Below are 72,089 nucleotides of genomic sequence, written 5' to 3' on the forward strand. Positions count from 1 at the left end.
TAACTAGTGCATGACGCAGCAGCGGACGACAAACAATTATGCACATCTTGTCATCTTCATTACGACGTAAATGCCGAACAAACCGGCACAGCTTCGTACTCTCGTGCGCCGTATCGTCCTAAGTGGACGTCTGATTCGGTACATCGCTTCTCAGCGGCAAAAACTTGAGCAGGGCTTTATACTCTACATACAGAGTAGTGTTTGGAGGGGAATGACCTATCCTCTCACAATGCCATCTACTCCACCCTGTCCTCTAAACAAGCGACAAAGTGCCTCGGCTGTATCATTCGTTAAAACTTCCCTGTGCCCTTGTGTTCGTACATCACGTCAAAGACCTCCGTATTTGTTTTCTCAAGACGAGCTCCTCCGCAATGCAGAATAATGTGCAGAACATAGTTTAAGGAAACTCTCTGTTACTCTTTTTTTTTAAACTTCGCGGCCCATTTCACGGCCCCCTACTGGACATCTCTCCACCTTCAAGGTAAATACGACACGCAGTGTCAAACACTGTGGTAAACGATTTTTCGCAGACACCTTCTCAGACACGACAGCTAGCTGCCTTCCCGCTTTGAGGCCTAAGGAAAGAATAGAGCGTCAACTCGTCGCCACTCTCTTGCACGTTCATTTACCTCTTCAAGGTAAGCTTGACAACCAAGACTTGCGGAACCGGCATTTTCAGAGGGACATAGAGCCTTGAAATGAATGAATAAAATTCGCATGCTTCCGGCTTTCTTGAATTACAATGTTAAAACATGCCTTCGCATACTAAGTTCCTGTATACGTGCAACTTTTTGAGTAAATTGCAGCATAAGTGCTTACCATTCATTTTCCTTTCTTACGGTACGTGGATCCGTGGAGATGCCTTGGCTTTTGTTTTGTTTTAAATTTATGGTCATTTCACGAATAAATCGCACCAGTTTACACCAGGTAGTCCATGCAGAATATTTCCTTCTTTAAAAATCTTTTTCTCGACAGACATATAAGAGTCGGGACACCTTGTTCTTGTTGGCCTAGTCAGTGCGGCTCCAAAGTGGGAATAGCTTCTTAGTTCTACTTGTCGCATCAATATCGTCGGCTTTTTTAAGGCGAAAGCATTATATGTTCCACCAAACACGAAATTTGACCGTCGGCATCGGCGTCCCGCATCGTCGGCGGTGTGTCGCGTCCTCCGGAGTCGGGGACGAGTGGTGCAACAAATCACGACGTGATGACGTCACAGATCGCGAAAATACGTGAGGTCATCATGCCGTCACAAATCCTGGCGTGACGTCATGGGACGTAACGCTACATAATGACGTGGTAAGCCCTCCTTTGGGCGGTGAACAAAACCGGAGAGCACGCGACCTCAACAAAAGAAAATAAAGACGGCACTTCGCAGTGGCACGTGAAGCCGCGGCTCGAGTTCCCTGCTGGCATCGATTCTGGTTCAGCCGTCTCGTTCCTTCGCTCCTGTGGCATAAGCTACACCGTCATCACATGACATCGTAGCTTGGTCAAAGGTGGGCTGATCACAGAGACACTGCAAAACCAGGTGATGTGCCTCCGAATCTGGGGGCAGTGCGAAACCACGCTATGTGCACAAAGCTTTCGGAGGGTGGCGGCGCAGGATAAATACGTCTAGGGAGCCTACATGACCGGCCGTTCATATTGTCTCCCTAATACATTGACTGAGATGAAAAAAAGATGGCTTTCGTCTTCGAGTCGCTTTAGGTGAATGCACAAGAGACCCTGTGATTTTTTTTTCGTAACACAGCTGTATCTAAAGAGGTTTCATACAGCTCTATATGAATTTCCGAAGTACCAGCATATATGTGCGTTTATGATTCGGTGTTCTTTGTAAGTCGATGTATGTGAAATAATTATGCACACGAACGTAGCGTTTCTTTAATTTTCACCAGTATTGACACGCGTGCTTTTTTTCATTTAACTGCAGCCGGGTCTCACCGGCTAAAACTGTTACTCGTGTAATCTCTCGGCGCACACCGCACATGAATGTATCGGAACAATGTATTCTTTGTGCAGAAGTGATCACCTTATCTTAGCGTGACCGTTCAGCGAACACAAAAAAACATGCCTAAAAATGTTTATATAGTTTATCTACACAACCTCAAGAGGTCGATACCTTCGGAGTGTACCAGTCTCTTCATAGAATCACACTTAATAGAATCACACTAATTAAGCGTAATATTTGATTTACTTCACCGTCATAATATGGTACGTGTCACTTGGTGTCTACCCACTCTCAACCAATCATCCAGAATGGACATCACTTTGTGGCGCAGGATGTACAAAATGCTTAAATGCAGCAAGATGTTTGCCATTGTTCCACACGCGTAAACTTGGATTATTATGACGTAAAGGTGTCCCGTTATGGTTTCTTTTGCGAACTACCTACTTTGATCGGCTGGGCACCGTCGCACGCGCCACATAATGACAAGGAGATTAGCAGACAGCTCATAGCTTTGAACGTGCTGTGTTCTCGCCGCTGGTTATATTGAAGCGATAGACAGCACGGAGGTCGCTTCACTCGCTACAGCGGCCGCATTCTCTTACGGCAGCGTTTTGTTGAGTTATGCCAGGTCGTATGCTAAATGACTTAGTTGCTAGCCTTTTTTGTATAACGTTCCAATTTGTTCCTATCGCGTTCATTGTTTTGAGCCTGCGGCGAAGATGTCTTTTTTTTATTGAAAACAGATAGCTTTACTTTTACACGACTTCCATATATCCAAGGCTGACATAACTCGATGAGCGCGTAGAAGTGGAGAAGATATTAGTTGAGCTAAGCACACGTAACGAATGCGGAACACTGATGGACTAGGATTGCGCCTGCTCCTCCGATCGGTCCGCTTTTCCTTGCATATGATTTGGTGGCTTACAAAGCCGTGTTAATAGTATAACTCATCTATATATATATAACTGAATAAGAGTTGGCAGAGCGATTTCGTGTGGTCGCCGAAGGGCTTTGAAAGCATTATACTGCCACGGAAAATAATAATTATGCGCAATTTGATCCATTCCATAGCGTCACGTAAAAGACAGGGAATATTACCCTGACAAGTAGATTTCGGACCAGTAGTGAAATACTAAAGGCGAAAAGATGCTAAATAGGCAATGGTTTGTTGTATTTTGTTGTACGTAACTATCCATAAGCATTCCGTACATGTCATTACGAGAAGGGCGCTTTCGTTGCAGCTCATGACAAACGTATTGGGCGTATACTGGGAGAATTCAACCAATCACGAAGCGGTAATGGCGAACTTTACGTCGTAGCTACCCTGCGTTACCATTCTTCCGCCGACAAACGCCATGCATCGCACTCATCCTCGTTGCGTGGATACGTTTATGTCGCACAATGTGCACGCCTGATGTTTTCTTTGCAGCCTACCTATAAATTATGGAATTGATGTTTATTATCAAGATTTGGTTAAAAACTGAAGCAGCTGCTTGTTCAACATTTTGTCACCCATATTTCAGTGCAAGTAACGTCTTCATTCTTATGTGCGTTGAACAAAAAAAATACTGAGGAATAAGCTGATCCCCACGATCGAGGGCTTAATAAAGTGGTACCACAGGCGCTCATAAAATGAGGCGCTCACGATGCTTCTTTCACACTTGTTTTTTTTTTTCTGTTGTCTCCGCGCTGATATGGCACCTACCAACTCACCCAAGTCGTTGTTTTTTCCTCATAAAAAGAATATTCTTGAATTGAATGTCTGTGGCCCAAATTGCAACAAAAAAGAAACTTTCACGCAAGAAATGCAGGGTGGTTAATTATGACCCGAAGGAACATCTAGCGTACTACATTGCATTCTTCACTGCCATACAAATTCACGTACTTAACGCATTGCAGTTCACACGCTAGCTGTAATTATGCATGCGAGACAAGATCGCCACGCGGAAAACGCTGGACATTGTTTAAAGCTACTGCCGGAATCACAGAAGTTGACACTTCCTCTTCAGAGGCACGCGAGCTACTGCGCAAGTTCTGTCCAAATATCCAAATATGTATGCGCTCGTGACGTTACGTACGCTGTTGTCATCGTAATTTCTGGCAAGTTAGGAGCAGAGCACCGCATTGTACTTCTTCCTGATCATGTACTTTCCGCAGATGCTGCTTCCGCAAGCGGTGCTTGAGGCAACACCCGGAAAGAAAGGAGACAATGCGCTTTTTGTGGCACCTCATCTGTCGTTTGTGCTGTCTCGTCTAGTCACGTTCGTGCCGAAATAGTTGCGGTCTTTCGGTATAAAACTTTTCTCCCCAGCCACGCTTACCTAACGTGCCGTTATCTTGTTGTGCGCGGCAACTGCGAGAATTAAAAACAAACACCGTTTTCCTCCTCGTTTTCGTCACACGCGAGACGTTCAGGCACGTGTGACCTGGCTCAGGCGTATGCCCCACTAATAGTGTGAAACTAATTTAGCAACGATGCCATGGTGAATGCCATGCGTCAAGTCTTGTTGAGAGTGGCTCTAAAAAGTGTAAATTTCATTTTTTCAATACTGAATAAACGAGTGCTAAGAAGAATTGCGACTCATTCCGCAGAACTTACACCGTTGTAACTGCTGCTTTTTCATTTAAACGCTAATTTCTCGGCGGGCGGGCTCGTTTCTTTGAAATCTTCTTTAGCAACATGGCCGCACAAAAGAACAGTTAGCACGCATCACAGATTATTTGTGACCATGGGCTCTAAATTCGTATCTTCGATGCTAAATTGTATAACTCTATTCTCTCGCTAATGTGCGATGTGTTGCATTTATAACGGTTTTTCTCCTGGACAGCTACATAAAACTAAAGGAAATACTTTTGACAGGTCCCTGCGCTTATTAGCATGACGTGTCACCTTGTGGCATGCATATCAGTTTGATTTCTTTATTAGTTCTACTCACATGCAAATTACCGGACTTGCGTGAATTATAGCGTATTTGTGGAAGTCTCTGGAAAAATATTAATCACGTAACGCTTGTGGTCGGGAACGCTGTATAAGCATGTTCATTGTAGGCCGAAATTTAAATATGCAATCATCAATAAATTTGTTTATGTAATCATGGTAATTACTGATAGCTGTGCTGCTTTCGTATTCGAGTAATTCCGCTGAAAGTAATTTTCCAGGGAGGTTTTAAACATCACTTACTATCTGAATGACACGAGATAGTTTTCACATATGGAACATGGTGGCACTACTATGCATGCTTTGTTTTGTTTTTTTCCCTCGAATAAGGCCGATGCCACGAGGAACTTTATTTTGCATTCAGGCGTCATCTTCCGCATTGCCTTTAACAGTGAGAGCTCTCGCATTTTGTCTTTTGCGTATTTGAAACAACATACATTGTATATTTTCTATAACTCAGGGATGAAGTCACTCCCAGGGGTTTTTCTTCGAGGGTTTTCCGTTGCCAGAGGGCCAGTCAGACGGCGCCGACTGCTGTGCAGATGGCAAGAGGCTAGGTAGGGTTTTTAATAGGAATTCCTGCTTCTGTCCTAGTAAAGCAAGAATCTGCTGGCCGATTCCTCCATTGCCACCATTCTGCATTGCCATAGGCATGTCCATGCCTCCGTTCCAGCCGTTCGATGGCCATTTCGCCGGTGCATCGCTCCACTCATCTGAAGGCCACGCAGGAGCCATTGAAGGTGCACTTGGCGCCGGGCTGTGGCTGATGGTCTTCACTATGTACACTTGCTTATCCGCAACCGCATGTCCATTTCCATTGCTCGGACCCGCACCCGAAAAGAATGGAGTCGTGTCCGCCTCGAGAGCCGCGGTGTGGTCCATGCTCGCCGTCTTGACAGCGTAGACCTGCTCGTCATTATTTGATGTCTGCCAGCCGTCGCTACTGGCTGCTGCTTCCCACTCGTTAGAATTAGCACCGTGCCACCCGCTGCCGCTGCTCGCAGCCATTTGCCAACCATTGCCACTTGGTTTCGTCATTGGCCAGCCGGAGTTAAGAAAATCTTGTATGTTACCGGTTGTGTACCCTGCATCTATGACGAGTATGTTCTTGGGCTTGCTCTTGGTCGATGCGCCAGCCATTGCCCAGCCAGCACTGGCACTCGACCTGCTCGATTCAGCAGGCTTTCTGTGTGACCTGCCGTTCGCTTTTCTGACTTCGAATCGCTCTGTCGCCCTGCCCTCGCCGTTTCTGCCGTTATTTTGCGTTGGCCAAGCATTGGCGGAGCCAGAGTATTTCCACCTAGCCTCTGCGGGGGCATTCTGGGACCTGTGGAGAAGACGCGGAAGGTTTCGTCTGGTGGTACTGATCACGTGTTGTGAGCGGTTGCGTACTTGCTGGAAAGCTGTCGCTCCATTGGCGGAGCGAAGCCCCACTTCTGAACGGTTCAGATGCTGCCGGTTGCTGCGGCGAGTCATAACGGGGTGGCCGTCTCAGTACATAGAATCCTTGTGCGTTGCTGCTAGATGCCACCCCGTGTGTTAGAGGCTCTGCAGAGAAAGAAGTTTGTTATACTAGTATAAGCACTGCGTATTGTGCCGTGATGAACAGTTGTGGCTGTACTTTTATATACACCAACATGGTTAAACACAGGGCGTTGGCGGGCTAGTGGGTGTAAATAAATAGTGCGCTTTAGCGCAAAACGACACCACAAGACAGAAGACAGGACAAAATGCTTTAAAAAAAGCCCTCCGCCACCAGAGTTCGAACGTCCGACCTCCTAATCCTTAACCGAGTACTCTACCACTGAGCCATCCCAAAGCGCTTCATCACGTCTTCTGTCTAGTGGCGTCGTTTTGCGCTAAAGAGCACTATAAAAAAGCAACATGGATATGATACCTATGAGGAGGGCCAGATATTTAATAGCATGCCCGTTGTTATAAGCTGAAACTATCGCGGCTTACTATCTGAAGAGTTATTTACTGGATGACTTAACAAGTTGTTTTTCAAGCTACGTGTTATTAAAGGTTAAAAGGCACTTTTCGCAGAGGTAGGAAGTTTTCCAGAAGGTAATAAGCTGTATACCTTGATTATATCATTGAGGTGCATGCAGGGAGCTAGTTACCGGTAATGGGCCACTATACCTTGTAGTAAAAGCTGCAGGCGAACCCTGCTTTGCAAGACCTGCCAACACCTCGTCCTAGAGCAGTTAAAGAAAATTCGTCCCCCTCCAGGAACCCAGCACGGCACGCATAAACAAGATGATGCGCACACTGAGCCGGAACGGGACGCATGCCTGCAGGCTGTGGGCCATCTCGCGCTAGGAGCGGCGCCGAGACTCCCACCTTCTACACAATGTCTTGAAGTCAACCAAGTTTTAAGTTTTTCTTTTAACACTCGACATTTCTTCAAGCAAGCTGCATCTGTCACGGGGCCGAGACAAGAGTCACCATTGCGATGTTTTTCTTCATCTGACCACGCAAACTTTGACCGGCGTCGTTGTTTACTTTTAAAGCTTGCATAAACAGAACGTTCGTGAGATGACCGAGCATTGCAGTCTAGCTTACTTGTCGGCCGTGAAGACGAGCACCACTTGACCACATTTTGCTACAAGCTTGTCGAATGTGTGCATAAGGCGCGAAAGCCGAGTAAGCATATACAAAGTATGTGATTGAAACTCGGACGGCATTCTCTAAGGCATCAGGGGTTTGAAGAGCCTCAGCACACAGGAAACTTCCTGCCTCTCTGTACAGATTGAAAAGTTTGTTATGCTCGACGACCAGGAAATGTACGCATTGTCTACAGAGGCCATCAGCTCTTCAAGAGCTCGCCGGCTGTGCGGCTTCTTGCGAATTCGCGTACGGCTGTCGAGGGGGCTCGTGTAGGGTATCGTGGAATCTTGACGTCGTCGAGCTGACAGGCGAATGCAATAAAGTATGTTGTTGATATATCCAATTTTAACTTTAACAGACCAACCAAAAAAAAAACATAGATAGTTTGCTTTATGATAATTGTTTTCAGCTTGAGCGCATTTCAGTTAATCTTTCTTGCTGGACTACTCCCCAATGCCTACAGCCCTTGACATACTTTGCTCGTAGAAAAATTGTTTTCTTGTGCAGCACTGTTTCCGGAGCCCTCCGTAGTGGAGGGCTCCAGAAATTTCGACCACCTGGGGTTCTTTAACGTGCACCTAAATCTAAGTACACGGGCCTCAAACATTTTCGCCTCCATCGAGCCACAGTTGTCTTGAGGCACCTCCTCGTCGCATAGTCGCCTTCGCAGCCAACTCTGTCCAATTTAATGTTAGACCACACGTTCTGCTTTCCGAACAACTCAAGGCAAACGACTATAATACAAAATATTAGATTTTGTTAAAAAACTATGTTTTGTACTGTTATATTATTCTTCATTGTGTTTTTACCATTTAAATGGAGAAGTATGAAGTTTTGTTTCCCTAAGCATTCAACGTAAACAAGATCGGTCGCTATTCCCAAAATAACATCAAAACAAACACCGCTGATGGACAATATATAAATTAAGGTTTGCTGAACACCGGTCAGTACCTTCAATGAGGAACTTCGTTTTGAAACACGTTTCGGCTTATGTAGCGCCACGTGATTCGGCCGCCCACCGTACTCGGCGCGTATGTCCGGACAATCTCATTAGACTTTTACTTTCGGGGCAATGTGGAGAAGACTTTGCAAATACTATAAAGAAGAACACGAGTGTCCAGCCCACTGCCACATTAGACAGCGGGTGTTACTACTGACGCTTTCGCTTTGCACGACCTTATTGTTCTGGTTCATTCACTTCAATTACCATGTCACCATGGTGCCCTTGTGCGCACTTCTTATCATGGAATATAAAAAGCAGCTTTAATTAACTCATTTGCATTCATATTGCTTGAAGCATGGAATAGAGACCGGCAGCAGGATCTACCAACGCTCGCGTCTCGGTCCAAACTAAGAAATATTTATAGTGCCTACTTTTATGGATTTGCTAATTCTACGAGCATTCAAACAAAATTTTAAACAAACTCTGCACATTTGGCGGTATTCCCACCATGTGGTGTGCCATATCCGATGAACTACAGGATGCTTTCAGTGCAGCCTAAATATTTCTGAAAATCGGTCGTACATAAATACGCAAAAGAAAGATTACCACTAAGTAATAGTGAAAACCAAATCTAGCCTCAGTTTGATAGCTCAGTCATTATGCGAAAATTTTCCTGGTCTATGGGGATAAAACGCTGCACTAATGCCTTTCCTTGGCAGTTGCTCTATCTGCTGAACTAACCAGTTGGATATCTAGTGACATTGTAAGGCCGCAGTAATCGACCATTTCAAGAGCAGGCGAAGACAACGTGGGAAGTTAGGGCCCGTATTCAATGCATCCTTGAAGCAGCGCCAAAAGACGTAGACTAAGAAGGTACAAACACACCTTCTTTGTCTACGTCTTTTAGCGCTGCTTCAAGGACGCTTTCGTACCAACTAGCCCAACTTTCTATCTTGTTGACCGTGTTCAATCATTTGTAGCAAAAAAATTGGAGGACGCTTGAGCTTCGTCTCTAGAGTAGAACGCGATAGCGTAATCGGGCCCCGTTCGCATCGCCTTCTCAATCGGTAGCCTTGCTTCGCTTCTTGGTGGACACGTCAACCATGCCGTAAGTAAACGAATGACTGTGCGACTAACATTGCCCGTTTTGGAACTATCCTAGAATTCCTACAGCAAGCACAGTTGCGAAGTGTCCACTACGCCATTATACTTCCTTTTGCGAATCAGCGAAGTAGCCACTACGCGTCCGTAAGGCAACACGCGAACCTACTCAGCTCCTCACTTTGTTGATGCTTTTGCTGCTGACGATGATGAATTATGTCGGAGCTTTTTGTAATGGACGGGCCTTTAAACCCCTCACTCGTTGTGAAATTCACAAGTCTTGACACCTGGCACGGTTCTACGCTTCTGCCACGAAACATAACATGCGTTAAAAACACTCCTCCAGATTACATGACATTCGTATACGGGTGTTTTGTATGTGGTAGAGCACCTGCCTGACACGCAGAAGGCTCTGGGTTCGATTCACGCTCGAACCGAAGTTTTTATTATTTATTTGCATCTATCTCAAATTTTCGCTCACGGACAACGCTTATTTTCCGCCCACAACCAAAGTCGCCGACAACGACGCCGACGGCGGTATTTCTGCGAAACGAGCTCTTTAACGCTATCGCGTTAAAATATTCCAGCAATTATTGATGATCGACAGATCATTAGCGAAGGCCGCCGGCGAGTGATGAAGAGCGCTTACGAAAGAAAATCTTTCTGGATTTGGCCCGAGTTCCGCGAAAACCCGTTAGATGAAAAGAAATTTCAGTATGCGGTAAAATGTCATCCATCCGAAGATAGGTAGCACGAAATTAAAACTTTTTCTTTCAAGTAAAAGGATTACAAGTGGCACAAAATTAGCCGGCAACATATCACTATGGCTTTGCTCAAACGATGCGTTACTACCTGTTATAAGGTATTATAAAACAGTAAAGAGCTTATTCAAATTCGTGAATTCGTGATGATGTCTTGATCGTGGTATTGATACATAATCGAGAAAAGGACATTATCTGAATTTTAATAACAGTACGGGCTACTGTTATGCATCAAAAGGTCAGCTAGGCTCGCAAAGATACTTGCTCTCATCCGCAATTTCTAGGGACCTTTCAACCTTGTTGATTGCGAAGAAAATACGCAGTTTTTTTTTTTGTAAGTCTTCCCGGCGAGTCCGGGGGGCCATCAACAAAGGTCCTTCCTCGTACGTAGAGCATAGGTTAGAATTTGCGCTTTCATTAAAGTGCCCCGTTGCACTTTCGTTAACCAATGCTACAAGCCATGCTCACAGCGGTGGGCGTGGAAAGATAAAATAACTGGCCGAACAGAGCCATTCCATAGAGAACACACGAAGGCAGCATGGCTCCGCTAGTGTCGCACAAAACAAGAATAGACATTCGCCTCGTGTCGGCCGCTCCGCTCGGGTTACGAAAGGCGGCCGCTCGCCCACGACACAGTATCCATTGTGCACTTTCTGGTTCGACCTGCGGCTTGCGGCAGGCCCGCGTCGTATTTCAACACTTCCTCGATTTGCATCCTGCTCCACTTACACGGCAGCGTCGGACAAGCATCTTACGTGAGCGCTGTTGACCTGGACAGCATGCGAAACAATTACAATTACGCCCTTAATTGCTAAGGCAGCACTGCGTGCTCTATTCATGTCTCGCTGCCCTCGGTCGCGAGGTGGAGAGGGGCGGTGTTGCGTGGCGCTAGCGGAACCCCCCGACCGCCGAACGAAAAGGAAGAGAACAACGGAGCAGCCGCCGCCATGGTGGCCGCCGCTATCGGACGCCTCTCAGGTGCTCGCCGTACTTACTTTTGTTTAGTTTTTTTTCCCCCCACTTGTATCATATTGCCTGGAAGAGTGAGATGGTAGCACCACGGCACCAACGCTTAGCAGCATGCGCTGGCGCTTCTCGCAACGCTTAATTTAGAGCCATTGTTTGTAAGAAGGTCAAATTAGAGTACCCACCTACGCCAGCCTTACATAACTTTTTAATCGTTCCCAGTCGGTAAAAGCACTTGTGTAACATATTATGCTGCCGGTACGACATTGGATACTCTATCAGTTCTGAATGTGATAGCGTTATATCATTCATATGCAATAGCTTCCGTGTATAGACGCAAACTTTCGCTTCTAGTTTTGTCTTGCACGATCCGAATGTGATTTTATAACTAAAATCTCAATAATCTCCCCTGGGCTTTGCATAAGAATGCCTTTGACGTAAATTGAGAGTGCTATAATTGCATATTAAATCAGCTCTCCTCTCCGCGCTGAGCACAAAATTATGCAAATCAGACTGCGATGGACTTCTTTTCTCCTTGTTCCCTTTCGTGTGAGGTTGTAGCGTTCGCCTGTGCATTTTCAAAAGAACAGAGTGGTTCACCCTATTGATAGAAACAGGATTCCCAAGTCGAATGATGCTGTCTCACCCGAGATTTTTCCGCACTGCGTTGGTTTTTTTTTTTTTTTTTTTTTTTTTGCTGCTGTCGTTTTTTCTACGGTTCCGGATGCACTCCGGAATTGCGGCTCACCACTAGATGCTTGCTCTCGAAAAGCGCTGTTTAAATAAATGGTAATCACTTCCTGGGTCGGCAGCTAAAACGTCTAGTACGTCTTTCTATGGCTTAGTTTCCTGTTTCCTGGCATAATCCGGCTGCGAGACGGCTACAACTGCAGCTGTCAGCCTCTCGTGTTCATAAACTAAAAATAAAGAAACTGGTAGCGTTCGAGTGGCAAATATAGTGTCAGCCGGCTGCCGACGGCTCGCCAGGCAGCCACGATCAGTGTGAGTCTTCGGCTGACCTGTCATTGGCCATCTGTCAGTTTGGCCGGCCCGGGACTCCAGAAGACTGGTCGCCAGCAGAAGCAGGACGACCTGAAAGAAGAGGCGCATCATGTCAATATATCGAGCCGTCCGTCAGTCCGGACAGTTTTTTTGATCAGGCGAGCTGCAATAAGCAGCCAGCTTTGAATCACCGCATTATTATGCACGCAGTAGTCGACAGTGCATGTGTGTACAAACTACGAGCTTTTTCGCTGACCGAGGAAACTGATCCCAGGCGTTGTTCTAACGCAAGAGCGAGAAAACCTTCCTTTGTAAGAGCATCTCATGTGCACTGACCGGTGATTTGGTTTATATTAGCGCAGATAATATTTAGTCGGCACAACCGACAAACGTGCTACGCATGAGCGGGTATGCAAAACGGCGCGAAGGTGCCATATTGGGTTCAGATCTCAAATAAGGTTATCGTTGAAGGTCTATATTGATGGTGGTGCTTGTTCTGCAGATCATGGAGAAACAGTGCGTAACATCGGTTGTAACTGCAAAATGCCGGAGTAGAGGGTGATTTGTATAGTCCCATTTGCTATTTAAACCTAATTTAAACTAACATAATTATAACGCTATATACCTCACTATTTCCCCTGCATTGCGGAGGACTTGCGCATGGGGAAGGAACTCGGGAATAATAGGCGCCACCACGGTCATTACGCGTGTGTAGTCAGTATTCTTCTGTCATAATAGCAGGCCTGAGACTCTTGTCAGAGAAAAAAAAAATCCGGCAGATCTCACGCACTGTGGGAATCAATGTAATGAGAAGCAGCCAGCAAGGAGCCGCATACATCGCCTTATTTATCTTTAAGGCAAATTAAGTCATCGATGTCATGACATGTAGTTGACTATCACATGTTTGTCATGCATGCATGCATGTACAATCTGGTATGTACCATGCAAATGTAACGTAAATTATGGAATCACAATGCATGACCTGTCATTTATGTTCGTCATTCACTCATGCCATGCCAAATCAATTTTGGTATATATCCAGGTAACAAAACGGCCGAAAGTGCACCAGGAGCGTAACATGTAAATCGTGCCGTACAAGACATACATGTCATGATCTGCATGTTAGGACCTGCCATTTATCTTCGTCATACAGTCACGTCACGCATTACCAATTTTGGTGTGTGTCAAGCTAGCGAAACGGCCGCGAGCGCACCATGGCCGTCGCATGTAAATCACGTACCTGACATGCACGTCATGACTTTCATGTTAGCACCTGCCATTTATGTTCGGCATATCCTCATGTCACACCATAGCGAATTCGGCATACCTTAAGCTAGCGAAGCGGCCGCTAGCACACTATGAACGTGGCATGTAAATCCGCACATGACATCCAGTTCATATTTCATGTTACCTTCTTTCATTTATATTAGTCATACAGAAATTTCTCGCCATACGAATTTGGTATATATCCATTTAATTAAATGGTCGCGAGCACCTCGAGACCATGTCATATAAATCATGCCGTATGACAAGCATATCATGATTTGCACGTTAGAGCCTGTCCCTCATGTTCACCATGCACTGCTGTCATGCTATATCAATTTTGTTATATATCAAGTTACCGAAACGGTAGCAAGAGCACCAAGACCATGGCATGTAACTCATGCCGTTAATGACGTGCCTGTCATGATTTTCATCTTTTACTGGTAATTTGTGACTCATACGGTCATGTAATTCCATATGATTTTGGTATACATCCCATCAACGAAACGGCCACGAGAGCACAAAGTCCTAGGCTGATAGATAGATAGATAGATAGATAGATAGATAGATAGATAGATAGAGATATAGAGATAGATAGATAGATAGATAGATAGATAGATAGATAGATAGATAGATAGATAGATAGATAGATAGATAGATAGATAGATGATAGATAGATACGCTGAAAGTCGCAGAAGCTCGCCAAGAAATGCTTCGCATTTAATGTCCGTGAATGAGCAGAATTTATGAGCTTTTGAATATATGTATGGGAAGTAAGTAACTGTAAGTAAAGTAGATGAAGCTTGCTTGCTAAAGTAATACATCCTCGGCAACCGCCATTTTACATCATCATCATCATCATCAGCCTGTCTACGCCCACTGCAGGGCAAAGGCCTCTCCCATGTTCCGCCAATCAACCCGGTCTTGTGCTTTCTGCTGCCACGTAATACCTGCAAACTTCTTAATCTCATCTACCCACCTAATTTTCTGTCTCCCCCTCACGCGTTTGCCATCTCTTGGAATCCAGTCAGTTACCCTTAATGACCACGTTATCCTGCCGACGTGCTACGTGCCCGGCCCATACATTTCTTCTTGATTTCAACTATGATGTCCTTAACCCCCGTTTGTTCCCTGACCCACTCTGCTCTCTTCCTGTCTCTTAAGGTTACACCTATCATTTTCCTTTCCATCGCTCGCTGCGTCGTCCTCATTTAAGTTGAACCCTCTTTGTAAGTCTCCAGGTTTCTGCTCCGTAGGTAAGTACCGGTAAGATGCAGCTGTTACATACCTCCTCTTGAGGGATAGTGGTAGATTACCATTCATGATTTGATAATGCTTGCCGAATGAGCCCCACCCATCCTTATTCTCTAGTTATTTCACTCTCATGGTTCGGCTCCGCGGTTACTACCTGTCCTAAGTAGACGTACTCCTTTACAACTTCCAGCGTCTCCCCACCTATCGCAAAGCGCTGTTCTCTGCCAAGATTGTTCCACATTACTTTAGTTTTATGCATTAATTTTCAGACCTACTCTTCTACTTTCCGTATTCAGTTCAGTAATCATGAGCTGCAATTCGTTCTCCGCGTACTCATCAATGCAATGTCATCAGCGAATCGTAGGTTACTGAGAACTCTCCATCAACTCTTATCCCTAACTCTTCCCAATCTAGGCCCTGAAAACCTCCTGTAAACACGCGTGAATAACACTGGAGAGATCGTGTCTCCCTGCCGTACGCCCTTCTTTATTGGATTCTGTCGCTTTCTTTATGGGACTATAGTGGCTGTGGATCCGCTGTAGATTTTAACCATTTTACGTCATTGGTTCTTAATACGAAAAATTTTTCCTACTTTTTTACTTTTTTTGTTTCGTATCTCGCTCTAACATGCATACTTTTAGGAGCCGGGTGCGGTGCGGTTCCCACGCTTCTATCTTGACCACATCCGGATCCTCATACTTTGTAAGTGCTGCGTTTTCACACTCGGTTTGCGTGAAGCGATAGAGAGCTCGAAGGACGGTTCGCTGTCGGCAGTTGCCGCGTTTCTATAATCCAGCGTTTTCTTGAGTTACGCCAGGTCGGGTGCTAAAGAGTTTAGCGGCTAGCCTTGTCTTCGTGTAAATTCTATTTTGTTGATATCGCATTCTTACTTGGTTGCAGCGAAACTTTGACTTTTTGTGGATATAAAATGTAGATCTATAATTAAGCCTATCTAATCCTGGTGGAGCAAACCTAGACTCACCTGATTTGACGCGAACACTTATTCAAGTGATAAGGCAATCAAAGATCACCGCTTCCCAAATCTGGGCGCATCACATGATGTATGTGATTATTATAGACCGGATTTTAGGCAAATGCCTATTTTGTTCACTGCGCTCCTATCGCGCCATTTTCATATATGACATGAATTAGAGGTTTAGAAGGCTTTAAGTGTTTTATAGTGCCTATAAATGCCTATTTTTTGTCGTTCGTGCCTAAGTGATTACAATGCCTATAAATGCCTATTTTCAATATTGGCGCTTATATGAACGCTTTTTAGTCTCAGTTTCGCTCCCGGTGCTGTTTGAAGACCGTTATTGATGTTCCGGCGTAAGATTGACTGTTGGGAATTATGAGGTTCAACCTATCTCTAGTTCAACCAGCAAAAAACCGCTACAGCAGTGAAGCGGACACGCCGGCGAGCATTCGCCGCCGCGCTGACATGGCTCGAGCGGTTGGCGAATGCGAAACCGCGGCGAGACGTCATCGGAAAGCATATTGAAGAGCGAAAAAACAAAGAAAAATATGACGTGTACGCAGCTTTTGGTTTTGTTTGCAAAGTATTTTTAAGGTGTTCACTGCAGTAGCGTAGCCATAAATCGTTTTGAGGGTGAGGGGGGGCAGCCATACATTTTATATGTTCGTGCATCGTTGTGTATGTGTCGTGTATATACACACACGCTCTGCAGGACAGGGGAGGGCGAACCGTGCGGGACCAAAGCAGGCTATGTCCAACGTTGGCGCCTTTGTCCCATCTTGAAGCAATAACATTTTGTTTTCCTGTCGTAGATAGAGGTCGCGCACGTGTTCGTTTGAAATTATCTGCATTTATGTGAAAACTTATGTGTGCCATATTTACGATTTTGGAAGCCTAAAACATTGTTTTCCCTGCCTATTTTGGCGCCTAAAACGAGCTTTTCTAGTGCCTAAAAATCCGCCTCTAGTATTATACAGACGTAGATAGATTTATGGGCCACCCGCGTAGCTCAGTGGTACCAGCTGCAGACCCACAAGATGCAGTTTCGATCCCGGCCGCTTTAGTCGCTTTAGCAGCAGGAATGGAGGGAAAAGGGTAAAGAATGACATAGTCTTATATAGTATATTTAGCAAGGGATGACAAAAGGAGGTTAGCATGAGGAGGACTGATGTCAGAGTGAGGAGGAGAAAAGAAGGGAGAAAGGAGGAGGTGAGATTGTATACCATACTACAACTTGTAGTATAGCAGAGCAAGGAGCGAGAGGATTTTATTGCACTTGGACTTTATATGACATGTCACAGCGACGGCGACGGCGACTGCAGATTTTGCTTGGAGTGTCCTTATGATTACAATCGCCACGCAGAAATTTACGCGCCCTCTTTCTGGCTAACCTAAAAATTTACTTGCCTTCCATCACCCTCACACCCTCGCTGAAAAAGCTACCATCCCGCTGTTACCTTCTTTTTGTTACAATTGTAAGACAAATCATTTACTCGTCCAGTCAGCTTAGCAATAACAATTCCGACCGCGTCAGTCCTATACTTGAAGTGTGTAACATGCATCGCTTATAAAAAAAGGAAGGCAGCTTCGAACTAGTGGTGGCAAGCCTGGCTGGGCGGCCTTCCTAGTTTGTCTTCATTTTTTTTCTTTGTCTTCTCTCTCTGTGTTCCTTGCATCTCTTTTTTTTGTATCTATTTTTATACTCCTTTCTTTCCCTCTCCATTTCCCTCTCTATGTCTTTATTTCTCTTTCTTCCCTCCGTTCTCCCTCTCGCTCTGCTTCTTTTCCTCTCTTTCTTTGTTCCTCTTCATTTCTCTCTTCTTCCTCTTTATGTCTTGCTCTCTGTTATTCTCTTTTTTCGTGCTCTTTCTTTCTTTTTTCTTTCTTTCTTTCTTTCTCTCTCTCTGCTTCTTCTCTTCTTATTTGCTTCTCTTTATTTCTATCTTTAGGTCTTGCTCTCTATTATTTCTATCTCTTTCCTGTCTGTTTCTCTCTCTCTCTTCTCTCTCTGTCAAGTTTTCTCTCTTTTTATCTTTTTATGCCTTTATTCCCTTTATTTCTCTCTATTTTCCTATCGCTTTCTTTCTCTCTATTTTCTATTTCCTTCTCTCTCTTTCTCTTTTTTCACGTGTTTCGTTTTCGTTTGACACTCGCAACTGCTGTACTCGGTAGTGGGGGCTTGCCGAATTCCTGTGGCGCATAACCACCTGAGGAGTTTCACACGACGGAGCACAAGTTACCGACAGCTTAAACAGCTTCCTGTAAAGAGAATGAAGAGAGCACGCGCCGTTCGTGATGATGATACTTTTTACGACGTAGCACAAGTTGCCCCCTTCTAAAGAGCTTCGCTGTTAAAATATCGACTAAATGAAAGTATTCATTCGTACTAAATGCTCACATAGCGACCACCCCACAGCGCACTTTTTAACGTAAGTGCCTGACGGCGAAACAAGACACATCCCTATATTTAGCAATTTTTAGGGTGACCTGCCCATTTTAATCCTGAGCTCCATGCATGGCGTAATCCATGGAGTCATGTGACAGCCCTTAAATCATCATGTTTCATCACCAGGCTCACTGGGGAATAAACATCGTTTACGCAATGATGCAGAGATTTTAGAAAGATTCGCTTCGGTATATGAGAAGGGTAGAATGCCACGCGCAAACTCCTGAAAACATGCACAAATGCGACCTTTTCCAGGGCCAATGTGCTGTTCAGCGTAGGTTCAATTATACTACATATAGTCGGGTACAACTGTAGAAGCCGGTGGCATTTCTTCATCAAAGGGAAAAGAATATGAGCCTGCACCAATGGGCGCGCACTCAAATCTGGCGTTATGAGATAGACAGCCGGTGACTGCCGTCAGAGAGCCGAGAGCATGAGCGGGACAATTTATTTTTTTTAAGAAAGACAGCGCCATAGAACGTAGAGAAGAAAGAGAAAAAAACACAGTGCTGCGCTCACAACTCACAACTCGCCCAACTTGTCCTTTTGTTACTATTTCTTTAGTCGCGGATGCAATCGGCGGCGGCGTTTTGGTCATATGGGCGGGCTTTCTCTTGCCTTCTTATGTACTACTATAAGTACTACCGTAAAATGCCGAGCTAGCGCCCCCACCCGAGCAAGCGTCCCCCTCCGTTTTCCGGAGATCTGAAATAAGCGCAAGCGATCGATCAAGCGCCCCGCCCCCTCCTCCCCTGCGGCCACTTTTACAGTGAAAGCTGTTATCAGATCACAACGGCAGTGGGGTAATTGTCCGCCGCCGCCGCCGCCGCCGGTGTCCGTAACCACTATGGCGCGGAATAAGAAAAAAAAAACAAAAAAACAAACGAGAATGAAATTTCTAGGCATCAACCTGGGCGACAGATACCACCGGTGATGCGTGTTATTCTTTGCTTCCACCCACCTACCTAACCATTGGTACGCAGCTACTCTGTGCTCTCGTCCACACAGCTACTCTGTGCTCTCGTCCACGGCTCTGGTGACAGTGAAGGCGTTTGGGGCCTTATACATATTATAGCGGAAGCTGTGATGAGATCACAAGAAGAGGCGATTTTGGCGCCGTAGTTGTCCGCTGCTGCCGCCGCCGCTGCCCGTACCCGCTCTCGCGTAAAATAAGAAAAATTCGGCAGATCCCACGCACTGTGGGAATCGATGTGATGCGAAGCAGCCAGCAAATAAGAGCTGCATACATCGCCTTGTTTGTCTTTGAGCCAAATGAAATCATTCATGCCATGGCATCTAGTCCACCATATATCGCATGTTTGCCATGCACGCATGCATGCACAATCTAGTGTACACCATGCCAATGAAACGCATATTCTGGTATATAAATGCATGACCTGTCGTTTATGTTCATCACGCCCTCGTGTCATGCCATACCAATTTTGGTATATATCACGTTAACAAAACGGCCGGAAGCGCACCATGACAGTGGCATGTAAATCATACCGCACATGACATGCATAACATGATTCGGATGTTAAGACCCTCATTTATGTTCGTCATACAGTCAAATCGCGCAATACCAATATTGGTGTATTTCAAAGGAGCGAAATGGCCGCGATTGCACCATGAGTAGAGCATGTAAATCATGCCATACATGACATGAATGTTATGGTTTTTCATGTTACCACCTGTCACAAATGTTCATCATACAGTCTCATCGCGCAATACCAGTTTTGTATATCAAGCTTTCGAAACGGCCGCGAATGCACCATGAACGTGGCATGTAAGTCATGACATACATGGCATGCATGTCATAGTTTTCATGTTATCACCTGTTATTCATGTTCTTCATACAGTCACATCGCGCAATACAAATTTGGTGCATATCAATCTAGTGAAACGGCCACGACTGCGCCATGAGCATGGCATGTAAATCATGTCGTACATTTCATGCATATCGTGATTATCATGTTACCACCTTTCATTTACGTTCGTCATACAGTGGCGTCGCGCAATACCAATTTTGGTGTATACCAAGCTAGCGAAACGGCCAGGAAGCACAATGAGCGCAGCATGTAAATCATGACATACATAACCTGCATGTCATGATTTCCATGTTACCACCTGTCATTTACGTTGTCATGCAGTCGCGTCGCGCAATACCAATTTTGGTGTATGTCAAGCAAGCGAAACGGCACAAGTGCGTCATGAGCATGACATGTAATCATGTCGTGCATGTCATGCATGCCATGATTTTCATGTTACCACGTCTCATTTACCTTCGTCATACAGTCGCTTCGCGCAATACCAATTTGGTGTACATCGAGCTAGCGACGCGGCCGCGAATGCATCATGAGCGTGGCAATTAAGTCATGACATACATGACATGCATGTCATGGTTTTCATCTTACCACAACTGTCATTCATGTTCTTCATACAGTCACATTGCGCAATACCAATTTTGGTGTATCAATCTACTGAAACTGCCGCTAGCGCATCATGAGCGTGGCATGTAAATCAGGTCGTACATGACTTGCATGTCATGATTTTCATGCTACCACGTCTCACTTACGTTCGTCATACTGTCGTGTCGCGTAACACCAGTTTTGGTGTATATCGCGCAAGCGAAACGGACGCGAATGCACCATGACGTGGCATGTAAATCATGACATACATGTCATAGATGTCATGGTTTTCATGCTACCACCTGTTATTCATGTTCTTCATAAAGTCACACGCACAGTACCAATTTGGTGTATATCAATCTAGCGAAACGGCCGCGAGTGCGCAATGAGCGTGGCATATAAATCATTTCATACATGACATGCATATCATGATTTTCATGTTACCACGTGTCAGTTATGTTTGTCATACAGAAATGTCTCATACCAGTTTTGTATGTATCCCTTCATTTAAACGGCCGCGAGCGCCCCGAGACCATGTCATGTAAATCGTGCTGCACATGACATGCGCGTCATGATTTGCATGTTAGGACCTGTCATTATGTTCGTCATCAACTCTTGTCACGCCGTACCAATTTTGGTATATATGAAATTAACGGAACGGCCGCAAGAGCCCAAAGGCCGTGGAATGAAAATCATGCTGTTCATGACATGCGTGTCATGATTTTCATGATATGACCTGCCATTTATGTTCGTGATAAGGCCATGTTATGACACACCAATTTTGGTACCATCCGATTAACGGAACGGCCGGGAGCCCAAAGGCCGTGGAATGTAAATCATGCTGTTCACGACTCGCGTGTCACGATTTCATGATATGACCTGTCATTTATGTTCGTAATAAGGCCATGTTATGACATACCAATTTTGGTATACATCCGATTAAGGAAACGGCCAGGAGAGCACAAAGTCGTAGGCGGCTAGATAGATAGATAGATAGATAGATAGATAGATAGATAGATAGATGATAGATAGATAGATAGATAGATAGATAGATAGATAGAGATAGATATAGCGCCTCAAAGTCGCAGAAGTTCGCTAAGAAATGCTTCGCATTAATAATGAAGACAGAAACAAATTCTAGAAACGGATGGGATTTGAAGCCGGGCCCCGCTGCATGGCAGTCAAGTATTCTACCACAGGGCCACACTGGTGCTTGAAACTTCTCGCAAAAATGGCCTATACAGCTCTCATGTCGGTCAAGCCATCGCATGATACAGCGTCGTAGAAGAGTAAAATAGCAACCAGGCATCACACAATGTGAATTGCGCAACGAGTGACCGGGTCGTTCATGGCTTCCAACCCATTACAAAAGGTCCAGCCATATTTCCTCATCACCATCAGCCACAGCACAAAGTGCACATAATGCCTTACAGATGTGTAGCGGGTACCACGCTTCTCCGCAGAATGACGAATAATGGCATAGTGGGTGCTTCCCTACTTCATGAAAGTTACAATGATTTATGGCGTAGTGGGTACCTTGCATGTGTGCCTGTATTATTTGCCCCAAGTGAGTCGATTAGGGGCTGTAAAAAGGCTGCTCTTCCAGCTTTCGCTGTGACTGTGCTGCGTGTTCGCGCAGACTTGGCGATTTTTTTTAAATGCGAAGCATTTCTTAGCGAACTTCTGCGACTTTGAGCGTATCTATCTATCTATCTATCTATCTATCTATCTATCTATCTATCTATCTATCTATCTATCTATCTATCTATCTATCTATCTATCTATCTACTCTATCTATCTATCCGCCTACGACTTTGTGCTCTCCTGGCCGTTTCGTTAATCGGATGTATACCAAAATTGGTGTGTCATAACATGGCCTTATTACGAACATAAATGACAGATCATATCATGAAAATCATGACACGCGAGTCATGAACAGCATGATTTACATTCCACGGCCTTTGGGCTCCCCGGCCGTTCCGTTAATCGGATGTGTACCAAAATTGGTGTGTCATAACATGGCCTTATAACGAACATAAATGACAGGTCATATCATGAAAATCATGACACGCATGTCATGAACAGCATGATTTACATTCCACGGCCTTTGGGCTCTTGCGGCCGTTCCGTTAATTCCATATATACCAAAACTGGTACGGCGTGACAAGAGTTGATGACGAACATAATGACAGGTCCTAACATGCAAATCATGACGCGCATGTCATGTGCAGCATGATTTACATGACATGGTCTCGGGGCGCTCGCGGCCATTTAAATGACGGGATACATACGAAAACTGGTATGACGAGACATTTCTGTATGACAAACATAACTGACACGTGGTAACATGAAAATCATGATATGCATGTCATGTATGACATGATTTATATGCCACGCTCATTGCGCACTCGAGGCCGTTTCGCTAGATTGATATACACCAAAATTGGTACTGTGCGATGTGACTTTATGAAGAACATGAATAACAGGTGGTAGCATGAAAATCATGACATCTATGACATGTATGTCATGATTTACATGCCACGCTCATGGTGCATTCGCGTCCGTTTCGCTTGCGTGATATACACCAAAATTGGTGTTACGCGACACGACAGTATGACGAACGTAAGTGAGACGTGGTAGCATGAAAATCATGACATGCAAGTCATGTACGACCTGATTTACATGCCACGCTCATGATGCGCTAGCGGCAGTTTCAGTAGATTGATATACACCAAAATTGGTATTGCGCAATGTGACTGTATGAAGAACATGAATGACAGTTGGTAAGATGAAAACCATGGCATGCATGTCATGTATGTCATGACTTAATTGCCACGCTCATGATGCATTCGCGGCCGCGTCGCTAGCTCGATGTACACCAAAATTGGTATTGCGCGAAGCGACTGTATGACGAAGGTAAATGAGACGTGGTAACATGAAAATCATGGCATGCATGACATGCACGACATGATTAACATGTCATGCTAATGACGCACTCGTGCCGTTTCGCTTGCTTGACATACACCATAATTGGTATTGCGCGACGCGACTGCATGACAAACGTAAATGAGAGGTGGTAACATGGAAATCATGACATGCAGGTTATGTATGTCATGGTTTACATGCCGCGCTCATTGTGCATTCCCGGCCGTTTCGCTAGCTTGGTATACACCAAAATTGGTATTGCGCGACACCACTGTATGACGAACGTAAATGAAAGGTGGTAACATGATAATCATGACATGCACGAAATGTACGACATGATTTACATGCCATGCTCATGGCGCACTCGTGGCCGTTTCGCTAGATTGATATGCACCAAAATTGGTATTGCGCGATGTGACTGTATGATGAACATGAATAACAGGTGATAACATGAAAACTATGACATGCATGCCATGTATGTCATGACTTACATGCCACGTTCATGGTGCATTCGCGGCCGTTTCGAAAGCTTGATATACACCAAAACTGGTATTGCGCGATGAGACTGTATGATGAACATTAGTGACAGGTGGTAACATGAAAAACCATAACATTCATGTCATGTATGGCATGATTTACATGCTCTACTCATGGTGCACTCGCGGCCATTTCGCTCCTTTGATATACACCAATATTGGTATTGCGCGATGTGACTGTATGACGAACATAAATGAGAGGTCTTAACATCCCAATCATGTTATGCATGTCACGTGCGGTATGATTTACATGCCACTGTCATGGTGCGCTTCCGGCCGTTTTGTTAACGTAATATATACCAAAATTGGTATGGCATGACACGAGGCGTGATGAACATAAACGACAGGTCATGTATTTATATACCAGAATATGCGTTTCATTGGCATGGTGTGCACTAGATTGTGCATGCATGCGTGCATGGCAAACATGCGATATATGGTGGACTAGATGCCATGGCATGAATGATTTCATTTGGCTCAAAGACAAACAAGGCGATGTATGCAGCTCTTATTTGCTGGCTGCTTCGCATCACATCGATTCCCACAGTGCGTGGGATCTGCCGAATTTTTTCATGACAGATCATCGCTTGTGTGAAAAACGACAAGAATGAGTACACTGAATGCGTATCTAATGTTGTTTATGAAATTCCGTTGTCATGTGGCCGGTCGTATACTGGCCAAACTGGTCGCTGCTTCAATGGTCTGACAGTGACGAGGCAGAATAAAGACAGTAAATAAATAAAGCATTTCATTAGATACGTGCATGGTAATTTTTTACTTTTAGAGGCTCTCCCGCCACCATCTTGAATTTCGGTCCAGGACCGAGCAAGCGCCCCGCTCCAAATCTGGTCGGATTGTCCTTCACCGTAGGGGGGGGGGGGGGCTTGCTCGGCATTTTACGGTAGATACAAACAGTTGTATTTGCCTTCAAAGCTACCGTAGAAAACCAAAGAAGGCACAGTTTCTCTGTGACGCTACTGACGGACGAATGAAAGAAGGGAATCTTGAGGGCTCGTTTCTTTGTCTGATACAAGTACAACTGTTTCATATACCAAGTGGACGAAAACACAACTTCCCGCCGGCAGGGACCGAACCTGCAACCAGGTTCGGTCCCTGCCGGCGGGAAGTTGTGTTTTCGTCCCCTTTACTTTCTTCACATCTATATCCTGATTACTACTATACACCTAAAAACAGTAGAGTTAACGTCCCCTGTGCCTTCGCTGGCTTCATTGTGTGTTGGTTTTTGTTAATACTGACGGACGAACAGCACAGTCAGGGTTTACTGACTTCGTTTGTCGAAGCATGCTTCAAGTTTATGCGGTAACCGCAGTTACCACTTCTTACACCTTAGCTCAATATGACATTTTTCAGTCGTTCAAGCGTTTGCAAATAACATATGAGTGCTCGTAAGTTTGCTAATTGGAGTAAAGACATATCATGCAGGTTAATTTCCCACTCTAAATCTCTCTCAGCCTGCGCTTACTACTTCTAGCATTCGCAAGAACAGCCCCAGCGCCCCCCCCCCCAAATAAAAAAGGAAAAAAAAACTTGTGAGTTTATTTATTTTATTTCATTTCATTTTATTGTTTCAACATGTTACATGTCAAGGGTAGGTATGGCTGAAGAAGATTAACTGCCTGACAATGGACTGCTGACCCGAAGGTCCCGTGATCGACTCCCGGCCGCGGCGGCTGCATTTTCGATGGAGGTTTGAGGCCCGTGTACTTAGAATTAGGTGCAGTTTAAGGACCCGAGGTGGTCGAAATTACCGGAGCCTTCACTACGGCGTATCTCATAATTACATCGTGGTTTTGGGACGTTAAACCCCAGATATTATTAATATTATTATTATTACTGCCCGACAATGGCCCTACCACCAAAGCACTGCTGAACAGTTACATGAACATCATTGAGAAATTGTACAATAATAAGCGGACGCACTTAAAGTGGTAGGCCACCTTCAAAAGTCATTTTTTTTCCCTCGAGGTCGATTTTTAGTTTTTAGTTTTTTGTGCACGCCATAGCATTCAACAATGTGTTGCAACGAACATTACCCTCCTATCACCATTAGTTTGCGAGTTACAGCAAGTTTTCCATACGCCATGCTCTTACAGCGAAACCGAAACCGCTTTGCGTTGGTTTCGAAAGTAAGTGTTCTTTCTTCTATATAAATTATATTCAAAATACTTTAAAATTTTATTTTCACTGTTACATAAAGGATGTCATTAAATGTAACTTTGTGTTTCTGATTGTCTTTAAATCTCTAAAAACGGCCACAATAGGACACACTTTTTTTGCAAGCTCTGATATCTTTGTCTGCGTTCTTCTCAAAATAAGAATTAGCTCCAAATCATGCGACGCTAACTTTCATAACTTTTTCTCGTTGTGTACTTTGAACTGAAATTTTGTATAATAATATAGCCGCTCATCGACCTTCGTGCCCGGAGCAGTCTTTGATAATTCGTTCAACTTACATTTAAGGGCAATAAAAGCGCCGCGCGTTAGGCGGCACTCACGTGGTATTTGTTAAAATTCGCGCGCTTTAAAGAAAGGCCGGAAAAATTAAGCAGGGGAGTTATCTTAGCATAGATTTAGAAATTCGATGTTTCGGAACAAGCGCTACAACTTTTGTATTGAAAATTTCTGTCTATAGTTAATATTTAAAAAGATCATTAAGCAATCTTTGTTCATTGCCGAGCTTGGCGGATTGAAAAAAAATATTCTGCCGGGCTCTATATGGCTCAGAAAAATACTGCGCTAATTGGAGACGCGTAGCGCCTATGCTTAATTTTTTAATACTTGGTGTTTTTTAGGTGAAACACCTGTATATCTGTGCAGTGAACTAGAATAAAGGAAATTGATGGAATATTTTTGAATTCACAGCTGACTTTGCAAACAGGCTCAGCCTAAATTGGCTCTTTTTCCCCGTCTTTTTGGTTTTGTTAACATTACTTCCTTGATATTCACTGCATAATATTTGTCCTACTTCATTGCATAGCGCCAACCTTTAGTTACATAAAGGCGAAAGCTTTACTGAATTGAGGCGCCCATTAGTCACTTATCATCACTTTTATCATCACTTTTAACGCAATTTTTGAAAAATCACCTCCCAAAAATAAATAATCAATATTGCACTATAAATAATGGCTGGGTAAGTTAAATAAAACACACTTGTTTTGAAGAAAAAGTTATCTCAATGCTGGCTGCTCTTAAAAAATTTTTTTTGAGTGGCCTGCCGCCTTAACAGGGAAAAACTTTGGCATAGCCCCTATACGACAGTTTATAACATACACAAAAAACAGTTTCGTCAAGCTTTTTTTTTTTTTTACAAACATTGTAAAAATGACGGAAACACTAAGGTAGAAGGACACAAGAAGAGCGGTAACAACTTGAATTATTAAGCTTTAATAACCTGTTACACAGGGCACGTCCTGCGCCCTAACCACCCGACTATTTTCTTCGTCTTCCCCATCGATTCAAAGCACGCATCAATTCCAACTCGCCCAGCGCTTTCTACCTTAACAATCAGTATCAATCATATCAATTAACACGTATTACTGCTATGCTAAAAAATAAAAGAAAAGTGAAGAAATGTCATGCGCATTGTAGTAATGTTTGCGAGAGGGTCAGTTTTAATAATCCATGTTGTTGCATGGATTACCTCACTGTAGTCTTCATTAAAATGAATGTACACTAATCGGGCTCATTAAGAAGGCAAAAAGACCTAAGTGCCTGAAATCACATGGCAATATATTTCTTGTATGTTTACTACAATTAAACACCAAGCCGGTTAAATAATGCGTGCGAATAAGTTAGGCTTGCCTTCTGCTGTGCTATACCCTCTGTAATGAGATATATTATTCTACTTTTTTCTTCAGTTTTTTTAATCATGTTCATTAATAACGTACTCTATTGCAAACATTACAAAAATGTTTAAAAAACAGCCGTTCATATAAAACTTGATTGTTTGAGACCACTTGTAACCTCAGCGTAGACTGGCGAGAAGGGTGCTGTGTCGAAGTCAGTGCCACCTTTTCTGCAAGCTTTGCTTATCAGTACAGTGACAAAAAGTGATCGCAAGGGAGTGCTTCCAGCAACGAAAAAACAAATAATGTACTATACAAGCAAGGGCCGACTTCTGTTTAATGTTACGACTTTCGTTTACCCGAATATATTCTTTTTTTTTCATCGACTGCTGACATGTCACCTATTCTTGTAATAACCTGGATTGAGAACCGCAGAAAACATTGATTAACAACGAAAAGGCGTAGCCTTGGAATAGAATCATTGCATCATTCGAGCCCCAAATGCAAACAAGTAAACGGAAAAGGCGTTCAGCTATCGAACAATGCTCTCTTCGCATAAAACACAAGGGAGACTGAATGCTTCATAAGGCTTTTTGCATAACTCTCACAACACTATTACTTTCCCTATGCGTAGGTAACTTTGACAGAGGTAGTGTATGCGTGATGTTGCATTTGAATACAGCACCTCTTCCGCCGCCTACTCGAACAATATTACCACGCATTTGTTGCTTGATTCTTTATAACTAATTCATTATTTCTCAGTACATTGCATCTAAACTTTAGGGGCCTCTTATCAAGCATCGAGTGGATATACACCGCCGTCACCAATCGATACTCAATATGAACCAGCTCCGTGCGTGCACTCAATCTTCGAAATGAAACCAGCCCTTCAGCATAAAAGGGTCCCAAGAGAGTGGTGTCCTAAAACCAAACGGAAGTGTGGGTGATTGTTGCTCTTCTTCTTTGCCAAGAATAATAGGCTGAATCTGGGTCGCTAAATTCAGCGTGGGATGGTTCATGACACTCTGGAGAGTGAACTGAATTCTTTGAAACAAAAAGGGAATAACGTTTCGTGTGCATCTGGCCGCATCGACTTGGCTACGCGCTTTCCGCGCATATTTCCAAGTAGTTATTGTCTCTTTTTAGCATGGCAAAGAAGCGACCGGCTTAAAGGAAATGTGGTCCTAGATTTTTTTCTTTTTACGCGGAGTTTGTAAGAACACTTTCCATTCACTTCAGATTCAATAAGTGACAGAATGTGCGTCAATGAATCAGTCATGCATGAATACTCTAAATATTTATTACCTCGCCAGGCTAAACCACCTTTTCCTTCCACCTACCACAACAATAGGCAATATGTAATAACGTAAATAATATTGTCCACGCAGTAATTTACAATTAAGTAGCCCTGCTATTTTGGGGAAGCACCAGTAGTGTAATTGCACGACTGCTTATACGTGAGAATATTCAGCAGCTTAAACTGTTTTCTGTTAGAGCTTTCGATAAACACATTCAGCTGCATTCCGGATAAAATTGTCCTACTAGAGCGCATTAAGCAGTATGGGTCGTTTTTTTAACTTTTGCTTAACAACTAATGCATCCGTTTTTACTGTCGATGTTCCCTGCTCCAGATCACCTTTCTTCAGGGTAAGATGTCAACCGATATGTGTTTCCTTGCTAACTTCCTTGTTTCGTTTTGTTTTTTCTATTCACCATTCTCTCAATTTATTTTGTTTAGTTGCATCTTGCGATGCCAAGTGAGACGCTAAACTGGAGGCCTTCAGTTTATGCGTCAATACAGGCTTGCAAGAGGCAAACGTGTCACCGGCGGCTCACAGCTTGCGCCGCATTTTTCTCACATTTGCAACGCTGCAAATTAGGATAGCTTTGAAAACTATGAAGTAGAAAATATCTGAATTGTAACTACTTCCCAGTGCACTCGCTTTGTAGAACAAACAAAAAGGGCTCACGAGTAAGGTATTCAGAGCACAACGATATTAGGAGTGGCGTCTGGCCACTCCTCCGTCACTCTTAATTTAAATACGCACTGTTCGAGCAAGGAAAAATCAGTCTGTAAAATTTGCGAATATGGTAAATTTTCGCGCCACCTTTCTAGTAGGATTCTTGGCACAGTTGTTGTTGACTATACGAAAATGCATCTAAATTGAAATGTTTTTTTTTTTATAAACTCACGCACAAAAACCTACGTAGGCCTTTCGCTGCGGGCGACAACAGAAACCACTATTGTGTAGCATACGAAGCACAATAAATTAATATCGCTGTGGTACAAAAATGGTTTAGCCAAATTATGTGTTAGGTGATGTGGAGAAACGCGTTGATAAGTATGCTTTGCTTAATATGAGGCAGCCGCCAAGGAGCAGGGGCTCCTGGCCGACTAACCGTCGTTGCCTCCCACAATCGAGGAAACCATTGGTTTTCATTGAAAAGTTTTGTTCTCTCTCTCTTCGCTGCAAATTTCTTGCACAGGGTGGGCAGTGGTACGTAGCCTAAATATGGAGGTCAATTGTTTGAGGAAAGATGTGCTCTCTCCTCTCTCTCTCTCTCTCAATATATATATATATATATATATACACACACACAGGGTGTTTCAGCTCAAAAGCACCAAGTATTAAAAAATTAAGCATGGGCGCTACGCGTCTCCAATAATCGTAGTATTGTTCTGAGCCATATAGAGCACGTCAGATTATTTTTTCCCATCCACTAAGCTCAGCAATTAACAAAGATTGCTTAATGAACTTTTCAAATATTGACTCTAGAGAAAAATCTTCAATGCAAAGTTGTAGCATTTGTTCTGAAACGTCAAATATTTCATCCATGCTAGTATAACTGCCAATCCGATAAGCTGGGTAATTAACAAAGTCTGCATAACTAACCTTTAAAATAGTAACTAACGAAAAATATTAACTAGAAAGTTGTAACGTTTGCTAAGCAACTTCGAATCGCTTCATCTATGCTAAGATAACTGCCCTGTTAAATTTTTTTCCAGCTTTTTTCTAGAGTGCGCGAAATTAAAAGGTTACTTGGCGCAAGTTAGCTGAAACACCTATATATATATATATATATATATATATATATATATATATATATATATATATATATATATATAATATATATATATATATATATAGTTGAAAAAATGAAGGAGCACACTTACGAAAATTGCATATTTTACTCATTTACGTTACGGCCGTGGCACGGCCTTCGTCAGAATGAACTCAAGTACAAGCGTACAGCCGCTTTTATGGGCATCAAAACGTGGGTGAAGTGAATGTACAAAATTTACAAAACAATGATAAAACAATGTGGTACATCAAGCTGCATCAAGGGCATGAACAAGCGCTTATAACGATGAGCCATTGACCGCACTAGTCTCGATAGTTGCACATGAATAGACAAGACGATAGCGATCGTTCAATCAACTTATTTGCAGCTGAGTTAGGCGCGTTTCATTGAAGTTATGACACAAATTCGAACATCAAGACATCACAGAAAGACACGACACTTTTCCTACGCTCTCGTTAATGCCGGACGATACAGTGTTAAATTTATGGATCAGAAAGGATTCTCGAACTTCGCGATCATGGTGAGATTTGAATCCTGATTGTAATAGCGTCACCATGATTTTGTCAAATGAATGACCTGGCAGCCGAACATGTTTAGACAATAACGATCGCTTTCGTCTTGTCTATTCATGTGCAACTATCGAGATTAGTGCGGTCAATGGCTCATCGTTATAAGCGCTTGTTCATGCCCTTGATGCAGCTTGATGTACCACATTTGTTTTATCATTGTTTTGTAAATTTTGTACAGTCACTTCACCCACGTGTTGATGCCCATAAAAGCGGCTGTACGCTTGTACTTGAGTTCATTCTGACGAAGGCCGTGCCACGGCCGAAACGTAAATGAGTAAAAATAGCAATTTTCGTAAGTGTGCTCCTTCATTTCTTCAACTACATGTGCCCCGGCCTTCAGAACTTTCTTTTGAATTATATATATATATATATATATATATATATATATATATATTATATATATATATTATATATATATATATATATATATATATGTGTGTGTGTGTGTGTGTGTGTGTGTGTGGTGTGTGTGTGTGTGTGTGTTATGAAGTGCAGCCGCGCGTACAAAACAAATAATAACATTTATTATGCGTGTCGACCGCGGACCGGTTTCCGTTAAAAACGTCAAATAAAGAGGGTAACTTTGTTTGTTTTTGTACGCGCGTCTGCAATTCATATACATATTAATCACTAAATACAAGGAACGTGAACTTATGCATATATAGTATATCCGTTCCCAGCTTGTCACACATTTTTTTTCATTGAATGCGATGGAGATATTGACTTCTATAGGCGTCTCCGGCGTGCCTAGAATTATATATTCTCATTATCAGTTCTTCATGTGCGGGAAGGAGAATGTCAAATTACAGCGAGACAATGTTCGTTTTTATATGAATTTGCTCGCGGACTTTGTAGAAGTAAAATTTATCAAGACTGTCAGTGTCCTTTACACAATAACTCATACAAATTGACTTCAATCAAGGCTGGTTGAAATCGGTCATACTGCATTCGCCAGCTGTTCATGTTTCGCCACTAGTGAGTGTGCATATTACCGATGTGCAACTTTCGAATCAAGAAGATTGTGGATGGAATCATTGTCATTGAGTGCTTCGAGAACTTGGGTGGAAGACATAGTTGAGTATTCTCTGAAAATTTAGCGGAACAACAAGAACATAGTTTGTAGCAGCGTGGATACACTTGCTATTGGCAGTCATGGAAGTGGTGCGTTGGTAGCTTATGGCAGCGCTCATCAAAAACACGGACTAAACTGACACATGAAGATAGACGAAGGCGTAAGCGATTACGTCTTCATCCATCTTGATGTGTCCGTTTCGTCATTGCTTTTGATGGACCAACATGCCCACAAGTACTTAAGCGTTGTATAAAAGCAATTCTTGGTATTGCATGCAAACATCGAAGGTGCAGTGCATTTTCAAAAGTTTAGCAGAAATAAGGGTAATGATTCTGTCGACGTTGCCCTAATTAAAGTACTAACCTTAAGTGCAATGACAACAATACGCGATAGAAAATTTTAAATATTAATCACTAGTTTACGTGATTTCACCAAACATCGATAAGTCGCGCTTCTTTTAGTTCTAGGAAATGGAGGCATTCCGTTTCCGAATTTCCTAGTAGCTCGCTAACCGTTGCATCTATAGCAGTTCCCACTTACCGTAAGAAACCGCATGGCTTTCCCGACACGGTGAGCGCTGTTTCTGTGGTAACCACCTTCGGGGACTGCCGCCGGTGAAAATTCGTCGCCGAATATTTTGTCGCCTATCCTTTTATACGACGGCACACGCGTCGCCACTTTCGCGCTGACACGCTGGAAGTGATTTACATGGAGCGCGAGCACCGAACCAGCCCACCCTCTCAGATGGGTGGTTGCTGTGGTCGCCGCTTGCAAGCCCACCATGGCGCCACACGATGGGCGCATCGTTCGACAGCGGGAACCAGCTGTCGACATGCCCGGCTGCAGTTCTGGCACGCTGGTGTTCATTTCCTCCGGCTCCGCGTTCTTTTTTACAGTTGAATGCTTTTGCTGCTGAAGTTCCTTTCTGCATGTTCTAACGTTTCTAAAAATTGTGGCTTATCGACTCGTGTACGTATCCTCATGGGTGTTTCCTGAACGAACCACCATATCTGGCGCTCAGCCTGAGGCTGGTTACGGCTGCAGACACCGTTTCGTAATTAAGTACTTAAACGTATACCAACTCGAACAGTGCATTAAAAGTACTGCTTATGGAAGCTTATGTCGGAGTAGAACACAATCATATTCCCCTACCCGGCAGTAATCTTGCATAACCAACTTCGTGTCACTAGAATGTTTTCCATTTGAATGTTTTTTTTTGCCCACTTACATAGCCGAGGCTGGTGGTCCAGGCGTACATCACATTGTACGGTAATGGTGCTGCAGCATGCCAATTCAATAGCGGGCATCTTTCTTATCCAAATGTTAGAACAGGTGCATTGCCTTCGCCGATCTTGGCTTTTATGTTCTTTTCACCTGCAGTTCCGCATCCTCTTTCCGCATTCATAGACGGTTTCGCGATTGATAGAACAGCTGTAATCGTGCAGCCCCAAGAAACGTCCGGTCAAGCGATATATCAATCTAGTATACCAGAATAAAAAGCGTGTTTCTGAGTTGTTTCAGTGTACGAAACGTCTGTGCACGCTTTCAGGTAAAAGAATGACATATCACGCCTCAAGAACAAATATTTATTATACTGCGACAGCTTTCAGTGTTTACCTGTAAAATTGTAGTTATGCGCAGAGAAATGCATTGAAAATCTCCGCTTTTCTGTTTCACCGCACACTCCTAATTGTTGTTGCGTTTTATAGCCGCTAAATTTAGCGGGATACGTCAGTGGGCAATAGTGGAAACTGTCTGGGCCATAGAGTTTCTCACAATAATACCTAGAGGGAAATCTGGCGCCACCGTCTATGCGAATTTCTTAAGCGGCGCTGTTACCGCGATCGGAATGACGGTATACGTGCCTGCGAGGCTTGTGTTGGCTGGTTGAGCGAGGCTTCGGCTAAAAAGCGGATACGACTGCGCAAGAAAGATTCTCTGAAACTAACTTTTATAAACGGATCTCATTAACGCGTATTATATTCAAGAATAAAAGCCCATCACCTGTACGGCATAACCAAACGTCGAAAGAAAGAAACAGACGACAAGCAGTCGCAGAATGAACGCTGACCTTGTCGTCGCCCTTCCAGGTTTAGCGGCCAATCGTTACTTTTTACGCTTCGTAAAATTGTACATCGACGCAGAAGTTTTCAAAGTTAAATAAAAATTGTGTCTGTGCAATGATAAAAAAGAAATAGCTTGCTATATACGTGCTCCTTCAGTACGAAATCAACCATCCTGACGCAAGGAATGCGTTGAAGCCAGACGCGTCTTCGAGGTGTCCTGGCTCTTCGTGAACGGTACCAATCCGAGCCAAGTGCGAAGCGCGCGTATACAACAGCTCACTAGCGCCAGATTTCCCTCTAGGTAATTGTGAGAAACTCTATGGTCCAGGCCGTATGTATGTAAACAGCGAAATGGTGCATAAAACGACAATGGAAGCCCTATTTATACATAAAAGATTTCGTTTCTTTTGTTGTTAACCTAACGCTATTAGGTACGACCCCTTCAGTAATTATGTAACTTACGAAAGCTATTTATGCTCATGAAGATATAAGCTAACAAAATAATTTTATTCAGTATACCACGGGTCATTGAGTCAGAGACGGAGAGATATGACAGTAGGCCGTGTGTCGGCGTTGCCGCAACTTTTGGGTCACAGAAGGGCGGCGTGCAATGTAAGAACATGAGAACGCATTCCGATTAGCCCATCATCATATCATCGCCTAGATCGAATGGCATGTCGAGGCCCGTGTACTTAGATTTAGGTGCACGTTAAAGAACCCCAGGTGGTCGAAATCTCCGGAGCCCTCCACTACGGCGTCTCTCATAATCATATCGTGGTTTTGGGCGTTAAACCCCAGATATTAATTAATTATTAGATCGAATGGCGACCCAGATAAACCACGCGTAAGCTTTATCCTTCACCGCCCATGTGGCAGCGAGGGAACTAATTCAAGGAAGTATAATCGAACGTACTCGGGTACTTCCGCGCTTAATATAGGTTTTAGAGATGATTAGTAATGGAACAACTTCCTTGATGCCTATTTCATAGCCATTTCACACCTCTTATTTCCCTCTCATAAGGAGGAACAGGTGCGACACAGGTGCTACGTTATCTTATTAGTTACATGGGCAGTTACAACGAAAAAAGAAATCAGTTTCAACTGAAAAAAATAAGTTTCATCATTGGTTGCCAAGAAGTGACGCAGCAGCAAAGATTCGTACGCTCACGCGTGATGTTGCAACAGCTACGTGAAACACTCGCGGCAAACTCCGTACCCGCCTGGACCCATGCCTACTACACTCTTAATCATGTCCTGCTTAAAGTGGCAGTCTATAGCCCGGAAACGAGACGAAAAATCTAACGCCTATAGACTGTCTGTTTAGCCGGCACAACCTGCAGGCGGCGCCGCCCGTAGCCGTCCCTCGGCGTAGTAGCTTTCTTAGCGGCTCATCTCATAGGCGGGACTCAATATAGGCCGGAGATTTTTCGTCTCGAATCCCGGCTAGTTGAAGGCCGGCTATAGACATCTCCTCGTTCCACGTGACCAGCTGTCCTGGCTACGGAGAGTCCTACCTACGGCGCGTCCCAGCTGCGGCACGTCCTAGCTATAGGCGGTGTACGAAGCGGCGAAAAAAAAATTTGATTTTGGGTTAACTTTTAAGCTCTATTCTGGGATTTGGAGGCTTAGATACATATTTTATGACATACATAATCCATTTACACATATTACATTCAGAAGTAAACCACAGAAAATTTCACAGTACACACGCGGATTCGAACTCGCGAACACTCGATCACCAAGCGCGTACGCTAACCATTACACCACATCACGCCGCGGCCACTGTGGTAAAAGAACGGGGGTTTATATGCACCAATGCGTCGCTACGTGCTCTGGCGTATTAGCGCAGTGGAGGTCGTATTAAAATGTAGCGTTCACTGATACGTAAGGAGACATTTTTTAAATGACATTCGTGAAAATATATACGGGGTCACTCAAGTGATTGCTGGGAGCATGCTTGAAGCGAATTTGCGTGCTTGGTATAAAAGATGAAACTGTTCCGCATATATTCGGCACTGGCGCCTCGGTGACATTAAAAGAATTTTGGCGCGCATATTACCCGAGTTATATTGATGTTAGCCGTAGGCCTGTTGCCTTTCGTGGATTGAACGAGTTTTCAACGTCAAGATTCGCTTGCCGTGGAACGTGTGCTGCGGAATCCATCCGCGCCAACCGCACAGCGACGTAGCCGATTACCGACGGAGAATCGCCGTGTTCTCAATAACGTCGCTGGCCGCTTCAACGCTGACGGTTACCGGGCCGGTAGCCGATATCGTCACTAAGCCTATTCAGTTTATTTCGAAGCCGTAGTCGACCGTGCTTCAGAACAAACCGCTCACGCTCATATGCCAGGATGTTTTACCTGTTACCGTCGTTGGCTCGACCCTCTCCCCGTAATATTTACACACTGAGATGAACATGCGCAGATAATCGTGGTATTGTCAGCCGTATATACAATATGCGAACACGCCCGAGCAGGTGCGGTACGCCGTGCACGCACTGCAGATGAACTTCACTTGTAAAGGAACTCATCTTGGCTCTAAACGTTGGATAGTGCACGTCGCTAGCCCTCAAATGAATGACACTATTCCAGTAGACATTATTTTAGCTTCAATAAAAAATGCGGGCGACTTTTGCGTCGACCATGGAAGCGAGGAGCTGGCGCTGATTGCATGCAGCTTCGCAGTCGCTCGGCGGACTGTGCCCCGGAGGAAATGCCGTTTATGTTGGACGCCACTCGCGCGACATACCTGACTCGTGAATTGGGCTGTGCACGCTGGAGACGCGGCTCGCGGTTCGCCGTTCTCAGGCACGCAGTGCGCAGGCAGGAATTTGATGCTAACATGGACTGGATCTTATATCCGGCAGCACTTATCGCATAAATATTTGTGGCTTTCTGTTAGGACTCCATCAGTGGCCATATTTTTGAGAACGTCTGGATTCACGCTGGTATAGCGGTCCCGCCGCGCTATTTAAATCACTTCACACTCATCTCAAAGCTGCTTTATTTTTCACATAAGTTTACTGAAACATTTTCTGGAAGCGCGAGTCCATGCAATGTACTAAGTATAGTAGTGATGCGAAAGGCACTTTCATGGGCATGTAGTGCCTTGTACAAGTTTCACCTTTTGATAAATTTTTGACAAATCTCGCCGTGATTAATACAGCGGAACACGCAAACATTTACGAGCTACATCCACACAGCTGCATTTGCATGCGCACGCGACTGGGCGATGTCTGTTGTGCTAGAGTGCATGGGATAGCCTTCTGGAGTTTTTTACGTATACACGCACCTAATTTTTTATGTGCGGATTACTGAGACGCGTTGCGTACAGCAGAAATCCAGAACGTAGTATAGTGCTGCATTAATAGAAAATTAATTTGCCACCATCGAGTAATAGGTAGTGTTGCAGAGCTATGCGCAGATGCTAAAAGACAAGGTATGGTCTACGAAGGATGCAACTTTTGGTGCAAGCTGGATTTTTTATTTTTTTTATTGCGCACATGCAAAGCGGTTGTGCCTCAGTGTGGCAGTCGTCAGGAGGAACTTAAACTGCTAAATTATGACATATCGCAAGAAAGTTAACGTAGACTGGCCATTTCTCGAACATGGAGTGTTTAACGATTTCTGAACTTTTTAAGCCAATGCAGCGATCTTATACGAGGTACACCCACCGGCGTGCGCGCTTCGCGCTGGCACATATGTACGTTCCAGAGGACGGTCATTTAATTATGCAAATATTGTTTTCCAGGCTTAGGCAATGCTTACCGCGGATTTATGAGAAAAGGGTGAACGGTTTTGCGAAATCTAGAACACCTCGTGGAAGCTCTACTGCCTGCACTTGATTTCGACAGCATGCCGTTACTAATAGTAGAAAGTTAAATTAGATATGTACATTTCACGGCAAACGATTCGTGCATTTGTCCAAGGAAGCATTTTGTTTTTTATCACTACCAACCTATCTTATGTCCACTTGAGGACGAAGGTCTCTTCACTAATCCCCCATTGATCCTATCCAGCGTCTTCATTACTATTTTTGTGTGTTTGTGGCATGCACAAGAAGGAAGAAAGCAGTCAGGTTGCGGTATCCCTAATGCGGACTCTCTTGACGTCAAGTGGCAGGCCGTGTAGTGGTTGATTGTTGGCTAACAAAATTTTAGAATTGTGTACGCACACGTTGCGTTGGCTGGGCACGTACGCTATACTGTATTCGGAAAGTAACGTGCGTATACCAGTGTGTAGTCTTCGACAGATGCGCAGTGGCAACAAACACAAGAAATTATGCACACGAAGCTCTGGTTACCGTATGCTAATACTACCTCATTTTAACCACTTGGTATTTTTTAACGTGAACCGATTACATCACATAGCAGCGTTTTCGCGCTCAGTTCCCCCTTGATGGGTACCTAGATTAACCATTAACAGTGAGCTTGTAAACTATAAGGATGCAGTGTGTTTAGACATGCGTATAAAAATTCGCATCGTTTTTTTTTTAGTAGCGGCGTTTAAAGCATGGACGCACCGCGTTCCCCATAAATGTACCGTTCAGCGGAATCATTTTGGTTGAGAATGACTTGACGGACCATACCAGCTTTATAGTTCAAGAGTACCCGCTGTGTCTAGCGTGTATAAGCATGCGAGAAACAGGTACTGCTCACGTGCAAAAATAATTATTTATTGTAAAAAAATACAAACAGCGCTAAAAGCAATGCTCAGCGCTGAAGGAAACAATAAACGTGCCATCCGATATTTTTTTTTTGGACAAATATATTCTGGTGCTTAACGAATACCTTTGATCTTTTCAATGTGTCTTTAGCAGCTTCCAGCCGGCAAAACACCTGGGAAACAAGTGGGTTCTTAATACTCTGCACAAGACGAAGTATTGAGCATACCCAATTGGGTATGTGAGGTCCTTAATATAGTACATCGTCAAGCACCAAATAAGGGCTTTCTCTAGAAGTGTGCCAACCGAAGGTTTCACATTCTCTTGCTCTTGATCGCAGTAGAACGCCTTGTTGTCGTACTCCCTCCAAATTCAGCGGTCAGGTGATGGGCGGGCTGCTGTCATGTCATCCTGGCGGAGAAAAAAGAAAAGCAAAGTACACATGCGACGTTATGTTCTTAGATCACCTGGTGTCTTCGCGCATCACACAAAAACTTCTACCTGGTAAACGGACGTTTCCAATCTGTTATACACCTTGTCGAATTTTGTGTAGACAGCGTCACAGAAGTTACAAATATGAAAGTGTTTTCAGAAGTTGCTAATGAAGCTTTCTAATAGTGTTTTAACCATAATCTTACTACAGTTATGAGAGAAAGCGTAGCATGATTTCCTCAGATATACTCATCGATCTCCACGAAATACATGCGGGCATTGCACATCTGACCGAGTATGACTTTGACCTTGTTGAACTTCTCCATGAAACTTCCAGTTTTTCTTAAAAGTGAAGCGCTGTTTCGAATGTCGGCTGCAAGTCAAAACCACAGCACAGCCCCAATTGGATGAGAATCACGTACAAAGAAAGCAGTTTAACAATAGACTCATGATTCATTCGTTAAGTAAATAAAGTGGCAGGTAAACTTGGCTTGAAATTTGGTTGCGCACTATTGCACAATATTGCAAACGAATTTTCTTTAATACCAGGGGAATGTCAGTTACGGCGAATATTTGAATTGTAGGAGCCAATGCATGATTAAAAATTAATTCGCTGCGGCGGGTCAATGCTCGGCTGCGATATTTAGATGGGAGTGAAACACACACACACAAAAAGAAAATGAATAAAAACACAAAGAAAGATCGTATGCTCAGTTACGGCATTGTAAACAACACCACGGCCGGTGTTGCTGCTGCTGGAGACCCTGCAAGGTGTGAGCTCCTGGCCAGTTGCTCGATAAAATTGCGCCTGGCTCTTGTGTCAGAAGGTTTTGTCACCTGAAAACGTATTCAAATTCTGTGTATACTAACACGAGGATGAACGAGAATTATATCCCTTATTACGACTGCTGTACGCACTTCACTTCTCTGTACTAACATTAACAACGAGCAATCCAACATTAATATTAAGCTACCAACGAAAACAACAGTACTTTTATACAACCACGGTTATATATCGCTGTTGCATCGCATGAAATGATAGATGAGAGAACAAAAATGCCATTAACTAGCTCACGCCTAAATTACATATGACGCATTACTTTACCTTCATCCAGATCTGCAGTTTGCACAGGTACCACAGCTCGTGCATGATGCACTGATGTACTTGCCCACACTTGACTTGGCACTGCATAAGACCAATGGGCAAATGTGACCAGACACCACAGAAATAAGTGAAGGGACACAGTAAATACGCACATGTATTCACGAGCATGAATGAGGCTGGCTTTAAAACTTGTTAGAAATTAGGCCGCAAACCGCGTCTTAAAGACTGTCGCTATTCAGAAAGTGAAATTGCTGATTTTGCCTCCTAAAAACATGACATGCCGCTAGTCGCATCTATGAGCGCCTGATCCAATGAACCCTACTAACGTCTTCGGTACTCGTAAATGCAGTTTCATTACTTTTTGATAGTGGAAAAATTTTTCCGCTTCCTAAAGGTAAAAAAAGAAATGTAAATGCCAAGTATAACGACCTACCATGCAAGCAGATCCTAATATCATTCAACTGCTAGCAAAAATATGCTTCCTTTGATTGACGCACTGTATCATTGACCATAAATGCAGAGGACAGTTGCTAGCCGAAGGATAAGAAGCCACGCGAGAGCTAAAATCACAGCTTGTCAAGCAACACGCATTGATTATCTCGGTGACACCTGTCAAGAGCGACGAAAGCGTCTGAACTGTATGAGAGTTCACCATAAATGCGACCAGAGCGACAACACGTGCACGACTATAGAAACGGATGACGATTACAACAAAGATAAGTACTCGTATACTCGTATAGTTACTCATACGCATATTCGTATAGTTATTTCAAAAGCCGTCAAAAGAACATTCAGACAGTTCAATACCGTCATTCATATACATAAGCGCAAGCATGCAACAATGTGAACGCTAACAGCACGAACATATATGTGAAGAAAGAACAGCACTCACCCAGGCAGGTATGATGCGCCGGGCTGTGTCCGCAGTGTGCGCACCAGCTAGACAGAAATGGCGCGAAAGCGTCGTGTAATCCTGCGTCAACAGCTTGCGTGTATTGTACGTGCAAGGGGATGTCGCTATGTCCTCGCAACACCCCCTCAATATTGAGATAAGAGAACTTTTCCATGGCGGCCGAGCACCGGCTCACGCGGCACGCTCAACAAACCACACCAACCTATCAAACATCCGCCGCTGTCGTGGAATGCGCTAGAACTAATCCAAACGCAACCCCTCTTCCCGTCGCACAATATCTTCGAACTCTCGTTTTTACCTCCTTCCTTTCTTTTCTCTGCGCAAAAACAGCAGAAGCCGAGTGCAACGGAGAGCGTCCCCTACTCCCTTTCACGCACGCAAGAGAGAGTGCGTAGTTAGCTCCATGCGTATACCTCCTCGCAGCATAGCTCGCCTTTGCGGCTGACGCTGTCGGCGCATGCGTATACACCGACTCTTGCGCCGACGACAAGTTATAACACGCGGGAGCATACGTTCAGCTGTAGCCAGGATTCTCGTTTACGCGGCCCCACCGACGCGCCACTGAGACTGCAGGCCGTCTATAAGGCGGCGGTGAAGGGTGCACGTTTTTTATATACACTTGTCACGGCTAACTCCTTTTCGAAGGCCTACTATAGCCGGGAGTTTTCCTGAGTTTTGAAGTGTCCCGCCTACGGGGCATGCGTTAGCCAGGACTTGATTAAGAGTGTACTCAAAGTTCCATATGGAAAACTCCGATCCGGTACGACCGTTCTATGCCGCATGTGGCTCGGAGTTGTCCCTTACAAACATCTATGCTTGCTTCATCGGACTGGCAGACAGTGCTGCCTGTGACCACTGCGGCAGCGAAGAACAATCGAAAATATCATACAGCTCCCAGGGACAGTCCCTCTCAGCATTGTTCGTGCGCTTCGACGACCAACGGCATTCTGAGCGATCCATTCTAGAATACCAGAAAGCTTGAGCTTCCCACCACGAAAGCTACGAAGGCGCTGCTGAAATTTCCGTGAGCGACCCGCCTCGTTGAAGCATTATGACACTCCCTTGTGTGTGTGTGTTTCCACTTAATTCCTTCCCACTCTCATTCTTCCCTTTCTTACTCTTCTGTCTCCCTTACCCCTTCCACTGGGCAGTGTAGCAAACCGGATATTAGAGCGCAGCTCTTAGGCGCCCGCTCCTGCGTTGAGCGGCGTCGCCGTCGCCATTGCCGTCGCCGTCGGTGGCATAACCGATAGACATCAAAAAGTAAACTGACAAGAAATAGCCTGGATCGAATGAGATTGAGCCTGGGCACTCCGCGTGGCGGTCGAGTGTTCTACCACAGAGCCCAATAAGGTTGAGCTGGGCTAGTTGGTGACTGATGATGGTGGTGGTGTCTATACCATATGCGCACAAAATTGCACATAACTTAAAAAATGTAGGCAATAGGTTTGACCTAGAAGTAGTGTTCTCGGCGCCCAACAAGCTTGGTAAAATATGTGCAAGATTAGACCGCAAGCTTTCCTCAGCAGAAAAGGCTAACAACAACAGATGCACGATAAATCACAAAAGTAGGTTTGTAGATGTAAATTGTCCTTTGTATATTGTTACCCTATCTTGTGGAAAAGTATACATCGGGCAAACGGGTCGGTGTTTGAACACCAGGCTGTTAGAGCATAAGAGGGCCTCGGAAAAAAATGATCATTCCTACATAAAGGGACACTGTTCTCAATGTGGCTGTCTGCCACTGTTTGATGACACCTCCGTCGTTTTCCATCATGTAAACCAACTAACCAGGGAAATTATTGAAGCGTTTCACATTAACAAACGAAAAGACTGCTGCATTAGTCAACCATCAGTTTCATTAAGTCATCGGGAAGTCACGTTCCTGGAAGGGCCTTAAATTGTAGGAATGCTTCTGTTGCGCCCTCATTCTTGCTCCTATTTCCGTTTTAAGCGAGTGTTGATTTCTTGTTGAACGTCTAGCAATAACCCTAGATTGTGCATGGTTTTTATAGTGTACAAGCTGCTAGTGTTTCGTTAACTTTTGGTTTTTGTATCGCTTGAGTGTGCGCAGATAGTTTGGTCCTAGATAAGAATACATTGACTGTCGCTTTATCTTCACACGTGCATAACTTACCCTTTCACAGGAGTGTGCAAAATTTTGTCTTTAATCAGGTGATATGATGGTTGGTTCATTTCTGTGTCACTCGGGGGTGCTTGGGTGCATATATATTGAAGTATTTTTCCTGAAATAAATTCAGTTGCGAGTGTAGCGAGTGTCGTGTCCTTTCTGTTTCTTTTGTCCCAGTCGAAAGTGCGCTACCTAACCATATACCACAGAGCCACAGTGGTGCTTGAAGCTCATTTGCGAAAAGACCCTATACAGGCGTCATGTCGGGCAAGGAATCGCGTTAACCGATGCAATGTAGCGTGGCAGAAGACTAAAATAACAACCAGTCATCGCACAATGCGAATTGCGCAAAGAGTGTGTGGTTTAATGAGAAGAGCTTGGGTGGGGGCTAGTTGAAAAATACCGTAAAAAAATTTTAGCGCTGCAAAGTTGAGGACAAGAAAAAACATGAACAACACAGACGAAGCGCATCTAACAACTGAATTTATCAAACAAGATCAAAAAGGAGAGGAGGGAGAGACTTAACATACGAAGGCAAGGGCACTGTAGGCAAACCACGCATGAGCCAAGCATGGGTGGTATATCTATGCAGTAAAACACGTGCATTAATCTAATTCAAACTTTACGTTTTACCTGCTTCGTATCTGTATCAAAGAAGGCACTAATGCTCCGATTATATTTGTATTTGTGTCGCTAAACATGCCACTTGTCTTTCTGTGAGTGCTATAGATGGGGAGCTAACGCATGCGCCAAACGTCCCCGACATCCTATGTAAGCTTCTATGATAGCTCTTCTCTTTTTGTCATTGGTGTGCGCCACAATAGAAATGTCCCTGAAATTTGGGTTGCATTTACAATTAAAGCAGTGCTGAGCGAGATTCCCTTCGATTGCAACCCTACTACAAAATTCTTGTGTTCCTGAAGCCTTTTGTTCAGGCACCTGCCCGTCTGCCCAATGTAAGATCCAAGGAATCCTGCATACTACTCCTACCTTGCACTCAACAATATTTTTGGCGTGTCTGACACCACATGCTGCATCTGAGGCGTCGCCTTCACTACTCGGGAGTTGAATTTCCTAAGCAAGCCTACCAGCTTTCGGGCGCCGAGAATACCACTTGCACACCATACAGGGAAGCCACTTTCTTTAATCTATGCGCTACGGTGTGCAAGGTCGGCAACACTACCACCAGATTCTTATTTCTTTCCTTTTTCTTCGCGGGGCTATTAATCCCTTTTAGGCAGCATTCCGCCACGGCCGACAGGACCCCGTTTGGATAACCACTCTTTTTCAAGCGCTCTATTTGCAAGCTCATGCTTTCACTAGTTCTGTGCTGACATGATTTTTTAGTCGCCTGCATCATGCACGTTTTTGCAATGCCTCTTTTATAAGTTTCGTGTGATTAGACTCAGATGGCAAGATAGGCTTACTACTGCGTGTCTTGTACATCCAACATGTGTTCTCCGACCCGGCACTGATTTCCAAATCTAGGAACTGCAGCCGGTTGTCCACCGGGTGAACTCGAACGTGACATCAAGGCCTTTGTGTACCGATATACATATATATGTCACGTTGGCCTGCAGCTAATGGAAACCATAACATTGTATTGAAAATTAAGGTGCGTAGCACTGGTATACACGTGGTAATTATAATGAAACAAGAACATGCATAACGAACTACGCCTCGTTAAATCTCGACTCGGTGAATGGAAAACATACTAACGCCAAAAACGTTTTATGGAAGTAATGTTATCATAATACTGTTCGAAGTCTGGCTGTACCCAGACTTAGCACAGCGTGCACACACCTCATACACAGCTATCTACTCTCACAGGAAGAACAGCCGATAAGTGGTCGATGCCAATAGGCTTCCCAAGCAAAGCTTAGCGGCGCTGCTGCTTTTGACAGGCAGCGCCATCTCTGGCAGAAAAAACAGAAACTGGGGTGTTCGCAGCGCGCGTTTTCCCTTCTCTCCACCGCGTTGCTGCTCGCTTCTGTGCACGTGCAGAGCTCTCGCGGTGCACTTTCGGCGCCTCGCAATGTACCGCTTGCAGTGCGGCTTCAAAAGGATTTTCAAGCTTGACTGGCACTTCCGAAAAGCGAACTTGATAAAATGAGAAAGGCTCGTCAATCACGTTAACGGTGAAGAGCAGACGATCGACAACAATTACGCCCAACTCAAAGCGAAATGCATTTCCCAAGTCGCGATTACACCGTGTAGGACGCGTACCTCGAGGTAAATCTCATTCTGTCATGTTAAAGATGAATAATGGTCCACATGCGCTCCGAAATGAAGCCGTACACGCTATCGATGTTCTGCGGCGTGGACTACGAATCATATGATTGTTGTTTTGATATGGCATGCTTACAGTAGCAGCCATGTACTTTCGTGAACAAACGTATGCGGCGTGCGAAAAAAAGATTATACGGCCATGGCACTACTTCCTGAGAAGGTTAGAGTCAAGTCCTCCGTGCCGCTGGAGAATCACCCGCTGATTAAGACGCGAGGCAGCTAGCTGAGCTTCAACCACTGTGAAGCAAGATGAACTGCTCGCCTCGTTTTTTCGGCTCTCGCGTCATGCTTGCAGTCTCTTTTTATGATATCGACTTGACATGCGTATAAAACCTGTTGCGTGGACGTGGCTAGAAAATCGCACAAAGTCAGAAGGTGGTTACTTCAAGGTTACAATTGTAAAGCATGTATTAAGTGCCAGTTATATTTAGCGGCTTAAATATATCACCCCAATAAAATGACAAAAACAAAGCAAACCTGCAGAGCGATGTCAAAGCTTGCTGAAAATGCACAGACGTCCGTTCCGGCGTGATAAAGCAGCCTTCCCGACGCGTGAAATGCAGGCGCCGAACTTCTGACAAGGTGCGGAGTTCACTTGAATTCAACCAACCGCGCAACGCTAACGGTATAACGCGAATGTGAACGTTCAACAACGACGAGTAAGTCTCACTAGCACGGGGAATCAAAACACAAAGTTGCTTCACCTACAACCGTAACTGGACTTTAACAGAAGACAGCGAGTAATCATTACTGTAGTCGCTGCGTGCATGCGCCCTGTTACTTACCGATTCAGGTAGTCGGAACGAACGAAAGCGATGAACTCAGACAGCCAAAATAGAAGGCGAGACAGCGCTGTCAGCTATCCACGCTTGCCGCCTTTATTTCTCGTGCGACACGCCCGGGAACCGATACAGTTTAACACGTGAATCGTGTGCCTTGTCTGCACTGTTGTGGCTGCCACTAAACCGCAATACTTCGGACCACGCTTGCGCTTCCGCGGGGTCGCTTCTGCCATCGTGGAAATGCGCAGCTTCGCATAGCAAGCCTATCGGTTCAACGTACCCAGCTGACGGCCTGCCAGTTACCCGCACCGAGAGAAGAACGCGTGCGCACGTGCGCTACCGCTACCGTGAAGGGGCTGAGTCGGCAGCGCGAAGGTTCAGAGCTTTCCGACAGAGCCGCAGCGCGGCTCTGTCGTCGCGCCGCAAACTTGAGCTTGGGTTCCCTATAAGCATTAGTAGTACGGCACATCGTAATATGGTAATCTAAATCACTTTTGCACCATTAAACCTGATTTAACTCAGTAAATAGTATATATATATTATATATATATAATATAATATATATATTATTCGTAATGCCCCACGTTCACGTTGTGTGCCCATTCCTGGCCATACCTACAGACAAGGTTCAAGCTCTTAAAAAGTACATATGATGCCGTACCTTTTTTGTAAACACAGGTGCCATCGCGGTTCCTACTTCTGCAAGCATCAATATTGCCTGCGTACTCGCGACACGGTTGCATATCACACGGTGCGTCTCACATGCTGCGTCCGCATGATTTGTTCAACGAATGTCAGCATTAGTTTGTGTACAGTTTGGCGTATGAACATAAAGTTATAGGAATAATGCTCCCACCTGCGTGTTGCATAAGCGTAAGTGTACTAGATGAGATCACACAAAACGAAACAGCATTGTGTCGTAGGGTGAGCTGGTTTATACGTGACGTTGGAATGCCACTCTAGGCAAAGCTAACACGCAGACGCATTGGCGGGTCGTTGGGTTGGTTTCTTCTTGTGTGTCGCTGCTTGGTAGCGAGCGCTACAACTGTCTAGTGATCGTACAACATATTTTACCTGTTATAAACCATTACCCGCCTCGGTGGTCTTGCGGTTATGGTGCTCGACTGCTGACCCGAAGTTCGCGGGATCGAATCCCGGCCGCGGCAGCCGCATTTTCGGTGGAGGCGAAAATGCTTCAGGCCCGTGTACTTGGATTTAGGCGTACGGTAAAAAACCCCACTTGGTCGAAATTTCCGGAGCCCTCCACTGTCACGTCCCTCATAATCATTTCGCGTTTTTGGGACGTAAAACCTTAACAATTAATAATTATGAAGCATTTTACAAAACCATTGCTTCACAAATCATGCAAGTTGTACGTTGGATGTGATACTTTCATTGTGTGTGATCGCGTAATAATGCCGATTGCTCGCAGTCGCTGTTGTCTCTGTCTGCAAGAGCTTTAGTAATTCTAAGCTGTTTCAAGCACTCCGCATAGATTTTTCGGCAGCCTCCAAGGTCAAGTGTTTATCCACAGAACCATGCGAGAAATGTTTCAAATATTTTTTTTTTGTCACCCCATGACGTCCTTGTAAGATAGCGCCAACGCGAGTCAAAATTTATCGTTTGGAGAAAGAAATGCCAAGAAACATGCCGTCGCATCCTAAAAAGGAAACTGTATATGGAGCCAAAGTGACGTCTTACGAATAGCTGTGTTGCATATTCGGAAAAGCGATGAAGTTTAAGGCCTAAAAGATTCGCTCCTCTGCTCTAGAATAAGCACATGTATATCCTCTCTATTGTTGTGGCTTGTTCGGCGTCTTTTTTTTTAAATATCGGCGTTTTTTTTTTCTCGAATTTCTGCGTTCAGTATACGCTGGTCTAACCAGTACTGCGATGCTCGGGAAAGAATAGATTGTATAGCCTTCCTAGCGGGTAAATTTTTACTTTTTGGTTTACTAGTGCCAAGCAGCTTGGTCGTGACAAATGTGATGAGAAGGGCGGCGCTGTCGCTGCTTTCCATCGTGCACGCCTGACGGTTCCGCTTTGGCATTAGGCATGCTTGTTCAACGCGCAGTGCAGAACCCCTATATTATAATCATCTTTGAGCTGCCTTTATCCCATGTAGTACAAAGAGCGATATGCGCAGCGGGCTGGGAATAGATGCCAGGCACTGTCAGCGATGATATCAAAGTAAGAAAAACATAATCCTCGCCGTCACAAGAAGGCTGTTCGGCACTACATCACACCGGTGCCGGCGTGGCGACCTCGAAACATGAATTTCGAGGTTCCTCAAGAAGAGGTGTGGGCGCAACCTCGGAGGGGTCAGGGCTTCCATAGAGAGTAGTGCGGGAAAAGAAGGGAGGCGGCGGGAGGGCGTTCTTGACTAGCGTATAAACCACGTCGCCGCGGCCGCTCCGGGAGTCAAATATTTGAGGCTTTCGTTTTTGTGCGCCATCGGCCATTTTATGCATAATTTTGTTTCTTTGCCTTCACCGTACTTTCGTTCTTCTACTACACGCCGCAGAGGAAAGTTGTCTTGCTTGGCCAGTCGCAGGACCGTTGAAGTGGCAATAAGTACACACATATATAGACGCACATATAGAAACGCGAGTGAGCATTGAAGCGGAGAAAAAAAAAAAGCACTGAAGGCGAACGCATGTGAAAAACATCGCTCTATCAGACTTCGTACCTTTCACTGTTTTTATTGTTTTTTTTTTTTTTTCTTCTCCGGCTGGCTTGCACGGCTTTTGCCTCCTGACCTTTGAGCGAAGAAAAGAGACCGCGGCGAGTGAAGAAGGAAGCAGTTCGCACCTATGGTTTGACGTCACTTTTTTTTCTACGGTTTAACCTTTCACAACTTTACCTTTGTTTTTTGTTGACATGAGGTCAGCTGCCGAGACACTGGCGCACTTACTTTTTGTTTCCTGGGTGACGGACACGTATATGCCTCGCCCTTTAAGGCCGTTCTGTGGCACGCGCCTTCCTCTTGTCTTGTCTTACTCTCAAGAGAACGTGCGTGGATGCCTTTTTACCAACTACGAGCGAGTAGAGCGCAGAGAAATTAGAGTAAGCTAAGGCGTTTATTACTCTAAAATAAGGCAAATTACGTGGTTACAGTGACGACTACGTTCGCATTATGACTAGTTGCTTTCGTTATGACGAGGGCTTTCAAGCGTGATCGTTCATGCCCGACACTTCCGTAGTGCAAAATGCATGCGCAACATTGGTGATGAGTGATGGCCATAATTACTATCTGTTTGCATTGTCAATGCACGTTTATACTAGTGGTAAATAAACTCGCGTCTGAATTCTGCACGGAAAATAAAACCTGAAAGTTCGTCATTTCTCCTGTCCTCTTCGTTACTTCTCTCTCTCTTCTCTATAATATATATATATATATATATATATATATAAGTTGAGGGTGAACTTCCGATCATTTGCGCACTGCTGTCAGTTTGGCTGTTCTACAAAATGCATGTACAATCCACTTTCGTTGCTCGACTGGCTCTTCAGGTTGGAGTCATTATAGCAAGGCAGGCGGTGCACCGGTTACCTAATTTCATGGTTGCCTCCATTATCTGCCTCGTGCTTCACATTCACGAAGGGCGCTTGATGCATGACCGTCGATACCGCCCTGCGCCGGCACGGGTAGCAAGTGTGGGCCAACCTGAGATAACTAACACAAGGGAGGTGTCGACGATGCACTGATTCTCATCACCTTTGGCTGCTCCTAATTACTGCAATTTGTGCGCCCTGTCACGGCACCGAAATGTGCTTTTGCGTAGCTTGTATCAGCTTGTCTTCCGCTCTTGCACTTCCGGCAAGGGACAACAAATGCCTTCGACTGTCAATGGAGAAGGGGCGTGCGAACCGATAGCGTGCCCACTTGATCTTCTATCATTATACCTGCGTGCTCCTTGGTAAGCGGAAATATCCGCATTGGCTCTACAGCGCACACAAGGCGATTGATGCGCGACGTTGGCAATCACCACCTTCATCTCGCAATGATGAGGAGTGGCGTTGTGGGCCCTCTTGTTGTTCAAAAATAGGATACCGATAGGCAGCGTCGTGTTGGATGCTGTGTTTTGCAAACACAAGTACGTCACCCGTAAGGGCCATTTGTTGACCTGCTTGTGCATTGTGGTGGCCCATTTATTGGGATGGCTAAGCTATGTGGAAATGTTAATGAGAAAGAAAAAAAACAAGGAAAGTCCCTGATACAGCGTATAACGTCTGCGCTTTTAAACTATATTGCGCATAGAAGCGTTAGTAGTTGTGAATCAGATATTTTTTTTTATAAGAGTACCCGTATGATTATAAACCCTAGTTTAGTGATGAATTTCATCTAGCGCATTTCGTGACATGCATCTAGGTATACAGGTGTGGTCAAAACGTTTAGGCGCTAGCTTAAAAAATATTGCTGTAAATGCTAACGACTTCATTTTCAAAATCGTACCCTTTTGATACAGTCAGATTGCTATGAGCGTTGCTGCCGCTTTCCGGATATATAATCGAAGTCTTCGTGCATGAACGAAAATACCCTACTGCAATTCGAGCTCGACTTTGGCAAAGCTGACAAAATGAAAACTTGCCGCGCATATTTGCTAAGTGTGGAGAACGTCGGAACGCTGTGTTGTTGTGCGACGGGCCAATTTTGAAGATGAGATTACTGTAATGGCCACGAATAAAATATTCTTTAATGAAAACGAGATCATTCGCCAAACGTTTCTATACCACATTTTACACGTTTACAAACCGGCGCGCACGTGGATTTTCCGTGTTTGCTTCTATTTATTGTTTTGATGTTGTGAACGGCTTCTGTGCATTTCTGATTTAGGGATAAATTATACGAGAATGCGCCTGTGCCGTACGCATTTGGATGTCAATATTTACCATCCATCCTTGTTTCTGTTTTCTCTTTTTGGAAACAATCCTTGATAAACGTCATCTGTGCGAGCTGTTTTGCATTTGTTTTGTCGACGAGCTCTTTCCGAGTCTTATGACTTGCTGAAATTATCCTGGCACATTTGCCGCTGTCTAGAGCCGAGACATATTTGTGAAAAAGCGAAGCCCGAACGTCAAAGGGCTGCAGAACGAGCAAAGGCTCCGGCAGTAGCCCACATATGCTGAGTGAATACAGGAGAACAGTGGGACAAGGCGCGTTGTGCTCGTCAGCGTATCTGGATAGCATTTTTCGCGCCGTACACGACAGCGCAAGAACTGCTGGTGGCACAGTTCAGCTATTCTCGCAGTATGCCTTACAGAAGCGCCGCTAATAGGGCTAACATTCCCAGGGCCTATGAAAACTCGATAAGGACTAATGAAGACGCTCGAGCAGCTGCTAGCTGAATAATTTACGCGCTCATTTGCATGTCAGAGGAGCGCTTGGGAAGTAAGAAGCAGCGAGAACGGTGGCGAGCACGCGGAATTGTTAGCAAGACCGTGCGAAGTCGACGGCAGAAACAGCTGCGCCTGATTAGCGCATTTCCGCTTCCGCCTGACACCCTGAACTCTCGTGCCAGCAGTTGAAGACCGATTTGCCCTCGACTGTGGAGAAAGCACTTTGCCAGTACGAGGCTCGACTCTCGAGAAGGCGCCGCACAAGCATAGCTCACTGCTTTCACAGGAACGTTGCTTCTCTTACTTTCTATTCACTGAACAGAAATCTGTTTGCTCAACCACAGCAGGGCGCATCTCACCGCAATGTTTTTTCGGTATACACACCGTGAATGAACAGAATTTGGAACGCCTAACTTTTTGTCTCTAGAAATGGCGGCTACCTGCAACATAGCGCTGGCGCCAAAAGATAGCAGGATGCGTGACTGGAGGGCAGGAAATCCAACTTAATTGCACTTGTGCTCAGAAACATATGCATTTGTCGGTACAAGGAATTGCAGACAATAATTTCAATTGTGTTCACGCCGTGGCAAAAGCAAGAGACAGGCTAATACAACAGGGATTTAAGAGTTACTGAGAGCCATCAAAGGTTGGTGCAAGAAGGTACCATGTTGTAATAGTTCAAAAAGATGTTCCTCTCTCCTATAGGTGCTCTGGGGTGGAAGGAACGTCGTATTGGTTGTTTGGTTTTGACATACTTTATAAACACATGGACATTCACTGAGCTACGATTAGAGTTTAAGGCTACAGTTATTTATGAACTGTCTTGTCAGTTCCAAGTTCCATCGCACCTCTCCCGCCGTGATGCAACTTACGTGCCGCCTGTGTTAGGAGTAGCTTTCACGAAGGCGTACTCTTTTCGCATAGGAATGGCAGACACCTCAAAATGTGACTCGTGCAATAGCAACGAAACGATAGAACATCTACTGTGTTTCTGTGGACGTTTTGTGAACGAACGAAACGTTCTGCGCGATGCGCTGAACAAGTTAGACGACAGACCGTTTTCCGAAGAGAAGATCCTCGGATCGTGGCCCTACGCATCTCAGGCCAGCAAAGCGACGCGAGCATTACTGCTGTTTTTAAAATCGACCGGCTTAACCGACCGCTTGTAGGCATTCAATGGACAGGTGCATATGTACCCTGACAGTGCCTTCTTCCCTCTTCTTTCTTTCTTTTAATCCCTTCATCCCTTCCCCCCAGCGTAGGGTAGCAAACCGGACGCGCGTCTAGTTAACCTCCCTGCCTTTCCTTCATTTCCTTCCTCCTTCCTCCTTCCTTCTTGTCAGTTAACTGGCATGCGAGACATGGCAGTTAGCTTCTAATGATAGCCGAAGGATGACCTCCAAAGATAATTCATAAGTGCACTTGCTCTGTTCACCCGGGTGCGTTGCCTCTTTGAACAGATTTCGTTTCGCTTTTTTTTCGTTCTCTTATTTTCGGTATTTGTTTTAGTTTCGCAATTAATTCAATTGCGTGCATCACTCTCAAAAAGTGACACATGAACTATTAAATATAATTGATTTATTTATGAGCCAGAAACCATAATTATAGCGAGGGTCGCCGTACTGCTTCGAGTACCCAATGTATGTACAATATGCACCAAATTTGCGTGCACGAGTCTGTTTACTTTCTCGCCGCTCGACAACCAGGAGCTCAGGGCCGGGGATTGAACGAATGACTTCAGAGACGAGATGGAATCACAGCGGTTATCCCATTCGACCTGACGTGTGAGACGTCGTTTTCATTTCATTTCATTGTTATTATGCAAGAATGAAGCGTTGAAACATGTGTTGCTTTATTCGCCCGACCCGATTGTACTTTTTATTCGTTAAGCTCAGAAGAAGTACTATATAGCTAGACCATGACAGCTATAATTGCACATCGTCAGCGAACAAAGAAGGAAAAAAAAAGAAAACTTCGCCGACCACCGCAAGCTGCATGTATTTTGCAAGAGACGAGTTTCTGCCTTGCTGGCGCAATATGTTTTCCAGCACTCAGCGCAGGAAATCGAGACAAACCTAACAGCATAAAAGCAATTATGACAAACACTAGTGCTTGTCTCGACTTCTGTACGTTCTGCTTCAGGCACCAAATTTTGCACGAAGCGATAGAAGAAATTACTCGCACTGCGCAAAAGCGTCAGAAAACTGGCTTTGTATCTCAGTATTAGGAAAAATTCTGTGTCTCTGTTTGTGGGATCCAAGAGTCAACTTCAAAAAAAAAAATGACATAGACTTGATAATAATGAGGCTAGCCGTATGAGCTAGCACCCAATGCACAATATGCACTCATATTCGTGCATGGTTTTGCAGAGTTTTTTGCGTGGGAGAACAACGATATGATTGAGGCATGCCGTAGTCGAGGGCTACGGATAACATTTACCACCTAGGGTGCACCGACGTGCACTAACATCGTATATACGGTACATGGGCCTCTAGCTTTCGCCTTTATCGAAATCAGAGTGTCGCGGCCGGGACCACAACCCCCGTCTTTAGGGTAGGCAGCCGAACACCATAACACTACGCCACCGCGGCAGCAAGGTTTCGTCGTACAGGATCAATGCTATATATTACAACTCTTTTTTTTACTCCTTACATATATATATATGTCGGCAAACCGTTCCGTGGATAGCTAACTTAGTGCTAATGCATGAAATCTACACTAGTTGATGTCATGTGATAACAAAATGACACACCACCGCCACTGCAATTCGAAAACTATCTTCTTGCGGCCTATCCTGCACGTGCAAGCCAGATGTGCTATCCGTTGGGTTATTGTGCAGTATTCGCGGGTCTAAATGTGTGCAACGTTCAGAGCATGAGTGGTCTCTCTGCGAGTGTGCCTCTGCGGGCAATCTGTTGACCACAACATTCAATACTGCAGAGTGGACGATGACGCTTTTGGTGGTGGTGTCAGCTGTCAGAGCTGGTTTAACAGCTGGCTGCTTCGTCCATATCCCGTAGTGGTTAAGCGTCATGGTATAAAGAATAAGGAAGCCAGCTATCACTGTAAACGAGTTCATCTTCGTGGAATCGCTGGTGTCAGCTGATTTTTATTTCTTGTTTGTTTACTCTGTCGACCTTTTACAACCAAATGCATTTTCGCCTACAAGCCTCTAATTTTGCGAGTGACATATTTTGCAGCCTCTATCTGTTCACAGGAGAGTCCCAAAAAAAAAAAAAAAACAACAACTGGAAAGTGGATGCGCTTTGAATGCCACATGCATCTCTAAGCGCTATGCTAAATTCGTTGTTAAGTAGCTGTACTTGTGACTTCTAGTCTCGAATCTAGCCCCACGCGATCGATGATTATGACTTGCTGGAGAGGTAGAAAATGTCTGGAAGCCGCATGCATCCAACTCCTAAGGATATTGCTTACACGAGAAATAAATTTGTTTTACCAGTGAAAAAGTAATAGTGTACAATGTACCTTTTCCCCAAAAAATGGCATGAGTCCCTTCATTTTAACTGAGAAGCGTCTATCAATTGTTTCTCACCAAACGCGAATCAGATGCATAATAAAGAACCAGCTATAAAGTCAAACTTAGGCCTTATGGGCAGCTTTAGAGCTGGGGTGGCTGTGTTGATGACAAGATATCCAGGTCTACGGCGGCAAGTACTTATTTATGGTAGCTTGAATCTATCGAGATACCGTTCCTTGACCCACCTTCTTGAACGAATATGCCACTCCCGTATATATGGCGTGTGTGTTCTACCTATCTCCCACCTTGTCTCTCTCTCTGTCTGAGTCTTTCTTGATTTTCTGTTTCCTCTTACCCCCCCGCAGTGCAGAGTAGCAAACCAGATATCTTCCTCCCTGCCTTTCCACATTACATTTATGTCTCTCTTTATAGCAGTTTGTTCAGGTCAGTAAAGAATATTTGAACGCCAAACCGCGGCATCGAAAATATACAGACCATCGTTCGTACGTTTTTTCAGCGTGCTGTTTTTACCCTCGAGCAGGGATGTTTGTTGACCGCCAAATAGTCCACTTGGCTATTCCAAGCTGGGGGTGGGGGGGGGGGTGAACAGGGTGATAGAAAGCAGAAGAGAGCAAGGTAGAAATCGAACTGAAGCACGCATGCGAGTGAAATATGAAGCCTGCTTGTATTTCACACTGATATTTTTTATTATGAAAACACCAATCAACATCTGATAGAAGAACAGGCACACATGATTCACGAGAAGATGTTTCTGGGAGCTGTACTGGTACAGATGAGGTAACCGAAAAGTTGAATGTATGTATGAGGTATCGTTGCTGATGGCACAGTCGAACACTCGGCTGAGATACATGGTCCATCTGGATTGTCGGCCACGGCTGGTCATCTAAAGGTTAAAAAAAAAACAGAACAAATATTAACTGCAATTGTCTAGGTGTCCAAAAATACTTGAAACTCACTTGGCCTCATAACAGCGTTTTTTTTTTTTTTTTTTTGCAGCATACGCATATTTTCCTAGCTTTCCCCGGGTGACTGCATTCAACGCATTTGCTAAACGGACCGCCAAAGTGCTACTTGTTTATTTCCATTGTATCCGTACTTACGTTTGTTTCTAAGCCCAAATAGAACCATCTTTCAGATGGTGTATCATATGAAAGATGTTTAAACCCGAAAAAAAAAAAGCAAATCATGGCCAATCATGTGTCACACGTAATCCTTTACTCAGCGTATTTATACCGCAGGATGACCGATACAATTGGATTAATTATAGTCCTCCTAATAAAGAAAAGTTTTAAATGCCTCTCAAGCGTATCATTTGATGCATGAAAGGGGTATTTATATTAGAAAATAGGTACCGTTTTCATTGTTTGCTTTTCTCTTATTTCGTCGTATGTTGAGGGCGAAGGAGCTGGCCTAACAACGACGCGTGAATGCCGACGACGTACCGCTGGTGACTGCAGCCGTCGCTTTTGGCAGCATAGGGAAATGACTGAACAGACCATGGCAGCAAATTGTTTAATTGATTTGACGATATAAAGTAAAAACACAACAAGAGCGAGTCGCTATATAAGTATGACGCGTTCCAAATATCTGCAGCGCATGCGAACCTTTACGAGACTGAGGGAAAAGCTGGACAACCTTATCGTGTTTATCCTAAGGAGTTGCGCTGCTTGGGAAACGCAGCTACGTCCCTGGCGCGACTTGGACGAACGTACAGACACGTGGAGTTCTCTAATCGCTTGTTGCAGCTGCCGACGTGAAAGCACAGAGTGCTAAACCAGAAGACACGTAGGAAAGTACTTGTTCTTTTTTTTCTTTTATGCAAGGCCTGACAAAGCGCTGATTTAGCCCCTCTGAATAAATTTGATTGTCGAGCGAGAAATTTTGTTGACTAGGAGCCAAATCGTGTAAAAGAGGTATTAGTTGGAAAAAAAGTGTGTGTGTGCACCTAAGTAATACGTCGTACAGATAGCTCGCACGTGACGTCGTCGACGCAGCTTGTTAGTTTACTGGTACTCCAAAATGGCGGCTTTGGTGACGCAAAAATCAGCATTATCACGTTGCGGTTAACCTACATGAATCTGGTAACGACGCGCCCAGAACATTACTGGGCTCTGTGCGTGAATAACGAAAGAACGTGCACGCAAGGTATTCATAACATTAACGTGACATCACAAACTTCGCGTCCCACCACCGTGTGGTGCTCCTGCATGGTAGTTTCAGTTACGTCAGTGCAAGCCATCTATAGTTCGTTTAGCAATCTTAAGTACAATCTTCTGGTGACAGAAAAAAAAAGCTGCTTAGGCGGCCAAAGAATTGGCGGGAAATACAAGAGGAAATACAAAAATCACCATAAAAGACTTCTAAAGACAAGCAATGGTTACATTCATTCTTAAGCATACTGTTGAGCTGATGACGAAATGGTCCCGTGAAGATGTTACTCCGAGTGGACTTGCCAGTTATCTTACCAGCCCCGCCCGAAAGAATGATTACACTAGACAAGCCTTACACCGGAAGCCTAAAGAGTGCTCTACCAAAGTAACCTATCAAGAGTATAGTAGTAGACAAAATCTACAGAGCCAATGGAAAGCCTTAAAACAACAGTTCGAAGACATGTGCTATCTTCCAATCCTACCCTCCCGTTTCTTCAACGAGTGCCTTCATGCAATTTTTTCCTGCCTTCTCTTACACTTAGCGTGTTCTTCTATCCGCCTGCGCCTGTGATATTGTTTTGCGTCACTTCTTTGCGAGCTACGCGCAGCATATACAGCGATTTTTGCACGCGCTACGTAGCGCGCATGGATGCCAACGTTTTGTCGCACTGCCACTAGCTATTTCTGCATATTCGCGCGTGTGACGTTATTTTCAGTGGGGAACCGAATGCTTCGTCCGAGAAGTACTTATGTGTGAATTTTCCGCTCTTTTCGAGGCATATATTGGTGGAATACCTTGCTGGAACGACCGTCATTGAGTGATGTGAGCACGATGACTGCGTCTTTACAATGCCCAAACCTGTAGTAAAGAGGATATTCAATGTTCCGAACTTTGCGCAACGCTATTCTTTACTTTGTGCTATGTGCAAATGAAAAGAAGTTCTCTAGAATGTTCTCAGTCTGCGTCCTTTTAAATTTAAAGTGCACGGTGCACTCTAAGAAAAAAAGAGTCCTTTGACTCCTTTCGGGTAGTCCTGACTTGCCACGTATATGACTCTCTTGAAAGAGGCACGCCAACTCTCTTTGGAGACCATTGTACTCTCTTCGGAGAGTCGTGTGACCCACAAGAGAGTTAACATGCCCCTTTCAAGACAGTCATATACGTGGCAAGTCAGGGCTCTCCGAAAGGAGTCACACGCACCCTTTTTTTCTCTCAAAGTGTAGGCTAACGCTAAGCAATAATTTGCAGGACATCTAAAAACACAAAGTACTTTTTCCCCTTAAATTTCACAGAATTTCTTTTTGTCCTTTCTCTCTGGTTTACTTTTCTTTTATCAAATCCTGGTTGGCTTCATTAGCGGAGCCACTCGTGCCCGTGCTAGAGGATACTCTAATAAGAATAATAGTATGCGGGACGTAACATCCCTAAACCACAGTATGATTATGAGAGACGCCGTAGTGTAGGGCTCCCAAAATTTCGACCAACTGGTGTTCTTTAACGTGCACTGACATCGCACAGTATACGGGCCTCTGCCATTTCGCTTCAACCCAAATGCGACCAACGCGGCCGGGATCGAACCCGCGACCTAACGGCGAGACTAATTCGTGTGCAGTGGAGTTTGGCGTCATGGTTGATATCCGTTGTTCTTTCAAAGGTAGCATTGCTTGTGCATATTTGTGAAAAGTTTTCTTTTTACCAAGCTCTCTGATATGACGTTATTTTTGTATTTCATCTTCTTCACTTTACTAATTTCAGTTGGTTTCATCCGCTTAGCCGCCGTGGTGGCCTAGTGGTTATGGTGCTCGACTGCTGACCCGAAGTTAAAAATACTGGGCGTGCAAACACCGACACAAGAGAGAAGTCAATCCATGTTTGCACGCCCCGTCTTTTAGCAAGAATACGTACCAGCTAGCTCAGCTCTCTGTTACTGTGACGAAGGTTGTGGATCGAATCTGTTAAAGCACACCAGATGGTCAAAATTTCCGGAGCCCTTCACTACGGCGTTCCTCATAATTATGTCGTGGTTTTGGGACGTAAAACCCCAACAATTATTATATTCAATCCACTCACAAGACTAAACACGAGAAGCGGCTCCGTAAAGCGTTATGCGCCGGTGTTTGAAACAATGCCGTGTTTGATGCCAATGCCTTTTAGTGCTTTTTGCGCTTCGCCAGTGGTCAGAGCGGCGGTCCAGCCACGTTTTCAACCGGTTTAGACAGCCGTGAGCGCTAGATGATAAAACTAGCATATAATAAAGCATCACGCATCACCGCAAAGCGTTGGCCCTGCTCTGACAAGGTCAAGCTACGGAAGAAAGCGCGTGCATTATCGAACTTTCCCTGCACACACATACATCCACGTCTCTGCCGACATATAGCCCTGAACAGCGCAGCCGCATCGTTATCCGGAGGGCGATATGCTGGTATTCGCGAGGGGTACTAATTCGGCGTACAGTAAGCATTTCAGCTGCTAAACTAAAGCGAGTTGCTCCATCACATAATCAACGAATTCCATCCTATGCCTTCGGTCTGGCTATGTCTTGTTCTTGTTCGCTCTAGGTTATCTCGTGGAACACAACAGAACACTTTTTTCAAGTGAGCTTCGCTTGCAGATGCAGTACGGGCTTTCAGTGTCGTCAATCAGCGAATTTTTTTTTTTTAGGTTGCGTTAACAAGCAGCTAATGCTTCCTTGTAGTCAAGGTCCTGAGTAATCGACTAAGCGAAGCTTCGAATAAATTGCACTGTAGGACTTTTTGCTTCGTTTCTGTATCAGCGTACTATTTTATTATTTAGATGAATGGTGCTATCAGACAAAAAATCAGGCAGCCAATATATAACAAGTTTTTGGTGCACCGAAGCTTCAGAGCATTGTGATAACAGAATTTCTTGGACCTAAAACTGGTAACAGAGTAACAGGCATAACGTAGGTGCATAACGTATGCGCGAACACAGATGTGTTCAGGGTGCTTGAGTGGCTAATTGCCCTCCTCTTACGAAGTAGTACGAGTGCAAGGCACACTTTTTATGCTTTGCCGTGTCTTCTCTCTACCACTAAAAAAATGGGTATTCTAATAGTCTCTTACAGTGCGGTCTTGCATTCAAAGCAGAGTTCACGTACTGGTGTCTACCACCAGCCCCCGCCACCTCCGCCTGCAGCCGTTCCACCTCCAGATTGCCAGCCTCCACCAAGGTCAGCACCAGGAGCCTGCCATCCAGCGTTGCCACCGCCCCCACTGCCACCGCCTTGCTGCCATCCACCAGAGGAACCACCGCCTGCCAGCCAGCACCACTATTATCGCTGACAGCAGCGGGCCAGCCTGCACCTCCTCCGCCTAGTGTTGCTCGCCACACCGCACCAGCAGCAGCGCTGGCAACTGCACCGTGGTGACCGCAGCTGCACCACCGAAGCTGCTCACTGCTCCGTGGCCGCTACCATGGCTGCCATGTCCTCCGTTGGCGGAGGCGCCGTCGGTGCGGATGACAATTATGCTTTCGGGAGCGCCACCGCCAGCAGCACCGCGATGGCCACCGCTGCCATGACCACTTCCGTGAGCGCCTGTGCTTCCTCCGTGGCCGCCATGTCCTCCTCCGTGGCCACCAGACGCACCGCCGCCATGACCACTGGCACCACCGTGTCGCTGCCATGGCCACCACCATGGCCCCCACCATGAGCACTGCCGCCAGATGCACTGCTCAGAGTCTTAATAATGTACACGTGCTTCGTTACACCGCCCGCTGCTCCACCACGGCCTTGCCACCATGACCGCCTCCACCGCCGGCTTGCCATCCACCACTTGCACCACTGGACCATCCACCCGAGCCGCCATGGTTGCCTCCACCACTGGGCCATCCGCCAGATCCGGCACCGCCACCGCCGCTGGACCAACCGCTTGAGCCACCTCCGGACTGCCAGCCCGAGCCTCCTGCACCGCCACCGGCTTGCCATCCAGAGCCACCAGAGCCACCGCCGGCTTGCCATCCAGAGCCGCCAGATCCACCGCCTGCTTTCCATCCAGCGCCACCAGATCCGCCACCGGCTTGCCAGCCAGAGCTGCCAGAACCTCCACCGGCTTGCCAACCAGAGCCACCTGAGCCACCGCCGGCTTGCCAGCCAGAGCCGCCAGTACCGCCAGATCCGCCGCCGGCTTGCCATCCTCCATGGCCGCCTCCGCTGCCGGACTTTCCACCGGTTCCGTGTCCAGCAGCACCGGTTGTTGTGACGGTGCGGATTATATAAATATGCTTGACTCCGTCGCCACCGCTGCTGCCATGGCCACCTAAGTGGAAAGGTTTTTTTTTTTGACTGCATACTTTCCCGCTCTTGGGCAACATTATTGAGAGTTGGACGATGTGTAGCTAAAAATTACATTGTGGCAAAAATGGAACAGAACAGCATGCCCATTGATATTCCGATGAATGCACTGTTGCAAAAAAACGCGAAAGCACTTATTGACAGAAGTTTTATCGTGCCACTCTGCCATGGAGCTCCTACTACCCCGATTAACCAGCAACACGTGGTCATTGTGTATGGCCGCTATCCAGTGAAGTTTGTCAAGTCGTCTGTGTCAAAAGTCATATTACTTCTGTTAAAAAAGTTGAGATAGTGCTTGTTACTTGAACATACTCAAATTTGTGCAAAGAAACAACAGAAAGAAGAGAATGAGATAGTACACAAACGGTAGGCCTGCGGTGTTGGCATACTTGATCCAGTCTACACATGTCATTGTTATTCCATACAATTCTAACTAGATTATTGTACGGGTTGTGGGGCATGTATGAAAATTAATAGTAATGTCTTCACGTGCACGTAAATTGCAAGCGGCGTCTTACCACTGCCTCCGGCGGCCCCAAGGCCACCACCCTGCCAGCCACCAGCTCCGGCACCACCTTGTGGCTGCCAGCCGCCACCTCCGCCACCCTGTGGCTGCCATCCACCGCCTCCGGCACCACCGGAGCTGCCACCTCCGCCAGAAGCTTGCCAGCCACTGCCGCCCGCTCCAGCATCACCCCCCTGGGGTTGCCACCCGCCACCGGACGAGCCTCCCTTGCCACCGCCGCCGGCCTCTGGCTGCCATCCCGAGCCCCCTCCACCAGAGTCACCAGCAGCATCACCACCGCTGGGCCCACCGTAGCCTCCAAGGCTACCAGCAACCGTGAGCCCAATCAGGGATGCAATCCATATCTGTAAGCATGGAGAAAGGGAGAAAGGAAGATCATGCGCTGAAACACGATCTAGAAATTGGAATACCTCGTTATTTTTAGTTAAAGTGATAGGTTACTTAGGCTCAACCTCAGCTTAGAGGTGACTGTATACCTAATAAAATTAGCGTGATCACTTCTGAGCTTGCAGCTTTAGAAAAATAGAAAATTAGCAGGAGCAGCAGGGTTCTTTAGGTATGGTTTCTAATTTAATTTATTCCAGTCTGACTTAAACCGGTTTGCACTTCCAGATTTCTTTCATGTAGCATCGTTGTCTTGTACGAGTATTTATTGAATTATAGCCATAATAAACTAAAGGACACTTGTGAATATTCAATAAAACTTAGGAATCTGCGCCTTGTTTTTCATGGCCTTGCATCAACGCGCTGATAGGCGTGCGCAGCTTTTTTCTGGGTTTTACATGCCAAAACCACGATATGATTATGAGGCACGCCGTAGTGGGGGACTGCGGAATATTTTTAACCATCTGCGGTTCTTTAGCCTGCACTAAATCTAGACACACTGGTGTTCTTTGCATTTTGCCGCCACCGAAATCCGGCCGCCGTGGCGAGGAAGCGAACCCGCGCCCTCGAGCTTAGCAGCGTGATACCTTACGTGCTAAGCTATCATGGCGGGTGCGTGCGCAGTGTCACCGCAGCGCATCGCCCGCCCCTCTTGCTTTGCTTTTAACAGCGGAGCTGCTGAGCCTAGTCAAATTAGATGAGGCTAGTTAATTCAAAGTAAGTATAGCCAAACCTAATTAAGCCTAGATAAGCCTATATCCCTAATTAAGGCGAGCTAATTTAAATTTATTTAAGACGTGCCTAATTAGGCCTAGCGCAGTTTGCCTTTGCTATGTTAAGCCAAGTTTAGCTTATATGGGCCAGTTGAGCCAGAGTAAGTATTACCGAAACTAATTACGCATAGTGTCGTCGAATTAAGCAGAGCATAGTTAAGTCGAAATGAACCAGTACCTGAATAAGCCCAAATAATCAAAGTCGAATCCCAATAAGGTTAGTGAAGCAATGTTCAAGGTGATACAAATTACTACTGTCAAAATTGAGTCTACTAAACTTGAATTACGATTAGTTAAGCTTAAGAAGTTTTAAAATAACACTACGGCTAATTGATGCTGATTGAGCTGTGTATGAGTGAGCCAATCCCAACCGGGATACTCAGATGCATGTGGCTCAATTACGTTGATTAAGCCTAATTAAACAAATTAGGTCTACTTGAGCCTGACATTGGTTTTTGATCGAATGACTGAGACTCAATCAATTCCGATGGTTGCCGAACGATAACCAAATGATACTAATCGACAGTCAATCGTACTCATCCATAATCGATTGGTATCGATTCAAGCCTTCGTAAATTCTCAGAGAACCTACACGTACTAGGATAATCATAGTTCAGTTTGATTAAGCTCTTCCAATCAATCGATACAGAATCGATGGCGACTCAATACTGATCGATATCCAATTGATATGTCGCAGAATGTCGGAGAAGAGCCGAGCCGTGACCTTCTTTCATTCCAGAGGAGCGTGTTCGAGTCAGAAAAAGCATTGACTGCCTAGGAAACCACCAGATCCGCTGTGATCAGCGTTGCGCCACTTAGTGCAAGATGACCACTTTTTTTCCAATCCGAAAGAAACAATCTTCACAGTGGATGCAGGAATGAAATGAAGCGATGACGTGAGGCTAAAAACTTCCTGACTTTGGACCCCGGCTTTCCGGGAGTAAAGGTAGGGAAGTAGACAGTTCTTGAATGCAACCTCAGAGGTCCTCGGCCGCCATTATCGTCAAAAACTTGCGTATGCATAACCCTGCACATTTTGAACAATGACGGGACAGGGTCGACTGAGTCAACATATGGGGCAGACTTGGCGCTCCCCTGAAACTATAAAGGAGGCGAACCCTCATGAGCCCCCCCCCCCCCCCCCCCAAATGTGTTGAAGCTGAAAAGGATGCCACTAGCCTTTTTCTGTTTTTAGCTTCTTGAGCAAGCAGTCTAGGATAGCACAATACAACGATTTATATATCTTGTCTGGTAACACTATGGTTCATAGCACAGAAGCTTAGAAGAGGAGTCGCCACACAGCCCCTGTGACAGCAAAGGTTAAACACGTGATTACGAACACAGATACAAAAAAAAAAAGAACAAGTGGTGGACGGCTATGGAAATTTGGCAAACTACATTGCGGTTGACGGCACAGCAATTAGTATACATTCCTGGGAATTGTTTTTATTTGAGCCTCTTAATCTATTTCTATCGCTTAAAGTTTCAGCACTTAATAAATATTTACCGACCATGAGGTGAGCATTTTTACAGATTTTTGAGAGAAGTTACTGGAGAGTCTAATCTTCATTCGTTAAGGCTATAAGTTATTGCTTTAGCGTAATACCTGCAGACCATATATAGTATGTGGCTCATCAACATACCACAATAACTGGGTTCCTGGGTCGTAGTGTACGCATTGTTTAAAGTTCTTTTTTTTTCTACCCATCCATAAAGGGAGACTGTTTGCAACGCTTCTAGAAAGATATTCCGCTTTAAACAGCTTGGTTTACTATAGTAAACGCTGAAATCTACAACACACAAAGCGTCTAGTCTGTTGCCGGATCAGCAGGTTACGATTCTGACCTGGATAAGGTGAACTCTGACATCGATTCTGCGCATCTTCTCTGCGATGGTGTCTCATTGATGGCCTACTGTTTGATGGTCTTTCGGGATCCCATCACTCGAGCCACCGAGCGGGTCGTACATCATTAGGGAGAATAGCACCGACAACCCCGCACAACCGCTCCTACCTCTGTACATTCTTTGCAATACAGGGCCCACAAAAATGACGTATCATACGCGTAAGGTGCTTTCATTGTTCGCTGTGTCAAGACGAGTGCCGCTCCTCAAAGCGCTCAGTAAGTAGTTCATCCGTTCCTTGCTTATTCGTCATATATTTCAATTATAGCTTTCAGCCAATATCCAAAACGCTTATCCGTGTTACAGATCTCATCTTCTCCAAAATAAATTCTGGACTTATGCTGAGTAATCGAAACTTTGCTGGTTTGCTTTTTTTCATCTTATTGTGCTGTTCATCTGTACAGGCAGATATGTTTTGAATGGCAGTCATGAATGTAAAAAAATATTAGTATCTATGGGACATCACCTCTACTTATCAGCATATTACTTTCAAAAGGTGCCTTGCTACAAAAAATGTGAACTTTAGCGCCAAGAAGCTGTCATGGCATTTCTTTCCATTTCAGCCCGCGTCTAAGAACTTGGTTATCAAACAACGACAGCCCCAAGTGCGCGAATGTACGCAGACTTGGAGGATAAATTACTTTGCGAATTTTCAGAAACAGGGGCTTTTTTAAAAGTAATTGAGAAAAGTTTGTTCAAGTTCTCCCATGTTTTCTGCCGGATGTTATCGTTCAAGCCAGCGAAGGCTAACAAAGAAACACTCACAAACTTACGTATAGCTTCAACTCCCAACGCACTAGCTTGAAACCATGCTGCGGCACCCTTTTGACCAAAACCAGCAACATGTACTATAGTCCCTCTGTCAGTTTAGTTTGGTTAGTTTTTTTATGGGAACCATAGTTAGGTGTTAACATTGTGGATCACGCTGGCCAAGTCGCAACCGCTTTTGACTTTAGTAGTAGCTGTCAGCGAAGACGAAAATGTAATTTAACCCTGACGAGCGGTTTTGGATAGCAGTGACATGAACGTCACTTATGTGATATACTGTAGTATACTATACTATATACTATACTATACTATACTATACTATACTATACTTACTATACTATACTATACTATACTATACTATATATAGCTTGCGTGATTGAGTGCTCGAGGGCACTTGAGGGCTCTCACTAAGTTCTCACCTCTCATATTGGCACATTTCGAAGCTGGCTTATCTTTTTGTGAAAGCACTGCTCGCAGCGCGCCGCAAAGGGTCAGGCTTCGCGTCGCACTGGGAACAATGAGCCAGTTTGGCTTTATAGTAGCTTGGAGCGGCTAAATTACTTGAAGGGGCAGTCGAGCTGAACTCAAAGAGATAATTCAATAGGCTCAGCCGTTGCGTGAGGTTAAACGACTTGTGCTTCGACAACACAGAAGACAAATGCACAAACAAAACCTCATGTGCTCCACTTCGTTCCTGCTGAGATTAAGGTTGTTCCTTAATTCATCTGTAATCAATGTTTCTGCAAGTAGCCAAAGACAGCTCCCGGTCATAAAATGTAATGCTTCCTTGTTTCTGCTACCGTCATGTCCCTGTAAATGCTTGAAGGAAATCTGTACACGGATTATTTACACAGTGGGCAAGCGTTCTTCACGGTAGAAGAGAGAGGGGAAAACGAGAAGCACCTGTTGAAAAGAAGAAATCAGAGCATATGCGCTGGGGCCCTCGCGAGACCTGCCAGCAGATAATTATGGGGTTGGGCATGGTGTTCCTTAACGATCGTTTTTTTCGATAGGAGCTTAGCCGGGCGGCCTCTATAAGCGCAGGGCCACGCCGCCCATGGGCCCCGTGGTTCCCCAGCTCTACAGCTCGAGGGCCCCACCAGGCTCGTACAAGTCTGTTCACGCGCGCCCACTTACCAGACTTCATGGCTGCTCGAGATCCGTGAGCTGTGCGCGCAGGAGCGAGCTTCTTCGCGTTCCTTGTACACGGCTCTTCGACTGAACGTTGTCCTGGTCCAGGGGGGTCCCGTACTTTTATACGAGTGGCCCGGAGGAGGGACAAACAGTGCAACTTAGTGGAGCCCCTGTGCTCCGCGAAACTCTCCCTGCGCTTCATTTCTGCTTTCCCACGCTTCAAGATAATAATAAAAGACAGGCGGGACTGGTCGGAAGGAAGGAAAGCGGCAGAAGGAGAGAAAACGAAGAGAAAGTGGCCGCTCCAGAAGCGCTGTCGTCCGCTGCCTTGTACTCGTAGGCGCGAGGGGCTAGCTAAAAGGTGAAGTTCCTCACGAGGGGTCACACACTCGCAAAAAGGTGTCAAGCTGCAGTTCGATCGAAGAGAAACGGGCGCGAGCGGAAAGAGCCATGGGCGTCCACTTGCGGCCAGGGGAGGTGCGCGGGCGGTGAGGGCATCCTTCAAGATAGCAACGGGCGGAGGACCGCCGCGCGTGCGCCGCCGCGTCGTGCAGGCAAAACACAGCCGCTTCTTTGTTGCGCACTCCGGCGATGCTCCGATTCCTCGCTTAGCTCTTCGTACTCCGCAAGGACGCAGCGCCTAAGGCGCTCGATTTCAACCGCATTCACTTGTGAATGCCCTTTTCACTTCTAAAACTCTCTCGTTCTGAAGAGTCATGTCCTGAGCCAAGGCGCCTCACAATGGGCTCATGAGAGCGGGGACATAAGCGCGGTGCGAATATCGCAGCCTCTTCGTTTGTATGGCGTTCCCTTTCTCCTCTCCCTCACGATTTTTATTCAACAGTGGTTAATCCAGTGCTAGGGCATGTTCTTTTCTGTTTTTTTTTTTTCAGATTCTGTCCAAGTTCAGGTTCGAGCCTAATTCCGGGCGTCCTCTTTTATCCTATTTCGAGTATCTTATTCTTCAGTGGGTGGTCGAAGAAAGCGCCGTGACCAATGAGCGAAAGTTCAAGTATGCTCGTTTGAATATTATTGTTAATCATGGACACTTTCGATGTATCAAGAAGTTGCCGATCAAAAAAAAAAAAATCAAGAACACTATATAGCCTCCCAACGCTTTGGCGGTGCAATAAAAGTCGTAAGGTGAGAATAATGTTTTAATTCAACGATAAGCTGGCTCCAGTATTGGGTGCAATAAAGGTGATGATCACTTTTATAATCCGTGTGCCGTCGTAGCGCAGTTTAGGTATGAACCTAACTCTGTATATGGCGCTTTTTAAAGCACTTTAAAGAGACTAGTACAAGTCTTTAAAGATTCTCATATTCTTCGAAAGTTCTTACAATGACGCGGCGAAATATTGAATAATTAATTTATTTTATTTTTTCCGTTTCATGCTTTACATTAGGGTTATTTCGCGTAACTGAGTTACCATTATTAATGTCATATAAGTGCTGTTTACTTCAAGGAGTACTGCTTGCCTAAAAAGAGTAATCACTTGCACATAAGGAATGGCGTCCTGTTTATAGTCCAATATTGCCGATTCTTAACGATGCAACTGTAAATCGAACGGAACATTTCTGACGAATGCAGGGGTGCAAAATGTCGAACCAACTGACACACACGGAAGTGCTGTTGCTAGATGATGTTGGTTAATTGGCGTCGTAAGTTTCATCACTCATGCTCTTCTTGTTACACTTCGGCCTCATCAAGCACGTAGAGCCGTGTATCGAATGTCTACCAATTTTACTCCTCAACTCGGTTCTTTGACAGGACGCCGACATCACTAATTGATTGTTATGCCAACGCTGCGCACCGTCTTAGCGAGACACAAAAGATGTTTTGACAAAAATATCAGTATGTGAGCTCTCATGGCTTCGAAACTTTTTTATCAAATACATATGTGTCTCTGTGAACCGTCTAGTATTGCAGGTTTTTATGCACGGGCGACAATCATCACCGTCATGTATTGTCGGCGTACGACATAGCACGTTATAAAGTTGATATACAGTGTTTTAATTACTTGTGCATCTACGAGCACACAGGTCACAGAAGAAAATAGAACTTAACGAGATTCACTCTGTGTTCACCGAGAGTCACTGTGACCTTGTCCTACTGAACTCACTTGGACTCAGGCAAGCGCACTCAGTCATAGAATCCGGCTCTCTCAGAGATCAGAATTGCGACTTCATAAATGACCCAAAACGAGAATCGCCATCACACGTTAAAACATTTTCTCATTTAAAGAGAGTACCGCTTGCCCAAGAAGCTGTTTCACTTCAACTGTTGGAAAGAGTAAAATCAATTTAACCATTGTGTCGCACATATAATTCGCGACATTGCCGGTCACTGACAAACCGATTTTACGAACCAAAATCTTTTTAAATAACCCACTATCAGCAGAATGCGTTCGCGTTCTGTGAAGTGCTAGATATCCATATATACAACTGCGTGCGAGCGAGTGAGTGACAAAAGTGCGGAGAGCTGGGCTTGTTGGTTGTACATGATTAGAAAAACAGCGCAAAACCACAGGACACACAGGAAGGGGACGCACAGTGAATGAGCGCGCGAGAGGCAACAAGTAGATGTAGCATGTGCTGGCTGTTAGGTGCAGCTTCTAAGAATTGCATGCTGCTTCGAATATTCTTTTCTATGCTGTGGGTTGAACGTCTTCTGCAGCACTAAATGAACTAATTAGGTTACTAATACCACAGACCACTGAGTAAAATCTGGCCATAATCGCTTTACGCCTGTCCTCTCTACGATTTCCTCCTTTGCAATGCACTGCAAGTGGATTGAGTCAGATTTACTGGGAAACCTAGACGCCACCACGCATGAAAACTGGACGACTACAAAATAGCTGGTATCAACAGCAGCGACTAAAACTCCTGGTGCACCTTCTCACACACGATCCCATTTTATTGGATGACACAGACTAAATTCCCACAGAGTTCGACTTTCAAGGACATTTGCACCTACGGCCACTTGGATTCAATATGGCTCAATCTCACCCGGCCTTTCGCATGCGGCTTTGCATCTAAATACTCGTCGACGTTGAATTTTTCCTTTACGAAGATTTGTTGTGCAAACTATTAACCTCGGTTTTGCGTTCTTTATATAGTAACCACTTGAGAGTGAATTTACTCGTTTACAAATGTAAACGTCATGCACGTCATCTTAAAGTTCCGAAATTATTTCACTCAGCGGTAACCTTAACATCTGGGGTTTAACGTCCCAAAACCACGATTTGATTATGAGAGACGCCGTAGTGGAGGGCTCCGGAAATTTCGACCACCTGGGGTTCTTTAACGTGCACCTAAATCTAAGCACACGGGCAGCCGCCGCGGCCGGCGGCTGCCCGTGTGCTTAGATTTAGGTGCACACCGAAAATGCACACCGAAAATGCAGCCGCCGCGGCCGGGATTCGATCTCGCGACCTTCGGGTCAGCAGTCGAGCGCCATAACCACTAGACCACCATGGCGGGGCCAGCGGTAACCTTGGTGAAAGACCTGATTACATCGGAGCTAAAGTGTTTGTTCGCAGAAGTAACAGGAATGATTCATTTATGCATATTTTGAAGCATATTAAACACGCATATTTTAAACGGAGACTTCTGTAAATATTATTTCAATGTTGATGAGCATAACTAGCATCAACTAGTAATATCACAAGTGTCAGTTTTGTGCCTGCTTTAAATATTTTTTAATGTCGATGACCATAACTAGCATCAACTAGTAATATCATACGTGTCAGTTTTGTGCCTGCTTTTTTAGGGGTTAGTTATACAGTGCTCGTGTAAATGTTGTAATGGCCGACAGCCGGAAAGAAGTGCTACCATAGGAATGCATTGTCATTCTGCCCTAGGAACAGCTGTTATGCCGCGTGCGGATGGTGTGTTGAGTAGCAGAAAAGGAAGTCATCACCATATCACCATATGTGGAAAAGTGTGTTAGCAACGCATGTGAAAAAAAGCCCGATGTTTTTATGGCTCAAAGTCAAATACGTAACAGAAGGGCGAACAGCAGTCAATTTTTTTTCGGATAAAAAGCATTGGTCGCCAAAGGTTGCCTGGTATCTTGAACTGTTTCGAATTAGTATCAAGTGACATCAGTCTTCTTCAATGGAAGCTGAAGCACTTTAACAATAAAATGATTATGGTGTGTAATAGCAGTTTCGTCCCTGCTGAATTCGAAAACTGACGTGAGAGTTCTGAAGAGTGAGCGCAAATCGCATTTTTTCTCAAAAAAACAGCGGCTGCAGCCGCATGGTTTCTTGAGATGCTGAGCGAATGCGGTGCCGTCATCTTCG

The 72,089-nt window shown here is 44.9% G+C and overlaps 2 protein-coding genes across 2 annotated transcripts; both read right to left on the bottom strand.

Moving 5' to 3' along the window:
* Nucleotides 1-5,357: 5,357 nt before the first annotated feature.
* Nucleotides 5,358-33,394, bottom strand: LOC119377202 (uncharacterized). Its single transcript, XM_049411554.1, has 4 exons — nucleotides 33,152-33,394; nucleotides 12,290-12,362; nucleotides 6,217-6,437; nucleotides 5,358-6,185 (listed from the first exon to the last, which is right to left on the bottom strand). The coding sequence occupies exons 1-4, from the start codon at nucleotides 33,392-33,394 to the stop codon at nucleotides 5,358-5,360; spliced, it is 1,365 nt and encodes a 454-aa protein (XP_049267511.1).
* Nucleotides 33,395-61,706: 28,312 nt separating this feature from the next.
* LOC119377204 (uncharacterized) lies at nucleotides 61,707-63,165 on the bottom strand (the record flags this gene model as incomplete). The annotated part of the gene is made up of 2 exons (XM_037646781.2): nucleotides 61,707-62,260; nucleotides 62,814-63,165. Coding segments are annotated over 2 exons (906 nt in total), but the record flags the coding sequence as incomplete, so codon positions are not given.
* Nucleotides 63,166-72,089: the final 8,924 nt, after the last annotated feature.

The sequence above is a fragment of the Rhipicephalus sanguineus genome, unplaced genomic scaffold (genome assembly GCF_013339695.2).
Source record: "Rhipicephalus sanguineus isolate Rsan-2018 unplaced genomic scaffold, BIME_Rsan_1.4 Seq400, whole genome shotgun sequence".
NCBI lineage: Eukaryota > Metazoa > Arthropoda > Arachnida > Ixodida > Ixodidae > Rhipicephalus > Rhipicephalus sanguineus.

Bases quoted from the DNA above. Each gene is read 5' to 3' on its own strand.
- LOC119377202 (XM_049411554.1), bottom strand. From the start codon at position 33,394: ATGGTGGGCTTGCAAGCGGCGACCACAGCAACCACCCATCTGAGAGGG. The intron at 12,363-33,151 runs GTAAGTGGGAAC...CTCTTCTTTCAG, and splicing joins AAGCCATGCGGTTTCTTACG to GTCGTCCTGCTTCTGCTGGC. The intron at 6,186-6,216 runs GTCCCAGAATGC...GAGGCTAGGTGG, and splicing joins CTTCCGCGTCTTCTCCACAG to AAATACTCTGGCTCCGCCAA.